Source organism: Pseudophryne corroboree, chromosome 4, assembly GCF_028390025.1.
Source record: "Pseudophryne corroboree isolate aPseCor3 chromosome 4, aPseCor3.hap2, whole genome shotgun sequence".
NCBI lineage: Eukaryota > Metazoa > Chordata > Amphibia > Anura > Myobatrachidae > Pseudophryne > Pseudophryne corroboree.
In genome coordinates this window covers 103240395-103312483 of record NC_086447.1, presented here as the reverse complement: position 1 = coordinate 103312483, position 72089 = coordinate 103240395, and the positions used below count along the sequence as shown (strand labels likewise).

Genomic DNA, 72089 nt, shown 5'->3' with positions numbered 1-72089 from the left:
TTTAGCAGTGTGCTGTATCGGGACCACAATGCGAACGCAGTGCATCATGCCACGCTTGTTTGCATTGCTGCCGGGTCCCACTGAAGTGAATGGGAGGCGGGTGCATGCACACACCAGCTTCCAATCATATCTATGGCATAGCGGGAATGTGCGATTGTACGCGCCCAGCTATGCCACAGTATGCTTGCTGCGATGCGTACACATTACAGCAAGGACAAAAAGGCACACATCTGTATGCTGCTTTACAGACAACTTCAGGGAATACAACCAAGTAGGGAAAAATCAGCTGTCCCACTCACCAATTCTGGGTTGCAGAGATCCAGTGCTGTAGTTGATCCAGTAGACTGCACACCAAACCATAGGTTCTTCGGATGGCTGGCAGGGCAGAGCTTAGAGCAATCAGGGGACACCCACACTGGTGACACAATTTCAGGTGACCAGGAGTGGGGTTTATCACGACTGGGGGCGGAGCTAAGTGAGACCAGGGTGGTCCACTCTGGAGACACAGCTGTTCATATGACCAGGAGCAGAGCTAAGTATGGCTCCCAGCCTCCCACACTGTTGGCAAAGAATCGCATGGCCGGGGGCGGGGCTTATCGCGCACAGGGGGTGGAGCCTAGTGCGACCAGGAGGCTCTATCACACTGTTAGCACAGCATCGCAAACCGGGGGCGGGACTTATCGCGCACCGGGGGCGGGCCTAGAGTGGCCAGGAGGGTCTTACTAGAGCCAAAGCAGCGGATGGCTGGGGGAGGGCTGGAGGTCAGCGCTGCTAGGGGGCGGAGCTTATTGCGGGCAGAGGGCGGGCCCTATCGCAGCCAGGAGGGTCACACACTGGTGGCAAATCCACGGTTGGCGGGGGGCGGAGTTTAGCACGGCCAGGGGCGGAGCATAGGTCTGCTGCGCTCCGGTGATCGGCGGCCAGGAACTGGGGTATGTGTGTACGATGTTTGGGGCAGCCAGGTGATAATGTGCTGGGCTGGTGGTCACAGTAGTGACAGGAAAATGTTTTTTTCCTGTCAACACTGCACTGCATTGTATTCTCTGGGCCTATTTTCATGGGAGGCCTGTAGCTGCAGCTTCATCCGCCCCATTGTTAATCCGGCCCTGGATATATAGCAGCAGCGTATATTGTCACTGGAATTACTGATTACACAGGACACTACCACTGGTCTGATGCAGCCCAACAGGTTGTTATAATTGTTATACTGCAGCAGTGGATATATAGCAGCAGCGTATATCGTCACTGGAATTACTGATGACACAGGACACTACCACTGGTCTGATGCAGCCCAACAAGTTGTTATAATTGTTATACTGCAGCAGTGGACATATAGCAGCAGCGTATATCGTCACTGGAATTACTGATGACACAGGACACTACCACTGGTCTGATGCAGCCCAACAGGTTGTTATAATTGTTATTCTGCAGCAGTGGACATATAGCAGCAGCGTATATCGTCACTGGAATTACTAATTACACAGGACACTACCACTGGTCTGATGCAGACAAACAGGTTGTTATAATTGTTATACTGCAGCAGTGGATATATAGCAGCAGCGTATATCGTCACTGGAATTACTGATGACACAGGACACTACCACTGGTCTGATGCAGACAAACAGGTTGTTATAATTGTTATACTGCAGCAGTGGATATATAACAGCAGCGTATATTGTCACTGGAATTACTGATGACACAGGACACTACCACTGGTCTGCACAACACAGCACCACTTTATACAGCTACACTGGATATATGGCAGCAGAGAACACCAACACTGTGAATGCCTGGACTGATACAGCACAATACACTGACTACACTGGACTGGACTGCACAACACAGCACCACTTTACAGCTACACTGGATATATGGCACCAGAGAACACCAACACTGTGACTGCAGGACTGATGCAGCACAATACACTGAGTGACTACACTGGACTGGACAGCACATCACTTGCCACCCCACTTTCCCGCCCAACACACAGACACTGAACACTGAGGACACGTCCTCTTTATACACTCTCCGAGACTGGAGTGAAAATGGCGGGGATGCGCGGCTCCTTATATGGAATCCAAATCCTGCGAGAATCCGACAGCAGGATGATGACGTTTTGCCGGGTTTCCGCGTCAAGAGGGAAAATCCGAGCCTGGCTCGGATCCGGACTCAGAAGGCAAAGTAGAGAACCGAACCCGCTCATCTCTAATATATATATATCAGTTTTAACACTGTAAGGGTACAAGGTGCCGTTTCCTGGGGTAAATGGCAGCAAGCAGCAGCTGAAGAATCACACAAGTCCAGTTTGTGGTGCAACTGGCCACAGCCAGTTTTATTAAACAGAAAATAAAACAAACACCAAAAGAAAATACCTTGCCTGTCCGGCACTAACTAAACACAAGACGTTCCTTACTATCACTAAACAAAAACACAGAGTTCTCTAGTAAACACTGTATAGCTCACTTGTATAAAGAAGTGTGTTTCTCTCTTCAGAGAGTCTCCAGTCTCCTCAGGCAGTCTGCACACACTAATCAGGCTAGCAGACCTAAAAGGCTCTTGCACAGCTGAAAGCCCTGATTAACCCTCGGTGAGGCCAAAGACCCAAACTGGGCCCTATGTCTGGAACTTGCCCTATCTCTCTTTCAGGGCCCTTATCCAGCTTTTCCAATAAACTGAAAAGGTTCTGACAAAACAAAACATTTTCCTAGAAGTTTTCATTTTTCTAATACATGTAAGACAAGAACCTGGGACAAACATACCTGCCCTCAAACACTATTCCAGTGTTCTTGTCACACTATATATATATATATATATATATATATATATATGTGTGTGTATCTACACTGCTCAATATATCTACACTATGGCCCTCATTCCGAGTTGTTCGCTCGTTCTTTTTCATCGCATCGCAGTGAAAATCCGCTTAGTACGCATGCGCAAAGTTCGCACTGCGACTGCGCCAAGTAACTTTACTATGAAGAAAGTATTTTTACTCACGGCTTTTTCTTCGCTCCGGCGATCGTAATGTGATTGACAGGAAATGGGTGTTACTGGGCGGAAACACGGCGTTTCAGGGGCGTGTGGCTGAAAACGCTACCGTTTCCGGAAAAAACGCAGGAGTGGCCGGAGAAACGGTGGGAGTGCCTGGGCGAACGCTGGGTGTGTTTGTGACGTCAACCAGGAACGACAAGCACTGAAATGATCGCACAGGCAGAGTAAGTCTGGAGCTACTCTGAAACTGCTAAGTAGTTAGTAATCGCAATATTGCGAATACATCGGTCGCAATTTTAAGAAGCTAAGATTCACTCCCAGTAGGCGGCGGCTTAGCGTGTGTAACTCTGCTAAATTCGCCTTGCGACCGATCAACTCGGAATGAGGGCCTATATACACTGCTCAAAAAAATAAAGGGAACACTAACATAACACATCCTAGATCTGAATGAATGAAATATTCTTATTAAATACTTTGTTCTTTACATAGTTGAATGTGCTGACAACAAAATCACACAAAAATTATCAATGGAAATAAAATTTATTAACCCATGGAGGTCTGGATTTGGAGTCACACACAAAATTAAAGTGGAAAAACACACTACAGGCTGATCCAACTTTGATGTAATGTCCTTAAAACAAGTCAAAATGAGGCTCAGTAGTGTGTGTGGCCTCCACGTGCCTGTATGACCTCCCTACAACGCCTGGGCATGCTCCTGATGAGGTAGACCTGGACTAAAGCATCCGCCAACTCCTGGACAGTCTGTGGTGCAACGTGGCGTTGGTGGATGGAGCGAGACATGATGTCCCAGATGTGCTCAATTGGATTCAGGTCTGGGGAATGGGCGGGCCAGTCCATAGCATCAATGCCTTCGTCTTGCAGGAACTACTGACACACTCCAGCCACATGAGGTCTAGCATTGTCTTGCATTGGGAAGAACCCAGGGCCAACCGCACCAGCATATGGTCTCACAAGGGGTCTAAGGATCTCATCTCGGTACCTAATGGCAGTCAGGCTACCTCTGGCGAGCACATGGAGGGCTGTGCCGCCCCCCAAAGAAATGCCACCCCCCATCATTACTGAGCCACTGCCAAACCGGTCATGCTGGAGGATGTTGCAGGCAGCAGAACGTTCTCCCTGGCGTCTCCAGACTCTGTCACGTCTGTCACATGTGCTCAGTGAGAACCTGCTTTCATCTGTGAAGAGCACAGGGCGCCAGTGGCGAATTTGCCAATCTTGGTGTACTCTGGCAAATGCCAAACGTCCTGCACGGTGTTGGGCTGTAAGCACAACCCCCACCTGTGGACGTCGGGCCCTCATACCACCCTCATGGAGTCTGTTTCTGATCGTTTGAGTAGACACATGCACATTTTTGGCTTGCTGGAGATCATTATGCAGGGCTCTGGCAGTGCTCCTCCTGTTCCTCCTTGCACAAAGGCGGAGGTAGCGGTCCTGCTGCTGGGTTGTTGCCTTCCTACGGCCTCCTCCACGTCTCCTGATGTACTGGCCTGTCTCCTGGTAGCGCCTCCATGCTCTGGACACTACGCTGACAGACACAGCAAACCTTCTTGCCACAGCTCGCATTGATGTGCCATCCTGGATGAGCTGCACTACCTGAGCCACTTGTGTGGGTTGTAGACTCCGTCTCATACTACCACTAGAGTGAAAGCACCGCCAGCTTTCAAAAGTGACCAAAACATCAGCCAGAAAGCATAGGAGCTGAGAAGTGGTCTGTGGTCACCACCTGCAGAACAACTCCTTTATTGGGGGTGTCTTGCTAATTGCCTATAATTCCCACCTGTTGTCTATTCCATTTGCACAACAGCATGTGACATTGATTGTCAATCAGTGTTGCTTCCTAAGTGGACAGTTTGATTTCACAGAAGTATGATTGACTTGGAGTTACATTGTGTTGTTTAAGTGTTCCCTTTATTTTTTTGAGCAGTATATATATATATATATCTATATATATCTATATATATATATATATATATATATATTTATTATATATATATATATATATATATATATATGTTGTCTTAAACACAATGGGGTTAATTCCAAGTTGATCGCAGCAGGATTTTTGTTAGCAATTGGGCAAAACCATGTGCACTGCAGGGGAGGCAGATATAACATGTGCAGAGAGAGTTAGATTTGGGTGTGGTGTGTTCAATCTGCAATCTAAATTGCAGTGTAAAAATAAAGCAGCCAGTATTTACCCTGCACAGAAATAAAATAGCCCACCCAAATCTAACTCTTTCTGCACATGTTATATCTGCCTCCCCTGCAGTGCACATGGTTTTGCCCAATTGCTATCAAAAATCCTGCTGCGATCAACTTGGAATTACCCCCAATGGGCGAGGTGCAGAAATTGGAAAATTGCAGCCAGACCTCCGAAAATGCTTGGATGTTGTGGGCAACGCCATCTTCAGATGAGAAGGATCAAACAGGACACCCCACGGTATGCGTCACTCAACAAATACGCATATAGGATTCCGGATCCTAAACCTAGAAGTGCTTTCATCACAAAGGGCATCTCTTACAGCAAAAGCTGTCCATTGTAATTTTCTTCATGCATAAAGTGTTTGTAAAAGCCGATATGCATGCGTGCTGCATCCCGCCCATATATCTCTATATATACTACACACACTGTATTGTATATAAACGCCAGGGCTTTAAGAAGGACCGGGCAGAGCCAGCCATACTCATTCGCAGTGGCGTAACTAGAAATTTTTCTCCCTCAAGCCAAAGTGAAGCATTTGCGCGCGCAAAAGCCAAAACGGGTGTTTCTTCACCAAAATGGGTGTGGCTTCACTGAAAGGGGTGTGGCGTTGCAGGAAAAGACTACCTTATACCCCAGTTTTGCAACCTGCACGTCGAGACATTGGCGACCACAGGAAAAAAATAAGATTTTACTTACCGGTAAATCTATTTCTCGTAGTCCGTAGTGGATGCTGGGGACTCCGTAAGGACCATGGGGATAGACGGGCTCCGCAGGAGACATGGGCACTTTAAGAAAGAATTTAGGTTCTGGTGTGCACTGGCTCCTCCCTCTATGCCCCTCCTCTAGACCTCAGTTAGAGAAACTGTGCCCAGAAGAGCTGACAGTACAAGGAAAGGATTTTGGTAATCCAGGGCAAGATTCATACCGGCCACACCAATCACACAGTATAACGGCCCTCATTCCGAGTTGTTCGCTCGCTAGCCGCTTTTCGCATCAGTACACACGCTAAGCCGCCGCCCTCTGGGAGTGTATCTTAGCTAAGCAGAATTGCGAACGAAGTATTCGCAATATTGCGAAAAGATTTTTCTGTGCAGTTTCTGAGTAGCTCGAGACTTACTCTTCCAGTGCGATCAGTTCAGTGCTTGTCGTTCCTGGTTTGACGTCACAAACACACCCAGCGTTCGCCCAGACACTCCCCCGTTTCTTCAGCCACTCCCGCGTTTTTTCCAGAAACGGCAGCGTTTTTTCACACACTCCCATAAAACGGCCAGTTTCCGTCCAGAAACACCCACTTCCTGTCAATCACACTCCGATCACCAGAACGAAGAAAAAACCTCGTAATGCCGTGAGTAAAATACCAAACTTCTTAGCAAATTTACTTGGCGCAGTCGCAGTGCGAACATTGCGCATGCACAATTAGCGGAAAATCGCTGCGATGCGAAGAAAATTACAGAGCGAACAACTCGGAATGAGGGCCAACATGTGATAACAACCAGTTAACAGTATGACAAATAACAGAGCATCAGGTCCAACCCTGATGCAACCATAACTTAACCCTTATTGAAGCAATAACTATATACAAGTATTGCAGAAGAAGTCCGCACTTGGGACGGGCGCCCAGCATCCACTACGGACTACGAGAAATAGATTTACCGGTAAGTAAAATCTTATTTTCTCTAACGTCCTAGTGGATGCTGGGGACTCCGTAAGGACCATGGGGATTATACCAAAGCTCCCAAACGGGCGGGAGAGTGCGGATGACTCTGCAGCACCGATTGAGCAAACACAAGGTCCTCCTCAGCCAGGGTATCACACTTGTAGAACTTTGCAAAAGTGTTTGAACCTGACCAAGTAGCCGCTCGGCAAAGCTGTAATGCCGAGACCCCTCGGGCAGCCGCCCAAGAAGAGCCCACCTTCCTAGTAGAATGGGCCTTAACTGATTTTGGCAGCGGCAATCCAGCCGCAGAATGAGCCTGCTGAATCGTGTTACAGATCCAGCGAGCAATAGTTTGCTTTAAAGCAGGAGCACCAAGCTTGTTGGAAGCATACAGGATAAACAAAGACTCTGTTTTCCTGACCCTAGCCGTTCTGGCTACATAAACCTTCAAAGCCCTGACCACATCAAGTAACTCGGAATCCTCCAAGTCAGTAGTAGCCACAGGCACCACAATAGGTTGGTTTATATGAAAGGATGAAACCACTTTTGGCAGAAATTGTGGACGGGTCCGCAATTCTGCTCTATCCGCATGGAAAACCAGATAGGGGCTTTAATGTGACAAAGCCGCCAACTCTGACACACGCCTAGCCGAAGCCAAGGCTAATAGCATGACCACCTTCCACGTGAGATATTTCAACTCCACCGTTTTGAGTGGTTCAAACCAGTGGGATTTCGGGAAACTCAACACCACGTTAAGATCCCAAGGTGCCACTGGAGGCACAAAAGGGGGCTGAATATGCAGCACTCCCTTTACAAACGTCTGAACCTCAGGTAGAGAAGCCAACTCTTTTTGAAAGAAAATGGATAGGGCCGAAATCTGGACCTTAATGGAACCCAATTTTAGGCCCAAATTCACTCCGGACTGTAGGAAGTGAAGGAAACGGCCCAGCTGGAATTCCTCCGTAGGAGCATTCCTGGCCTCACACCAAGCAACATATTTTTGCCATATACGGTGATAATGTTGAGCTGTCACGTCCTTCCTAGCCTTTATCAGCGTAGGAATGACCTCATCCGGAATGCCTTTCTCTGCTAGGATCCGGCGTTCAAACGCCATGCCGTCAAACGCAGCCGCGGTAAGTCTTGGAACAGACAGGGCCCCTGTTGCAACAAGTCCTGTCTTAGAGGAAGAGGCCACGGGTCCTCTGTAAGCATTTCTTGCAGATCTGGATACCAAGTCCTTCGTGGCCAATCTGGAACAATGAGTATTGTTCTCACTCCTCTTTTTCTTATTATCCTCAGCACCTTGGGAATGAGAGGAAGAGGAGGAAACACATAGACCGACTGGAACACCCACGGTGTCACCAGGGCGTCTACAGCTATCGCCTGAGGGTCTCTTGACCTGGCGCAATACCTCTGTAGTTTTTTGTTGAGGCGGGATGCCATCATGTACACCTGTGGCAGTTCCCACCGATTTGTAATCTGTGTGAAGACTTCCTGATGAAGTCCCCACTCTCCCGGGTGGAGGTCGTGTCTGCTGAGGAAGTCTGCTTCCCAGTTGTCCACTCCCGGGATGAACACTGCTGACAGTGCGCTTACGTGATTCTCCGCCCAGCGAAGAATTCTGGTGGCTTCCGCCATCGCCACTCTGCTCCTTGTGCCACCTTGGCGGTTTACATGAGCCACTGCGGTGATGTTGTCTGACTGAATCAGAACCGGTTGGTCGCGAAGCAGGGTCTCCGCTTGACGTAGGGCGTTGTATATGGCCCTTAATTCCAGGATGTTGATGTGAAGGCAAGTCTCTTGACTTGACCACAGACCTTGGAAATTTCTTTCCTGTGTGACTGCACCCCAACCTCGGAGGCTTACGTCCGTGGTCACCAGGACCCAGTCCTGAATGCCGAATCTGCGGCCCTCGAGAAGGTGAGCGCTCTGTAGCCACCACAGGAGTGACACCCTGGCCCTGGGGGATAGGGTGATTAACCGATGCATCTGAAGATGTGATCCGGACCACTTGTCCAGTAAGTCCCACTGAAAAGTCCTCGCATGGAACCTGCCGAAGGGAATGGCCTCGTATGATGCCACCATCTTTCCCAGGACACGAGTGCAATGATGCACTGACACCTGTTTTGGTTTTAATAGGTTCCTGACCAGTGTCATGAGTTCCTGAGCTTTCTCCATCGGGAGATAAACCCTTTTCTGGTCTGTGTCCAGAATCATGCCCAGGAAAGGCAGACGAGTCGTAGGAACCAACTGCGACTTTGGAATATTTAGAATCCAGCCGTGTTGCCGTAACACTTCCAGAGAAAGTGCTATGCTGATCAGCAACTGCTCTCTTGATCTCGCTTTTATGAGGAGATCGTCCAAGTATGGGATAATTGTGACTCCTTGCCTCCGCAGGAGCACCATCATTTCCGCCATTACCTTGGTAAATATTCTCGGTGCCGTGGAGAGACCAAACGGCAACGTCTGAAATTGGTAATGACAATCCTGTACCACAAATCTGAGGTACGCCTGATGAGGTGGATAAATCGGGACATGAAGGTATGCATCCTTTATGTCCAGAGATACCATAAAATCCCCCCCTTCCAGGCTTGCGATGACCGCTCTCAGCGATTCCATCTTGAACTTGAACCTTTTCAGGTATATGTTCAGGGATTTTAAATTCAATATGGGTCTGACCGAACCGTCCAGTTTCGGGACTACAAACATGGTCGAATAATAACCCCTTCCTTGTTGAAGGAGGGGAACCTTGACCACCACCTGTTGAAAATACAATTTGTGAATTACAGTTAACACTATTTCCCTCTCGTGGGGGGAAGCTGGCAGGGCCGATTTGAGGTATCGGTGAGGGGGCATCTCCTCGAATTCCAGCTTGTATCCCTGAGACACAATCTCTATTGCCCAGGGATCCAACTGGGAGTGAACCCACTTGTGGCTGAAATTTCGAAGACGTGCCCCCACCGGGCCTAGCTCTGCTTGCGGAGCCCCAGCGTCATGCGGTGGAATTTGTAGAGGCCGGGGAGGACTTCTGTTCCTGGGAACTAGCTGTGTTGTGCAGTTTCTTCCCTCTGCCCCTGCCTCTGGCAAGAAAGGACGCACCTCGGACTTTCTTGTTTTTCTGTGATCGAAAGGACTGCATTTGATAATACGGTGCTCTCTTAGGCTGTGAGGAAACATATGGCAAAAAATTTGACTTTCCAGCAGTAGCTGTGGAGACCAGGTCCGAGAGACCCTCCCCAAACAATTCCTCACCCTTGTAAGGTAAAACCTCCATATGCCTTTATGAGTCGGCATCACCTGTCCATTGCCGAGTCCACAGGACCCTTCTGTCAGAAATTGACATAGCATTTATTCTAGAACCCAGTAGACTAATGTCTCTTTGAGCATCTCTCATATATAGGACAGCGTCTTTAATATTCCCCAAGGTCAACAATATAGTATCCTTGTCTAAGGTTTCAATTTCCTCAGACACGGTATCCGTCCATGCTGCTACAGCACTACACACCCAAGCCGACGCGATCGCCGGCCTCAGTAAGGTACCTGAATGTGTATAAATGGACTTCAGGGTAACCTCCTGTTTGCGATCCGCAGCATCTTTGAGGGTAGCCGTATCCTGGGACGGCAGGGCTACCTTCTTGGATAAGCGTGTTAAAGCTTTGTCCATCTTAGGGGAGGAATCCCAGCGTAACCTGTCCGTTGGCGGGAAAGGATACGCCATAAGAATCCTTTTGGAAATCTGCAGTTTTTTATCTGGAGATTCCCAAGCCTTTTCACATAACTCATTTAGCTCGTGTGAGGGGGGAAAGGTTACCTCCGGTTTCTTTTCCCCATATATATGTACCCTCTTGTCAGGGACTGGGATTTCCTCTGTGATGTGCAACACATCCTTAATTGCTATAATCATATAATGGATGGATTTAGCCAATTTTGGCTGTAACTTTGCATCATCGTAATCGACACTGGAGTCAGAATCCATGTCGGTATCTGTGTCAACAATTTGGGATAGTGGGCGCTTCTGAGACCCTGACGGCCTCTGCGACATAGGACCAGGCACGGGTTGGGCCCCTGACTGTCCTGAGGCTTCAGCTTTTTCTAACCTTTTATGCAAGGAATTAACATTATCATTTAAAACCTTCCACATATCCATCCAATCAGGTGTCGGCGCCGTCGGCGGAGACACCACATTCACTTGCTCCCGCTCTGCTTCCACATAGCCTTCCTCATCAGACATGTCGACACAAGCGTACCGACACACACCACACACACAGGGAATGCCCTTTTTGAAGACAGTTCCCCCACAAGGCCCTTTGGAGAGACAGAGAGAGAGTATGCCTGCACACACCCCAGCGCTATAACCTCAGGAATAACACAGTAACTTAATGTTAACCCAGTAGCTGCTGTTTTATATTGATTTTTGAGCCTAATTATGTGCCCCCCCCTCTCTTTTTACCCTCTTCTACCGTGTATCTGCAGGGGAGAGCCTGGGGAGCTTCCTCTCAGCGGAGCTGTGGAGAAAAAATAGCGCTGGTGAGTGCTGAGGAAGAAGCTCAGCCCCCTCGGCGGCGGGCTTCTGTCCCGCTTAAATATGCAATTTTTGGCGGGGGCTCATACATATATACAGTGCCCAGCTGTATATATGTTAAACTTTTGCCAAAAGAGGTCCCAAATGCTGCTCAGGGCGCCCCCCCTCCCCCCTGCGCCCTGCACCCTTAGTGACTGGAGTATGTGAGGTGTGTGGGAGCAATGGCGCACAGCTGCAGTGCTGTGCGTTACCTCAGTGAAGAACGGAGTCTTCTGCCGCCTGTGAAGTCTTCTTTGCTTCTCATACTCACCCGGCTTCTATCTTCCGGCTCTGCGAGGGGGACGGCGGCGCGGCTCTGGGATCGGACGGCGATGGTGAGATCCTGCGTACGATCCCTCTGGAGCTAATGGTATCCAGTAGCCTAAGAAGCAGGGCCTAGCTTCAGAGAGTAGGGTTGCTTCTCTCCCCTCAGTCCCACGATGCAGGGAGTCTGTTGCCAGCAGAGCTCCCTGAAAATAAAAAAACCTAACAAAATACTTTCTCTCAGCAAACTCAGGAGAGCTCACTGAAAAGCACCCAGCTCGTCTGGGCACAGTATCAAACTAAGGTCTGGAGGAGGGGCATAGAGGGAGGAGCCAGTGCACACCAGAACCTAAATTCTTTCTTAAAGTGCCCATGTCTCCTGCGGAGCCCGTCTATCCCCATGGTCCTTACGGAGTCCCCAGCATCCACTAGGACGTTAGAGAAATAATAAACATGATTCATGCCCCTTACATTATTTGTCATTATTCCTCCTTATAGTAATGCCCAGTATACATTATGCCACATACTGCAATGGCCCTTAGACATTATGCTACACACCGTAATGCCGGTGACACATTATGCCACACACCATAATGCCCCCGACACATTATGCGACACACCGTAATGCCGGAGACACATTATGCCACACACTGCAGTGTCCCTGAGACATTATACCACACACCATAATGCCTGTGACACATTACACCACGCATCACAATGCCCGTTATACATTATGCTACACACTACAATTCCCCTGAGATAATATACCACATACAATGCCCATGATACAGTATACCACACACTGTCATACCTGTGACACATTATGACACACACCGCAATGCCCGTTATACATTTTACCACACACCACAATGTCCGTGATACATTATGCCACACATCGCAAAGCCCGTTACATATTATGCCACACACCGCAATGCCCATTACACATTAAGCCCTACAGTAAGGCTTCTAATGACTTTTAAATTACCTGCTCGTTGCCAGGGGTTTCATGCTCTTGGTTCCATGCATGGTGCCAGGGGTTTTCATGCTCAGGGTGTTATGCTCGTTGCCAGGTGTTTCATGCGGTAGGTGTTATGCTTGTTGCCAGGGGGTAATGCTTGTTGCTAGGGGTTTCATGCACTGGGTGTCATGCTTGTTAGTTGTTGCTAGGGAGTAATGCTGCCCAAACCATTCCCCGCTGTTTAGTGAGCCGCGGGCAATGCTGCCCGATCCCCCCTTCTCGCTGCCGCTGAAGGTTGTAGTGAGCCGCAGGCACCACTGCCCGATCACCCCCGTTGCTGCTGCCGCTGAAGGTTGTAGTGAGCCGCGGGCACCGCTGCCCGATCCCCCCATTGCTGCTGCCGCTGAAGGTTGTAGTGAGCCGCGGGCACCGCTGCCCGATCCCCCCGTTGCTGTTGCCGCTGAAGGTTGTAGTGAGCTGCGGGCACCGCTGCCCGATCCCCCCGTTGCTGCTGCCGCTGAAGGTTGTAGTGAGCCGCGGGCACCGCTGCCCGATCCCCCCGTTGCTGTTGCTGAAGGTTGTAGTGAGCCGCGGGCACCACTGCCCGATCCCCCCGTTGCTGCTGCCGCTGAAGGTTGTAGTGAGCCACGGGCCATTTTTCAAGGGACATTTAGCAGATTGACATGCGGATGGCTAGTCCGCATGTCAATTTGCTCTGAATCAGTGGTGGCGCCCCCGCAGCCCTGCGCCTCCGCAGTGGCTGCGGGGGTGGGAGTTACGCCACTGCTCACTCGCTTCCACAACCTCTGCACCCTAGAAGGCGCTTTCACCCACCCACCCCATGGGGCACAGATTTAAGGGTGCCGCTCAGGGTGCGTGTGCTGCACAGGGCGCACTGATGCCTTGTTATGGGGCGGATACATGTAAATACATAGACAGGGGCGAGACCTAACACTGACCTGTGGGAAGGTAGTTCGGGCATGCCTGCTGGTTTCTGCACAGCCAGTGACAGCTGTATTTCCTCCTGTGCTCAACCCACAGCAGCAATTACTATCACACCATTAGTGCCTTGCTGCTAACCAGGCTTGGACTGGCCCACAGGGGTACAGTGGAAACCACCGGTGGGCCCCACTGCCTGGGGGGCCCACCTCCTGCTCTAAGGATCAGGTTCCAGACTGTACACTTGAATTATACATTATACATATGTTACCTTATACTGGACTATGGTGTATTTTCTACAGTGTATTGCTGTTATTAAACTGTTATTAATGGGCTTCAGCCGAGGCACGTCACAGCCTCAGGCAAAGGGGACAGAGTTTCAGACGGCCAGGGGGCGGGGCTTTAGACTGCTCTGTGTGTGTATATGGGAGTAACATCTCCTGCTATATCGTGGGGTGACAGGGTGAGTGGGGTGGCTGGGAGGTGAGCTGGGCTGTTGCTGGTGACAGGATTTTTCTTCTCCTGTCAATACTGGCTGCAGGGAGTCCTGTGGGCCTAATTTCATGGGAGGGCCTGGAGCTGCAGCTCCACCCCCGCCCCATTGTTAATCCGGCCCTGCCCTCAGGGGGTGCGCACAGAATTTCCTCTGAAAAAGCAATGTAAGCTTGAACTTGGGTTGCAAATGCAATGCGCAGTTCGCTGTGAGAACTTGCACTTAACTGGATGGACCCCATAGCTGGGGGCCCATAGCATATTTTTGCACCTTGTCCCACCACTCACTAGTTCCGCCACTGCACAGCTCTGTTCTATCTACTCATAGCTGTCAGAAAAGTTAATACTTTATCCATGAAAAAAAAAAAAAACACTACTGTACAACCAGCACAACTAGCTCAGACATTTACGTCAGTCACTTGCACAGACTGCTCCCAAACAATTACTGCAAGTGCTACAACTGGGTAGTAATGAAGGTCAGAGATGGATGCAGCGTTGATGATCCCGCAGTTGTCTGAATTTTTGGTACAAAAAGTCCAGAAGAACCCTGACTGCTCATGCGTGAAACCAAGTGTTGGATGGAGAAGTCACAGGTAGACAAATAAATGGACTTCCATTTACATTAAGGGTGTATACCATCTATTTCTAAGACATACTACACTATTGTATTTTCCCTGTTTCTATTCTATGGATCGGGAGAACCAGTGGAGAATAGCGATTAGGGGACATTTACTACAGCGATAAGAGCGGAGAAGTGAGCCAGTGTAGAAGTTGCCCCATCAACCAATCAGCAGCTCTGTATCATTTTCTAGTATGCAAATTATACATGTTACTTCAGTGTCAGAGGCATAGCTAGGGTTTTCGGAGCCCAGGGCAAGATGGAAAATGGCGCCCCCCCCACCCACACACACACACACACACACACACACACACACAAAAAACAGCAAAAGAAGCATGTGCGTGCGCCGAAAAAATGGGCATGGCCACACACCAAAAGGGGTGTGGCCACACACCAGAAGGGGTGTGGCCACTGAAAATGGCCCACAGTGCCAGTTACATTGCCCCACAGTGCCAGATACAATGCCCCACAGTGCCAGTTACATGCCCCACAGTGCCAGATACATGCCCCACAGTGCCAGATACAATGCCCCACAGTGCCAGTTACATGCCCCACAGTGCCAGATACATGCCCCACAGTGCCAGTTACATGCCCCACAGTGCCAGATACATGCCCCACAGTGCCAGTTACATGCCCCACAGTGCCAGATACATGCCCCACAGTGCCAGTTACATGCCCCACAGTGCCAGTTACATGCCCCACAGTGCCAGTTACATGCCCCACAGTGCCAGATACATGCCCCACAGTGCCAGTTACATGCCCCACAGTGCCAAATACATGCCCCACAGTGCCAGTTACATGCCCCACAGTGCCAGTTACATGCCCCACAGTGCCAGTTACATGACCCACAGTGCCAGTTACATGCCCCACAGTGCCAGATACATGCCCCACAGTGCCAGTTACATGCCCCACAGTGCCAGATACATTGCCCCACAGTGCCAGTTACATGCCCCACAGTGCCAGATACATGCCCCACAGTGCCAGTTTCATTGCCCCACAGTGCCAGATACATTGCCCCACTGTGCCAGATACATTGCCCCACAGTGCCAGTTACATTGCCCCACAGTGCCAGTTACATGCCCCACAGTGCCAGATACATGCCCCACTGTGCCAGATACATGCCCCACTGTGCCAGTTACATGCTCCACTGTGCCAGATACATGCCCCACTGTGCCAGATACATGCCCCACAGTGCCAGATACATGCCCCACTGTGCCAGATACATGCCCCACTGTGCCAGATACATGCCCCACTGTGCCAGTTACATGCTCCACTGTGCCAGATACATGCCCCACTGTGCCAGATACATGCCCCACTGTGCCAGATACATGCCCCACTGTGCCAGATACATGCCCCACAGTGCCAGTTACATTGCCCCACTGTGCCAGATACATTGCCCCACAGTGCCAGATACATGCCCCACTGTGCCAGATACAAGCCCCACTGTGCCAGTTACATGCCCCACTGTGCTCCCCCCCCCCCCCCCCCGGTCACTCACCACTTGTGCTGGGAGGAGAGCGCAGCGCCTCTCCTTCCCCTCACCGCTCCAGGTCTCCGGCGGCTGTGTGGCGCTGGTTCGCTAGCCAATCAGAGCTCGCGGACCGGCAGCCAATCAGGAGCCGGTCCGCAAGCTCTGATTGGCTAACGCCGCCGGAGACCGGACACACGCAGCGCTGCTAGTGACGGTGAGGGGAGGGAGAGATGCTGGTCTCTCCTCCCCTCTCATTTCGGCGTGACGTGGGTGAGTGGGGCATGATGCTCTGGCCGGCGGCGGCGCCCCCCTCTCCTGGGCCTGCCAAGGCGCCCAGGGCACGTGCCCCACTCGCCCTACCCTAGTTACGCCTCTGTTCAGTGTTGATTGGTTGCCATGGGCAACTTCTCCATTGGCTCACTTCTCCGCTCTTATCTCTGCTTAATAAAGAGAGGATATTAAATCACGAATATTATCATCTACCGAATACAGAATATTAACTTTTTGCACCTAAGGAATGGACTTTAATCAGACTTTGTAGTAAGTGTGAGTTGTAACTGTGATTTTATGTATGTTGTGTATGGTAGGTGACCTACAGTACCTCTAACACAGTCTTACTCGCAGCTTCTAGTGTGTGCAGTTGCATATCGATATTAAGGGGTCTATTCATTAAGCTGTGAAAAGAGTGGAGAAGTGAGCCAGTGGAGAAGCTGCCCATGGTGACCAATCAGCTGCTCCGTACAATTGTATAGTATGCAAATTATAAATGTTACTTCACTGCTGATTGGTTGCCATGGGCAACTTCTCCACTGGCTCACTTATCACTTTTCACTGCTTCATGAATAGACCCCTTCGTTTTATATGATGCAATATATACATAGGCGGTGTCACATGCATAAACCGGTATCACGCTCGGCATACACACAACATACACATGCCATGCTCAAAGGCACTGGTGACCTCTCCTGGCTGAATGCTTTGTGACTTACAGCAGGGAAAGGGTTAAAGACATATCCCTTGCTGCATCGGGCACTGGGACACTGCTGGCTCAGTGGGTCACATGGTAGGGAGCCGGCATGTGCTGGGTCAGTTAACTGCCAGATTAAAAAAAAGACGGTTGGTGTGCTGAGGCGGACATCTTAAGTCAACGGCTAGCAGTGAGCAGAGAAGGATGTAAGGGCTGAGGGGTGCACTGAGGGTCTAAACCAGTGGTAGCCAACCTTGGTCCTCGAGAGCTACCAACAGTTCACGTTTTCCAGCTTACCTGGCAGGTGCACATGTGCAGTCAGTACCCCTGGTCTAAACAGTCCTGAGGCAGCTCTGTAAGGGAACGGAGCTGTGGAAACAACGGGGAAGCGCTGACTGAGCAAAGCTGTAGCTGTGCAGCAGGGTGCCTCCTTTCAGGGCACCCTGCGGCTGATGGAAGTCTGGAGGTGCCACTGAGGAGGCTGCCATGGTGAGCGAGGCTTCAGCAGCAGTGATGGAGACCCGGCAGCTGTGTGAGGGCGGTGCATCCTAGGGAGTTGTGGCTTGGGAAGGTGGCCCAGGAGGCGAAGAGAAGCACGGCAGTTCAACCCCTAAACCGGCCCGTAAGTCCTATGAGGGCCGAGAAAAGTGGGAGATTTGCCCTCCTTTCGTGGAATTTAGGATATTATATTGGATTCATAATAGAGTACTATATTAGTAAGCATTGTATTGTTGGTTGCTTATATTTGTATGCATTTCTGTAAAGTACTGTAAGTATTCTGACTATCCTAGATAAGCTTTGCTTAATATTGCATACAGATAGCGGCATTTTCCAACAGGACGCACTACAAATAGTCATCCTATTACCACAAACAACAGGACTTATTTAGCAAAAGGCAGGAGAACATACCAGTCCATAAGTTTACAAGGCTTTGAAATAGATGTGCCAAGTGGCTTATTCCATACCTCCCAACTGTCCAGTGGCGTCACAAGGCAGGTGCGGGGAGTGCGGCCCGCACCCGGGTGTGACACCTGCAGGGGGAGAGACACCAAATGTCAGCTCCTCCGCAGTGTCAGGAGCCAGGTGCTGCAGTGAGAAAGTCTCCTACAGCACCCAGCTCCTGTCATAGAAGAGGAGCTGCAGCGCACGGAGATGCTGGGCATGCCCCCAGAGTGACGATTCTGTGATCCCAGTGAAGCCACGCCCCCTATGTGCAAGACCACGCCCCCTTTTTGCAAGCACGGCAGGAGATCAGGGGTGCGCACCGGGTGTCACCACACCCGGTGACGCCTCTGCAACTGTCCCGGAACAGTCCTGCTACTTGGACACTGTCCCGCTGTCCAGCCCGCAGTGTCCCACGGATGGGGAGGGTGCAGATGGCTTTCCTTTGATCATCCGCTGCTCTGTTCTGCAAAGCAGCAAGTGATCGCTGAATACATGCTGTGTGCACGCACATGGCATGTATTCAGTGCTGGGAGGTGAGCAGATGGCTGCCCAGCTGCTCGGGGAGCGCTGCTGGGCACGCCCCCCAAAATGCCGAATATAGGTCCGTGCCGCAAAGCCACGCCCACTCAGCAGCAGATTCAAGCCCCTCCCACTCTAGGTGACGCCCCTTTTCGGGTCACGAATTTCTATACACATTGGGAGGTAAGCTTATCCCCTTTCCCTGTGCGTATGTGTTTCCACGGGTTCACTACGGCTGGCCGGCGGTCGGGCTCCCGGCGACCAGCATCCCGGCGCCGGGAGCCCGACCGCCGACTTACCGACAGCGTGACGAGTGCAAATGAGCCCCTTGCGGGCTCACTGTGCTCGCCACGCTACGGGCACGGTGGCGCGCTACGCGCGCCACACTATTTTATTCTCCCTCTAAGGGGGTCGTGGACCCCCACGAGGGAAAATAAGTGCCGGTATGCCGGCTGTCGGGCTACCGGCGCCGGTATACTGAGCGCCGGGAGCCCGACCGCCGGCATACAGAAGACCACCCGTTTCCACAAGTAGCTTTTATCAAGTCAGATAGGGGCTTCCCAAGTCGCCCTCTAGTGGAACCTACTAGGATCTACAGTCTAAAGAGCGAAAAGAAAACCCTGATCTATCACCATCCGCATCTGAGGACTCAGATGGCATGTGATAAAATTTACTCAATCCACAGTGCAATAATTGATTACATCGCATGGATGTATCAATTATCACATGCAGGGACAGAGCTTGCAGAGAAAGCTGCTTCCCTGCGATGCCGCTCCGCAGCCAAACCGGAGTATTTTTCATGTGCTGCACATGCGCCACTACCGTCGCCGGGCAGAGAAAGCTGTGCAGGGGTACAGGAGCCCTGTGATAAAGCTATCTAAAGATGGCGTAATTATCACAGGGCTCACTGCAGTGTTTTACATATTTTTCTTAGCAAATTGTAAGTATAGGAAATGCGATCTGGTTACTAAAAAAAAAAAAAAAAATAGAATTAAAGGGTTTGGAGCAGTGTTTCACGAAAACTGCTCCAAAAGCCGTTTAATACATTCAGGTGATACGAAAATAATGTGAAAAGGGTGTGAAAACATGCTGGGAGGGATCCTTCACACTGCGCGATGTGGCAAGAAGCCTATAGGCTTCTGTAGGGTAACTATAGCTATAGCTGGCATTACCCTCCGCATCGGAGCCCTGGCTTTGGGGCTTTAGTACATTTGGACATACGGTAATAATCCAGAAAACTGGGTTTTTACTGCATTTCTGCTTTAGTACATCCCGCCCCAAAGATATTGCACTGAGAAATCCATTAAAGGTATGACAACCATAACCCTGAGTTTTACCACACCACTCCCACCAGATGCAATGAGGAATCGGATGGTATATGTGCTACATTGTCTGTTATTACTCTGTATAGCATACAAAGCCTAGAAGCCAGGTTTGGATAACCTATATACACCCGTTATAGACCAGGCCGGTCTTTGTACATCACAACGACATGTGAGCTTCAGGGTCTCTACCTCTGATGTAGGCCATCATGTTTGTATCAGTGAAGAATAAATATTGTCCTGATGATTTATTGCTCAATATCTCTGTACAGAAAGTGCTCTATGATGCAGGATTCAATGATAAATAATAATCTCTAGCTGCTGAATTTCCACTTTTTCTCTGAATAAATAAAACTAAATGATGAATAATTTATTTCCCCACTCCCTGTATATTCTCATTCCTGCCAGGGGCTGCGGCATTACATTATATATTCTGGTGTGGGCCGGTGTTTATACTAATACTTATCTGACGGAGCCAAACTACCCTGCTCACATAAGAATGTTTGTCCATGTTATGAGAACATTTCTTTTTTTTTTAAAACATGTTTTTATTGTAGCATGTTAATAAGACAAACGTACATTGAATAAACAACAAGAAAAGGGAGAAAAAATAAAATGGACAAATACATCATATATATGCGAAAGTCATAGCACAAAATGTTTCAACAATGAGCCAGCCAGTGTCAGATTAATGGCCCTCATTCCGAGTTGTTCACTCGCTAGCTGCTTTTAGCAGCATTGCACACGCTAAGCCGCCGCCCTCTGGGAGTGTATCTTAGCTTAGCAGAATTGCGAACGAAAGATTCGCATAATTGCGAATAGAAATTTCTTTGCAGTTTCTGAGTAGCTCGGGACTTACTCTTCCACTGCGATCAGTTCAGTCAGTTTTGTTCCTGGTTTGACGTCACAAACACACCCAGCGTTCGCCCAGACACTCCCCCGTTTCTCCAGCCACTCCCGTGTTTTTCCCAGAAACGGCAGCGTTTTTCCGCACACACCCATAAAACGGCCAGTTTCCGCCCAGAAACACCCACTTCCTGTCAATCACACTCCGATCACCAGAACGATGAAAAATCCTCGTTATGCTGTGAGTAAAATACCTAACTTTTGAGTAAAATAACTAACCGCATGCGCTCTGCGAACCTTGCGCATGCGCAGTAAGCGACTAATCACAATATAGCGAAACTCGGCAAAGAGCGAACAACTCGGAATGAGGGCCAATGTCCACATGGGCCTGGGGCCAGTGGCGTAACTTTAATGGGTGCATGGGATGCAACTGCTATGGGGCCCAGCCTCTTGGGGGGTCCGAAGACCCACCAAGCAATTCCACTGCACCCTTTTGATTTTATTAGTACTGGTGCGCGGTGGGTTCGGGGTCCAGCAGTTGACTTCCTGGGAGGGATAGACACTGCAAGTAGTGAACCGTGGCACTGGTATCTGCAGAACTGAAAGATTAGTGGCCACCAGTTGGGAGTTGTGTGTCCTCGGCCCACCCTTTTACTGCGCTTCTCCCCTCCGCCCACCGTCGCCGATCCCTCCCCCTAACATCATCATCATTTGTGGTGGTGGGACATCACAGAGCACCTTGGCTGCCAGAAGCAATGAGGTATAGAACGGGCAGAGTGGGTGATGCTGTGGAGGGTGAGGTCTGCTGCACCCATATCAAAGGTGAGAGTGCACTGCTGTTCAGTGCCAGGTGCGGGCCGGGGGCCAGGATAGTGCACTGCTGTGGGCACATACAGTAACACCCTCAGTGATGTGCGTGGGGTGTCACCACTTCCGCTGCTGGTCACATCCACCAGGCCTCCTCTAGTTTAAAGGTTCCCACAGGACTAGGAGCAGCAGTGCCGTAACTAGACATTTTAGCGCTGTGTGCAAGAAACGGCATTGGCACCTCCCTAATTTAAAATAGGGCCAGTGCGTGCCAAAAATATAGGGGCGTGGCTTCAAGGGGAAGGGGTGTGGCCACAAAATAATACCAATTCACAGTAAATAATACCAATGCATCGTAATACCAATGCACAGTAGTCTCCATTATTAAAATTACGCCACACAGTAGCGCCACTATACCAGGTAGAGCCCATTTTACACATTACGGCAGGTAGAGTCGCCTTTTAAATATTACGGCAGGTAGAGTCCCCTTTTACACAATACGGCTGATAGAGTCCTCCTTTTACACACTATGGCAGGTAGAGTCCCCTTTTATACATTACGGAATATGCGTTGTGTGCAGTGCCAGATACATATACCCCCAGTGCCAGGTACACATATGCCCCCAGCACCAGGTACACATATATCCCCAGTGCCAGATACACATATGCCCCCAAAGCCAGGTACACATATATCCCCAGTGCCAGGTACACATATGCTCCCAGTGCCAGATACACATATGCCCATATGCCCCCAGTGCCAGATGCACATATGCCCCCAGTGCCAGGTACACATATGCCCCCAGTGCCAGAATGTTTAGCAGTGATGTGGAGTACTGATGCGGAAACATCCAGCCCTTGCTAACAGTATTGTACTTTTCAAGTATGATTTGGCTTGAGGAGACACTGTACAGTACTTTAGACCACCTGTCATCAATGGGACTCCGGAGAGGAGCATCTCTGGGCCTGGGGGCAGGGGAGGAGGGAGGGGGACTTGGGAGCGGCAGCAGCGCAATATCATTGGTGGCAGTGCCGCTGCTCCTGGCCGGAGCAGGGAGGGAGCGATCGCGGCCAGCCAATGTGAAGGAGAGGGACAGCTGCAGCGGCGCCACCACCAATGACATTGTGCTGCTGTGGCTCCCGAATCCCCCTCCCTTCCTCCCCTGCCCGTGGGCCCGGAGCTGCTTCTCTCCGGAGTCCGGTGGCAGCACAGAAACACAGTGACAGGCATCTTGTAATGAGTCAGTTTGACTCATTAAAATGCTGCTGACTTTTGGCACACAACTTGGATAACACCCTCTCTTTGGTCCTCTGGTGTATCCGCATCTCCGATTTGGATCTCGTTCCACCAGGGGGTGCCCGTGGTGATTAGGCTGAATTGGCTGGCCAGAGTTCTTGGTTGAGTTCCAGACACGGTTTCTCCCAACACGTCTTGGAAATCGACCAACACCACACTGGCCACTGGGCAGTTCTGGAACAGCCGGATTGGGTAACTGTGCAGATTGAGTACGCGGTCTGGAATTCGTCCACGTTCCACTCTCGCCAGTGTCCTTACCACCGTGAATGGATGTTGCCCATCGGGGTCACAGGATTCGATGAGGGCTTCGTAATTCCGCCCACCTGGACCGATCCTGGCCTTACACCATATCACTTGTTCAGCATTGGGTCGAAGTATAATGGGTTGGCGGTCCGTGATCCTGGCCTTGCCCACCTCCCCTTTGGGGTTAGTGAACCGCTTATGCCCTTCAAGCAGACGCATCGTCTGCTGCATGGTTTCCGTTCTCTCTCGGCCGCGCACCTCATCTCTATCCTGAGGGCCTCCACCAGCTCGTCGGGACAATTCTTTAGCACATTCATCCCCAGAATGACAGGGGGCAGGTGTTCATTGCAGGAAGTCATGACCAAACAGCCTTGGTGTTCTAGCTGTGCCTCGCCAATAGACAAATCGGACTCCCAGTAGCCACGGAACTGAATCGGTTAGCCATTGCTGGCCAGTAGGCTTAGCCAGGTGGTAGGTGGTGTCCCGATCTTGCTCTCTTTCTGGTGTTTTCGGAACTCTGTGAGCTGAATAGTCGTCACTTGGGATCCGATATCTAGGAGAGCTGCCATTTCTACTCTGTTCACCCTTATCTTCAAGTGGGTACACTTGCCCACATATCGTGGCCACCATTCCGGTGCCGATGGACCTATTTGCAAGGTTCTTCCTGAGGGTCGGTCCCTTGGCTCGGGGTCGTTTAAAGGCTCAACTTCACATTCGCGCTCAAAATGCCCACTCAACTCGCAACGTCGACAGATGGGCCTCCCCTGAGCATCGAACTGATTGGTGGGGCGTCGTCCTGAGCCTCGCGGGATGTCCCTTTGACGTTTGTTTTGTCCACCTGTTCCAGGCGTATGTCTCGGATTTCTTTCATCATTTCTGTTACGGCACTGGTGAGAGCCCCGATCGGATCTTGGCTGGCTTGGACCTGCTGAGTGGCGACTCGTTTAGGCTTGCCGGGTTCGGGCATCAAACACAGTTGCGCCTCGTCACACTCTTCATCCTCGGTCAGTTCTGAGGTTGCCCCATATTCTGCATCTGTGTTCTGATTCTACCCCAGTATGTCCATGGAGGTTTCTTTAAATTCGGGGAAGGTGCAAACGGGTTTCTGTTTTCTCCACATTCTCACCTGGGCCCTTGTTGCTTCGCTCCTGGCTCCTTCAATAGACAGGTCCGTCAATGTTTCATCAACGTGTTCTACTTCGATTGGAGCTCTAGCTTGGATTGCCCGCATTGCCTCTTGTAATCCCAGGGCAAAATCTTGCAAGAATTCTCGCAGTTGCTGTTTTTGGACGTATAGTCACCCCTTCAATTCTGCGATGGACTGGGATTTATAGATGCTGGCCAGTTTCTTCAGGATCCCTTCAGCCATCTTTCGGTCTGCGTCTGACCATGATCGTGCCTCCCATAGCGTGTACCCTTTTAGCTGGCCGATGACAATCTCTGCCCGTTGTTCCTCACTCAGCATGTATAATCGGACCATGGAGTGCAGCTTTTCCTTGAATTCCCTGAAGGAGCTGGTCCACCATAAGCGTTGTCACCTGAAAATGTGGGAAGCCAGGGGGCCCCGAAGTAAAATGGCATGGTGATTGGTGCCGTCGGCATTACTGCCGCTGGGGTTGCTGGGTTGGGTGACTCAGGCACTCTTCTGCGGCTCGGTGTAGAATCGCGGCTTGGTGTAGAATCCACAGGCTGTTGTTGAACTCCAGCATCCGTTGCATCCTGTGGATGCGACATCTCGCCGTTCACAAGGGTATCTGTGATCCTGTCCGTGACGCCAAGTTGTAATAGCACCCCCGTGTCGGAGTATAGTCATATCTGCTTTCTCCAGACGACGCTTGCTGGTTCTGCACCTCTCACAACTTCCTCCGTAGGAGCCTGTGGCAGAAGAATGGACACCCCATAGAGGACCCCACAGATAAAGAGTAATACAAATCAACGGTGACAGCAATTTTATTTGTAAGGAGATGATTAGTCACTGCTGTAAGGTCAATTGCTTTTAGAGCGAACCACATACACTATATATCAGCGTAATAAACATTAGTGTTAAGGCAGGTGGTAACATCAAACATCAACCATTGCGGCATAATTACCAACTTTAAGAATTGTCAAGTAAAATCTGGTTTGGCAATAAGTTTGCACAATCGTCTAGACTGTCCACAGGGTGGCGCTGTACACCAAATATTAACATTCAGTACTTGCACTGTAATGGGATTTTCCTGAGATAGTGTGGCGGACACTAGGTAAGTATTTGCAGGAAGGCGTGCAAAATGGGTAAGTTGCAAAGTAACACGACCACAAATACTAACTGTACCGAAGGTATTTGTATCCACAACAGGTAAGTCATTTAGCAAAGCTATACACCTTGGTGTTCCTAAAGGTATTTGTATCGACAGAAAGGTAAGTCATATAAATGTGCTATGTGCCTCAAGGTTCATACAGAAGTCAGCAGAAGTATAACTACCTCCAAGGCTTACAGCGGTATACATTCAAACAATGTAGCCCCCTACCATAAACTGGTGAGGACAAACAATAGTTCTGGTTGGCAGAAGGCGAACAGGGGCTTTAAACAACTGTGCCTGGTATAGTTGGGATCAGGGGCATCCCCTCTTTAACCAAGGGGCACTGTGGGTGACAAGTTCCCCCTACATCTAATGCTGCTTAAATGGGGGGTACCTGTACTTTCGTTGAGCACCCTGGTTACTCCTGGGCTCTTTACTGCAGCAACAGCCTCTCCTGTCTGCTGCATAGTGATGCCTGGCACGGTGGAGAAGCTCCTGCTCCTCTGTCTCCTGTGGCTGCAGCCGGCGGCTTTGCACTGCCGCCAGCCGTCTCTCTCTCTCAGCCCCGCGACGCGGTCCGTCTCCAGCCACACCACACCGCGCTCCTCCTCCGCTCGCCGGGATCCCATCTCTCCTCTCTCTTCATGGGTGTAGCGGCGGTAGGGTCTCCTCACTCTCCACCCAGGCATGCGTCTCTCCAGCCCGCCGCGGGTCTTCTCCCTCTTCTCCGCGGTGAGTTGCCCTCCTCCTTTCCTTGGCGCGCAGCTCTCCTCCAATCCCGGTGGCTCCACAGCTTCCCGCGCAGATTCCCCCAGCAAGGTGTTGCTAAGCAACGCAGAGGGGAGGAATTAACCCTTACAGAGCCAATTTAGACAGTCTTAAAGGCAGTCTTTTAAATGTGGGGGCCAATGTGTAGTGGCCTTTCAAGATTTTGCTATGGGAACCACAAAGTTCTATTTATGCCCCTACCTGGAGCTGAAATTTAAGAAGGGCCTATATTGTGTGCCGATGCAGGTGGTGTGATCATCACCGCAAATAGTTTCTCTTAGCTGGGCAGGGAAGATATGGTGGCACAGTATATTACTGCACTACATCCCCTCATAACAACATTGTGCTGCCTCCCCACACTACATCACTGGGGGTAATTCAGACCTAATTGCTAGGCTGCGTTTTCGCACAGCGGGCGATCAGGTCTGAACAGCGCATGCGTATGCACCGCAATGCGCAGGTGCATCGCACAGGTACAAAGCGGATCGCCGCTCAGCGATGGGTTTGTGCGAAGGATCTATTCACATGAGCGTTCACAAGCAGATTGACAGGAAGAAGGTGTTTGTGGGTGTCAACTAACCGTTTTCTGGGAGTGTTTTGAAAAACGCAGGCGTGTTCAAGTGTTTGCAGGAAGGGTTCCTGACGTCAATTCCAGTCCCAGATAGACTGAAGTGATCGCGTTCGCACACTTGCACAGCTAAAATACACTCCCCTGTGGGCGGCGACTATCTGATCTCAGCAGTGCAAAAATCGATAGCTAGCGATCAGGACTGAATTAGCCACACTGTGCTATCTTCCTGCACTACATAATTGGCTGATTAAAACCAGGTGAAATTCAGGCTTAAAGTCAGCCAGCCAGCCATGGAACTTGTGTAAATCATAAGTGTTCCAGTTTAAAAGGATAGTATGGTAAGCCTATACAAAAACCATCTATGATACAGCATTTGATGGCCATTACTAAAGGGCCCTACACACTGAGCGATTTGCACGAGGAAGGGTATGAGCTATGAACGATTTTTCAGGTAGTTATTAGTAACCATTTTGAGCATACACACTGAACGACTTGTATGAACGATTTGAGCATATTGCACATTGCATATAACGATATCGTCCAAGTTGGCTTGCAATGATAAACGATGATAGACCAACGATGAACGACTGCGGGGACACGCATCGTTCATCGACGGTGACTCTACACCAGTGTTTTTCAACCACTGTGCCGTGGCACACTAGTGTGCCCTGAGCAGTCTCCAGGTGTGCCGCCATAGATAGAAGCAGAGCCAGGCCCGTCAGTGTTTTGCTGCTTCTGAGGCCCTGGAACGATCAATACTGGGGGCTTTAGTGGTTGCAGAGCCAGTTCTAATTTTGGGCCCGGGCAGTGTTGGGCTTTTCTGCCTCTCTCATGTGTGACTCAGGCATTACCTATGGAGAAGCTGCGACATGACATCCTAGGATACGCAACTGCACCATGCATCACTATTATATCTGAGTGTGCCTTGACAATATTTAATCTTGTTCAGTGTGCCGCGAGTTGTAAAAGGTTGAAAATCTCTGCTCTACACTGAACGATATTTCATTCATTTTTGACCGATATCGTCCATATCGTTCTTAAATATCTACCAGTGCGTAGAGCCCTTAAGGTCCTTTTCTCTAACCAGCGTGTCTCTTCTTATAACCTGTGGCTCCACCTGGTGGCAGCCTCCAGTACAACAACATCCGTAGGCTTCCATTGATCACATAACCACTACCGTCAGATTCACCTAGCTCCTTCAGTAAGTGGACACATATACAGATTTTGAAAAGTTTTTATTTTTTTGCACATTAACACTTATACTGCCATGCAGCTGGTACCACCTATAATATGGGATTTATCAAGAATTATTTATTTTATGTTTGTCAAAACACTGCCTAAAGATGGCTGCTGTCTATCAAGTCTATATTAGGCCTTTTGGATGTGACTTAAAAGGCCTGCCTGCTGCAAATCAACCTCCATGACTGAGGTGAGTGCAACTGATTTTAACTATTTAAACATGATGTCAGTGGAGCACTTGCAGGAACTTGTGGACCTGTGACATGGGCTTCCAGCTTACATGTTTTGATCAAACTATCTACAAATCCCTCTCTGATTTTACTAGATATAGGTATAGATGTACTAGACTGAAAATGAGGACAAAAGCGCTGATATCAGCCGTTTTATTTAAATCCATGTAGGGTATTTGTATCTCCATGCAGCTGGTATCATGTTAAAAGATTTACCGAATAGCTGTTGTAAGTTTTGTACCATCTAATGCCACTTCAGTCTGTCTGGTGTTCTCCTAGATATGCACATACACAGCCCACCATAGCGGTTTTACCCATTTCATATTAATGTTACAAATTCCACTGAGTTAAAAAATAAAAATAAAAAACAATTCTAGTTAATTTAATTTTGCTATACACCCACTAGGTGGCATACTTGTCCACAATAGACATTAATATTAAGTAGATCTCTGTAAGAGTTCTAGTTTATTGATTATTTTCTTCCTGCCATATTCTTATATGATGTAATGTAACCTATAAATAGGCTTACCATACTATTACCCCTTTCACAATGCCAACATAACCCAGGTTATTGCCAGGTCGACCTGGGTTCAGGTGCAGTCTGCAGTGTGAAAGCGCCAAAGTGAATAACCCGGGTCAAGCAACCCAGCATTTCAACTAGTGATGAGCACCGGAAATTTTTCGGGTTTTGTGTTTTGGTTTTGGGTTCGGTTCCGCGGCCGTGTTTTGGGTTCGAACGCGTTTTGGCAAAACCTCACCGAATTTTTTTTGGCGGATTCGGGTGTGTTTTGGATTCGGGTGTTTTTTTCAAAAAACCCTAAAAAACAGCTTAAATCATAGAATTTGGGGGTCATTTTGATCCCAAAGTATTATTAACCTCAATAACCATAATTTCCACTCATTTTCAGTCTATTCTGAACACCTCACACCTCACAATATTATTTTTAGTCTTAAAATTTGCACAGAGGTCGCTGGATGACTAAGCTCAGCGACCCAAGTGGCCGACACAAACACCTGGCCCATCTAGGAGTGGCACTGCAGTGTCACGCAGGATGGCCCTTCCAAAAAACACCCCCCAAACAGCACATGACGCAAAGAAGAAAAAAAAGAGGCGCAATGAGGTAGCTGTGTGAGTAAGCTAAGCGACCCTAGTGGCCGACACAAACACCTGGCCCATCTAGGAGTGGCACAGCAGTGTCACGCAGGATGGCCCTTCCAAAAAACACCCCCCAAACAGCACATGACGCAAAGAAAAAAAGAGACGCAATGAGGTAGCTGTGTGACTAAGATAAGCGACCCAAGTGGCCGACACAAACACCTGGCCCATCTAGGAGTGGCACTGCAGTGTCACGCAGGATGGCCCTTCCAAAAACTACTCCCCAAACAGCACATGACGCAAAGAAAAATGAAAGAAAAAAGAGGTGCAAGATGGAATTGTCCTTGGGCCCTCCCACCCACCCTTATGTTGTATAAACAGGACATGCACACTTTAACCAACCCATCATTTCAGTGACAGGGTCTGCCACACGACTGTGACTGAAATGACAGGTTGGTTTGGACCCCCACCAAAAAAGAAGCAATTAATCTCTCCTTGCACAAACTGGCTCTACAGAGGCAAGATGTCCACCTCATCATCATCCTCCGATATATCACCGTGTACATCCCCCTCCTCACAGATTATCAATTCGTCCCCACTGGAATCCACCATCTCAGCTCCCTGTGTACTTTGTGGAGGCAATTGCTGCTGGTCAATGTCTCCACGGAGGAATTGATTATAATTCATTTTAATGAACATCATCTTCTCCACATTTTCTGGATGTAACCTCGTACGCCGATTGCTGACAAGGTGAGCGGCGGCACTAAACACTCTTTCGGAGTACACACTTGTGGGAGGGCAACTTAGGTAGAATAAAGCCAGTTTGTGCAAGGGCCTCCAAATTGCCTCTTTTTCCTGCCAGTATAAGTACGGACTGTCTGACGTGCCTACTTGGATGCGGTCACTCATATAATCCTCCACCATTCTTTCAATGGGGAGAGAATCATATGCAGTGACAGTAGACGACATGTCCGTAATCGTTGTCAGGTCCTTCAGTCCGGACCAGATGTCAGTATCAGCAGTCGCTCCAGACTGCCCTGCATCACCGCCAGCGGGTGGGCTCGGAATTCTGAGCCTTTTTTCTCGCACCCCCAGTTGCGGGAGAATGTGAAGGAGGAGATGTTGACAGGTCGCGTTCCGCTTGACTTGAGAATTTTCTCACCAGCAGTTCTTTGAACCCCAGCAGACTTGTGTCTGCCGGAAAGAGAGATCCAAGGTAGGTTTTAAATCTAGGATCGAGCACGGTGGCCAAAATGTAGTGCTCTGATTTCAACAGATTGACCACCCGTGAATCCTTGTTAAGCGAATTAAGGGCTCCATCCACAAGTCCCACATGCCTAGCGGAATCGCTCTGTGTTAGCTCCTCCTTCAATGTCTCCAGCTTCTTCTGCAAAAGCCTGATGAGGGGAATGACCTGACTCAGGCTGGCAGTGTCTGAACTGACTTCACGTGTGGCAAGTTCAAAAGGTTGCAGAACCTTGCACAACGTTGAAATCATTCTCCACTGCGCTTGAGACAGGTGCATTCCACCTCCTATATCGTGCTCAGTTGTATAGGCTTGAATGGCCTTTTGCTGCTCCTCCAACCTCTGAAGCATATAGAGGGTTGAATTCCACCTCGTTACCACTTCTTGCTTCAGATGATGGCAGGGCAGGTTCAGGCGTTTTTGGTGGTGCTCCAGTCTTCTGTACGTGGTGCCTGTACGCCGAAAGTGTGCCGCAATTCTTCTGGCCACCGACAGCATCTCTTGCACGCCCCTCTCGTTTTTTAAATAATTCTGCACCACCAAATTCAAGGTATGTGCAAAACATGGGATGTGCTGGAATTTGCCCAGATTTAATGCACACACAATATTGCTGGCGTTGTCCGATGCAACAAATCCACAGGAGAGTCCAATTGGGGTAAGCCATTCTGCGATGATCTTCCTCAGTTGCCGTAAGAGGTTTTCAGCTGTGTGCGTATTCTGGAAAGTGGTGATACAAAGTGTAGCCTGCCTAGGAAAGAGTTGGCGTTTGCGAGATGCTGCTACTGGTGCCGCCGCTGCTGTTCTTGCGGCGGGAGTCAATACATCTACCCAGTGGGCTGTCACAGTCATATAGTCCTGAGTCTGCCCTGCTCCACTTGTCCACATGTCCGTGGTTAAGTGGACATTGGGTACAACTGCATTTTTTATGACACTGGTGAGTCTTTTTCTGAGGTCTGTGTACATTTTCGGTATCGCCTGCCTAGAGAAATGGAACCTAGATGGTATTTGGTACCGGGGACACAGTACCTCCAACAAGTCTCTAGTTGGCTCTGCAGTAATGATGGATACCGGAACCACGTTTCTCACCGCCCAGGATGCCAAGGCCTCAGTTATCCGCTTTGCAGCAGGATGACTGCTGTGATATTTCATCTTCCTCGCAAAGGACTGTTGGACATTCAATTTTCTTGGTGGAAGTAGTAAAAGTGGTCTTACGACTTCCCCTCTGGGATGACCATCGACTCCCAGCAGCAACAACAGCAGCGCCAGCGGCAGTAGGCGTTACACGCAAGGATGCATCGGAGGAATCCCAGGCAGGAGAGGACTCGTCAGAATTGCCAGTGACATGGCCTGCAGGACTATTGGCATTCCTGGGGAAGGAGGAAATTGACACTGAGGGAGTTGGTGGGGTGGTTTGCGTGAGCTTGGTTACAAGAGGAAGGGATTTACTGGTCAGTGGACTGCGTCCGCTGTCGCCCAAAGTTTTTGAACTTGTCACTGACTTATGATGAATGCGCTGCAGGTGACGTATAAGGGAGGATGTTCCGAGGTGGTTAACGTCCTTACCCCTACTTATTACAGCTTGACAAAGGCAACACACGGCTTGACAAATGTTGTCCGCATTTCTGTTGAAATACTTCCACACTGAAGAGCTGATTTTTTTGGTATTTTCACCAGGCATGTCAATGGCCATATTCCTCCCACGGACAACATGTGTCTCCCCGGGTGCCTGACTTAAACAAACCACCTCACCATCAGAATCCTCCTGGTCAATTTCCTCCCCAGCGCCAGCAACACCCGTATCCTCCTCATCCTGGTGTACTTCAACACTGACATCTTCAATCTGACTATCAGGAACTGGACTGCGGGTGCTCCTTCCAGCACTTGCAGGGGGCGTGCAAATGGTGGAAGGCGCATGCTCTTCACGTCCAGTGTTGGGAAGGTCAGGCATCGCAACCGACACAATTGGACTCTCCTTGTGGATTTGTGATTTCGAAGAACGCACAGTTCTTTGCTGTGCTTTTGCCAGCTAAAGTCTTTTCATTTTTCTAGCGAGAGGCTGAGTGCTTCCATCCTCATGTGAAGCTGAACCACTAGCCATGAACATAGGCCAGGGCCTCAGCCGTTCCTTGCCACTCCGTGTGGTAAATGGCATATTGGCAAGTTTACGCTTCTCCTCCGACGATTTTATTTTAGATTTTTGAGTCCTTTTTTTACTGATATTTGGTGTTTTGGATTTTACATGCTCTGTACTATGACATTGGGCATCGGCCTTGGCAGACGACGTTGATGGCATTTCATCGTCTCGGCCATGACTAGTGGCAGCAGCTTCAGCACGAGGTGGAAGTGGATCTTGATCTTTCCCTATTTTTGGAACCTCAACATTTTTGTTCTCCATATTTTAATAGGCACAACTAAAAGGCACCTCAGGTAAACAATGGAGATGGATGGATACTAGTATACTTATGGATGACGAGCGACTGCCGACACAGAGGTAGCTACAGCCGTGGACTACCGTACTGCGTCTGCTAGTATAGACTGGATGATAATGATATAAAAAATATATATATATCACTACTGCAGGACAGGTATATATTGTATAATGACGGACCTGCTGGACACTGTCAGCACTGCAGACTCCTAAACTACTAGTATGAAGAAGATAGAAAAAAAAAAAACCACCACAGGTAGGTATACAATTATGGACGAGCGACTGCCGACACAGAGGTAGCTACAGCCGTGGACTACCGTACTGCGTCTGCTAGTATAGACTGGATGATAATGATATAAAAAATATATATATATCACTACTGCAGGACAGGTATATATTGTATAATGACGGACCTGCTGGACACTGTCAGCACTGCAGACTCCTAAACTACTAGTATGAAGAAGATAGAAAAAAAAAACCCACCACAGGTAGGTATACAATTATGGATGAGCGACTGCCGACACAGAGGTAGCTACAGCCGTGGACTACCGTACTGCGTCTGCTAGTATAGACTGGATGATAATGATATAAAAAATATATATATATATCACTACTGCAGGACAGGTATATATTGTATAATGACGGACCTGCTGGACACTGTCAGCACTGCAGACTCCTAAACTACTAGTATGAAGAAGATAGAAAAAAAAAACCCACCACAGGTAGGTATACAATTATGGACGAGCGACTGCCGACACAGAGGTAGCTACAGCCGTGGACTACCGTACTGCGTCTGCTAGTATAGACTGGATGATAATGATATAAAAAATATATATATCACTACTGCAGGACAGGTATATATTATATAATGACGGACCTGCTGGACACTGTCAGCACTGCAGACTCCTAAACTACTAGTATGAAGAAGATAGAAAAAAAAAACCCACCACAGGTAGGTATACAATTATGGACGAGCGACTGCCGACACAGAGGTAGCTACAGCCGTGGACTACCGTACTGCGTCTGCTAGTATAGACTGGATGATAATGATATAAAAAATATATATATATCACTACTGCAGGACAGGTATATATTATATAATGACGGATCTGCTGGACACTGTCAGCACTGCAGACTCCTAAACTACTAGTATGAAGAAGATAGAAATATAATGAATGACGGACCTGCTGGACACTGTCAGCAGAATGCGTTTATAGAATAAAAAAAAAAAACACCACACGAGTGTTTAACTTTTTCAGGCAGACAATATACTGGTGGTCACTGCTGGTCAGTCACACTGGCACTCTGGCAGCAAAAGTGTGCACTGTTAAATATGTACTCCTGCTATAACTGCTCCCCAGTCTCCCCCACAATTAAGCTGTGTGAGCAGTGAGCACTACTCAGCACAGTCAGATATACATAGATGATATTATCATGCAGCACACTGAGGCTGAGCACAGATATGGTATGTGACTGTGTATCGTTTTTTTTCAGGCAGAGAACGGATTATATTAAATAATAAATAAAACTGGTGGTCACTAGTATAACTATCAGCAAAACTCTGCACTCTCTGAGTACTCCTAATGCTCCAGTAAATCAAGTGTCTCACTCTCTATCTAAACGGAGAGGACGCCAGCCACGTCCTCTCCCTATCAATCTCAATGCACGTGTGAAAATGGCGGCGACGCGCGGCTCCTTATATAGAATCCGAGTCTCGCGATAGAATACGAGCCTCGCGAGAATCCGACAGCGGGATGATGACGTTCGGGCGCGCTCGGGTTAGCCGAGCAAGGCGGGAAGATCCGAGTCTGCCTCGGACCCGTGTAAAAAGCGTGAAGTTCGGGGGGGTTCGGTTTCTGAGAAACCGAACCCGCTCATCACTAATTTTAACCCCGGGTTAAACACGGGTTGGACCCGGGTCGTTGTGCAGTGTGAATGCCTCTGACCCGGGATATTCAACCCGGGTCTTAGATAAAGGTGCTGATTGGCTGTTTATGTGTCTGCTCAGCAGAGGCGTAACTAGGGTAGGTCGAACAGGGCACATGCCCTGGGCGCTATGCAGACATGACAGAGGTGGGCGCCGCTAGGGCAGTGTATCCTACAAGTTGATTTTTTTATGATGCCCTCCTGTTGCTGCTGTGGCCCCCGGTGCCCCTGCTGCTGCTGGAAGACTTTCTTATATAGGGTGCTGTTCTCCGTACTGTACACTGTAGATTTGCAATAATGTCCTATAGGTGCTGTTAGTGTGTATAATACATCTCTGTTATACACACACACATACACAGATGTAACACAACGCCACACACATATGCTGACACCTATACTTACACCTACATGAACACGCTGACACAAATGCTTACACCGATATACACATGCTAATGCACTGACATTCACATGCTGACACTTGTACATACACCGACATACACACACTGTCACCTATTCATACACCGACATACACACATTGAAACCTACATATACATTGACAACCAGTGCTTGAAGTGGGCCGGTATACAACGGTATGGCATACTGGCACTTCTTCAAGCACTGAGACTGAAGACCCCTGCTGACGCATCGAGCTTTCGCTCCTCTTGCCCTGGGCTCCAAGAACCCTAATTATGCCTCTGCTGCTCAGAGCAGTCCTCAGCCCCGCCTTTTATTTCCTTTGAAACCTCATCAATGTGAGCCAGAAAAGTCAATTTTAAATCACATCACAGTGTCTAACATTGGTGACCCCCAGGTTCAGTGTGGAAGGCACCAACACAGGAATAACCCGAGTCGAAACTGAAATGTGAAAGGATCTGAGCCTGCTCGGACCTGGGTGCAAATAAGCTGGGTCCGACCTGGGTTTGTGATCTGAAAGCGGTATTAGATATCTCTTCATGAAGCAGTGAAAAGAGTGGAGAAATGAGCTAGTGGAGAAGTTGCCTATGACAACCAATCAGCTTTGAAGTAACATGTATCAAGTGCATCCTATAGAATTATTTAGAGCTGCTAATTGGTTGCCATTGGTAACTTCTCCACTCTTCACTGCTTCATGAATAGACCTGTATGCCTTTAAACCGGGACAGTAATGAATTACACAGGTTCTCTATCTGCTTAAAACGAGGTGAAATGCAGGTTTGAAGTCAGCCAGCCACAGAATTCATGAGTGTCCCAGTTTAACATTTAAAGGGATAGTATATTGAGCCTATAAAGTGGTTTGTAACATACTCTGATATGAAATTGAACTTTTAAAGTTTTACTGATCAGCCGTGAACTTTCACCTATTTCAGCATACTGTAAGTTCCTGTTCCCCAGCTTTGTACAGCAAGTTGGATGGAAAATCAAAAGTTTTATTCCTTCCCAACATCTTGGGAAACATCTACTAGCAGTGTGTGTGTGTGTGTGTGGGGAAATCCTATTAGCAGTAGTAATTTACCACTGCTAATAGGTCCGCCGGGGTCTATACAATTAGCTCCGATGCTGGCACCCGAAGCATAATCTGCGATAAGCAGCCATCGGAGCCGTAATAACACTTGGGATCAGGAACTTATCCCATGTGTTATCGCATGATTGCAGGTAGATTTTCGGACGATAAAAACGGCCTCTAATTGGATACTGTGATAATGACCATCGGTCAAAAGTCTTGATATCAGGCTGTTTTTATTGGCCTAAAACGGATTGCATCTATTTGGATACCCCCATAGTGGTTATGTGTTCCAGACTGCACTAGCAGCCATTGATTAATAGGGCATGTTGGTTTGTTGAGCTAGTAAGACCTGCGTATCCTTCCAGTTAATGGCTAACATTGCATGCTATAACCACGCTTTTAGTAACAGAAGGTATCACACATACATTTCTAACAAGTTCCTGTTTATCAAAATATTTGCGGGCTATCGCCCCCAAACACCCAGTTTGGGGGGTTACCCACAAATAATATTAAGCATTTCAAGGCTGTAAGTAGGCATAGGTTTTACCAGGCTCTGAAATGCTTTGCCCCAGTAGAGAATGCTATCTTCAGCTCCCATTAGCCCATTGGCGTTTCAATACTGGGTGCAATGTGTGCGGTGCACACAAGCCCCTAGGTCCAGGGGGGCCCACACTACACCCATGTTTTATTACTTACCTTTCCGGAGTCCAGTGTCGGAGCTGCAGCCGCAGTGAAAAAATCATGTGCAAAATGGCCGCCATGCATGCACAGTAGAGTTTTAGACTCCGGAACATGGCGGGACACCATGTTTCCGGAGACCTGCATATGCACAGTAGACTATGGCACAGTGCCAGAGTCTAATGTGCCGTGAAGAAGAGGGGGCCTATGTGCAGACTCTGGGTGGGCCCCCTCCTCTTCACAGCGCAGTAGTCTCTGGCATCTGTTAAAACGCCCCTGCATTACCCATTGTAGCCTATGGGCTAGCTTTCGCAAAGGTTTTTGGGAGAAGGATCTTCCCTGGCAATGACCGCTCACACATGCGCAGTCTGTTGACTATACATACGCAGCAGCGCTTTCAGGCCCCGGTCCCTGAAGATGAAGTGATTGCAGTAGCAATCTTCTAGCACATTGCATAGATGGGCACCTACTGAAACCCCTGTCCTGGATGTGAATGTTACATCTCAGCGATACTTCATTTCTTATTGCCACGATATACTTAAATTCTGTCAGGATCAGTGGCCCTCATTCCGAGTTGTTCGCTCGCTAGCTGCTTTTAGCAGCAGTGCAAACGCTAAGCCGCCGCCCTCTGGGAGTGTATCTTAGCTTAGCAGAAGTGCGACCGAAAGGTTAGCAGAACAGTGCTGAAATTTTTTCATGCAGTTTCTGAGTAGCTGCAGACCTACTCCTACCTTGCGATCACTTCAGTCTGTTTAGTTCATGCTTTGACGTCACAAACACGCCCAGCGTTCGGCCAGCCACTCCCCCGTTTCCCCAGGCACGCCTGCGTTTTCACCTGACACGCCTGCGTTTTTTAGCACACTCCCGGAAAACGGTTAGTTACCACCCAGAAACTCCCATTTCCTGTCAATCACTCACCGATCAACAGACCGACGGAAAAGAGTCGCTAAACCTTGTGTAAAACTACATACTTTGTGTGAAAGTACGTTGCGCGAGCGCACTGCGGCCCGTACGCATGCGCAGTTTTGCCGTTTTTAACCTAATCACTGCGCTGAGGGCCCATGTCCTGATAATAAATACAAAAACTTTTGCAATCATATTTCTGAAACTTACTAGTAGCGCTTACCTGTAAACAAACTCATCACAGTTACACAATAGTCTTACATGTACACAACCAGACTTGCTTGGCATTGATACTATAACCCGAGCCTTGAGGCAACAAGCTGGCATCGTAGCTGAGGAGTAAAGTACCCGTCACTGACGTTGATGACACATGACATACACCAGAAGCTGTGTCTTGTTGCTGTGCTGCTGCCACAGAACATTTCAGCAGATAAACTGTAACAATGGGGGTCATTCCGAGTTGTTCGCTCGCAAGCGGATTTTAGCAGATTTGCTCATGCTAAGCCGCCGCCTACTGGGAGTGAATCTTAGCATCTTAAAATTGCGAACGATGTATTCGCAATATTGCGATTACACACCTCGTAGCAGTTTCTGAGTAGCTTCAGACTTACTCGGCATCTGCGATCATTTCAGTGCTTGTTGTTCCTGGTTTGACGTCACAAACACACCCAGCGTTCGCCCAGACACTCCCCCGTTTCTCCGTCCACTCATGCGTTTTTTCCGGAAACGGTAGCGTTTTTTCCCACACGCCCATAAAACGGCCTGTTTCCGCCCAGTAACACCCATTTCCTGTCAATCACATTACGATCGCCAGAACGATGAAAAAGCCATGAGTAAAATTCCTAACTGCATAGCAAATTTACTTGGCGCAGTCGCAGTGCGGACATTGCGCATGCGCATTAAGCGGAAAATCGCTGCGATGCGAAGATTTTTACCGAGCGAACAACTCGGAATGACCCCCAATCTGTGCAGGTGAGTTAAGGAATAAAGTCTAATGCAATAACTGAATGTGTAATAACGTAGAACAGTCCAGGCCAGGCTTGGGAAATCAGTGGCTCTACAGACAGAGCCGGCCATAGGCATAGGCAAACTAGGCAATTGCCTAGGGCATTTGATATGCCTAGGGGCATCAGCAGCTTCTGCTGATTAAAATGATATGCGACATGTCTATATTCTGTGTGTAGCATTTCATATGCAGATACAGCCACAGTCTCACACAGTATATAGGCATGCTGCATATAATTTTAATCAGCAGAAGCTGCTTGTGCATCCTAGCCACATAGCAATGCAAATAAAATGCATTTTCATTAAAAAAAAAAGTGCCCAACGTTAGCATTGAGGCAAGATTTATGAGGACACATCTGTATCCAAGCAGAGGCAGAGGTCATAGTGTTAGTGGCAGTGAGTGCTGTGTGCATGTGAGTGGGTTGGTTGTGCAGTAGTGTTCGAAATATGTGTAAGGAGCATTATGTGTGTCATATAAAAATGCATTAATAATGTGCAACATATGTGTAAGGGGCGCTATGTGTGTCATTATGTGTATAAGGGCATTAATAATGTGCAGCATATGTGTAATAGGGTACTAATGTATGTGTGTCATTATATGTATTGGGGCACTAATAATGTGCAGCAAATGTGTAGGGGGCACTATGTGTGTCATTATGTGTATAAGGGCATTAATAATGTGCAGCATATGTGTAAGGGACATTATGTGTAAAAAGGCATTAATAAAGGTTGTTATAATGTGTAAGGCGCATTATGTTTATAAGGACATTAATAATGTGTCTCATATGTGTAAGGGGCATTACTGTGTGGCATTATGTGTATAAATGCTTTACTAATGTGTGGCATTATGTGAATAAGGTGCTCTACTATGTGGCGTTGCGTATAGAAAGGGCACTACTGTGTCGTCTAATGTGAATAAAGAGCAATATGGTGTGGTGTAATGTGAATAAGGAGCAATTCAGTGTGATGTAATGTGAATAAGGGGCTCTACTGTGAGGAGTAACGTTTATAAGGTAAAGTGATACTACTGTGGGATGTAATATGAAGTATGGACACTATCGCAAGCTAAAATGTGAATAAAGTTGCAGTACTGTGTGGCATAATTGGAATTGGGGTTACTATTGTGTGGCCATGCCCCTTGCCAGCAAAAACACACCCCTTCTTGGGCTCTGCGCCAAATGTGCGAACTGTTCCTATTTAAAATATTGGGGGTACAAACACCAAAATAAGGACTGCTATGGATGAGGGGTGATGGTGCTGGGAAAGAGGTGCAAGGTCAGAGGCGGAACCAGCGGTGGTGCTAGGGGGCACCAGCCAAAATCTTGCCTAGGGCATCATATTGGTTAGGGCCGGCTCTGTCTACAGACCTATGAACTAATAGTCTCTGTATGCTATGCCAGCCTTTAGCTGGCAGAGCTCGATGGTACTTATAAGGGCAGATATAGCAGAGCTTCTAAAGAGGACAAGTGGAGAAGTAGCTTGATACACTTCCCCCATAGTCCCGTAATGCATGGGGAACTCACAGATGCCATTCTACAAAATAAAATAAAACGAGATCACAAACGTGGATGCAGGGTTCATGTTCCTTCTAACCTCACCCGCCACTAACATAATTGGCATTACATGGCTTTTCTTTTGTATAGATCATTAACTTTAATTATATAATACAAATTATGTTCTTTGCACATAGCACCTTAATGATTAACTTGTCTCGTATTCACTGTCAAAGAACGATGCTGCAATATCCTCTTCTTCAGTAGGATCTGAGCTGTGAGCGTGTCGTATATTCCGTCATGAAGGAACGGGTGAGCGCAGATTCCTCGCCTCCCGGTGATGGGAAAATGGAAAACAGGACAGAGAAAATCCACCTGAAACGTGAGCTTGGGCTTATTAGTGCCGTGTCGCTGATAGCTGGCACAATGATTGGTTCTGGCATCTTCATGTCTCCTCAGTGGGTTCTGTACTATATGGGGAGCCCCGGGGCCAGTATATTAATTTGGGCTGCATGCGGCCTTCTGGCTATGCTGGGGGCCCTTTCTTATGCTGAACTCGGAACCGTCATTAAGGAATCTGGTGGGGAATACATATATATTTTAAGGAACATTGGCTCTTTGCCTGCCTTTGTCCTGGCTTATACCTCTGTCATAGTGGTGAGACCTGCCGGCATCGCTGGAGTCTCTCTGAGTTTTGCAGAATATGTGGTGGCTGCTTTCTATCCAGACTGTCCATCACCGCAGGTAGCGGTGAAGTGCACAGCGGCTGCCTGCATCCTGGTCCTGGGCATCATCAATTGCCTCAATGTCAGGCTCTCAGCTTTCATCATGAACTTCTTTACGGCTGCTAAGCTGATCGTGTTGTTGGCCATAATAGTAGGCGGGGTGGTCCTTTTGGTCAAGGGAAACACTCTGGTCTTACAGAATGCCTTTGAAAATACAGCCACTGATTTTGGTCCAATAGGAGTGGCCTTTTATCAAGGACTCTGGTCGTACGATGGATGGAACAACCTGAACTACGTCACAGAGGAACTGAAGAACCCTGAGGTTAGTGAGTGTTCAGTGACACTTTGTGTATAATTGGCTCCTCGAATCGGTTCAAAAATTAAATCCATAGCCGTTTTATATATAATAAAGGGGCAAATTTTAATTCACAGCAGGTTCTAATCCTAAAATCTAGCATTGACTAAAGGTTGTTTTGACCTTCTTCTAACAAGAACCCACCGATGATTCCCATTAGTTTCTAATGCTCTATACCACCATGATCTCTCTGCATTCCGCTGTAGCTTACAAGCACTACACAGATCCCGCTGCAATCCCGCAGTTTAATAAATTTAGCCCTTTCACTTTATCAAACATGCGATGCCATAGAACCAGTATTTTTCCTTTTATCTTTATTTAAGTAGACATATGATAATACTGTGTGTTATTCTGAATTATTACAGGTGAACCTTCCTCGAGCTGTGATGATCGCGATCCCACTTGTCACGTGCATCTATCTCCTAGTGAACGTCAGCTATTTTGCAGCAATGACGCCGCAGGAGATGCTCTCTTCAGATGCTGTAGCTATAAGCTGGGGGTCAGTCTCTGATTAATCTATATTATGAAATGTGATGATCATAATTTTTTGCTTTATATGTTTGTGTTTTATGGCAAATGAGAACCCCTAAGGGGTCCATGCAGAGTTGGACGAAAAAGTTATTTGCTTTTTTACCCACAAAATTCCTTTTTTTTTCCAACTGCACATGCCCACAGAAAACCGTATCCATCCGTAGTCATTCTGACGACACATTTCGCAATTACAGGTCCTGAATGAAGGGGGATGTGACAGGCGGAGGCTGAACTACCATTGGTGCAGCACATGCATTGCACCAGGGCCCCTGAGGACAAAGGGGCCCACAGCTGAACAGGCCAGCACTAAGTTTTCCACTGGGACCTCCTACACACCACTTTAAGCAAAGTTGGATGAATGGCCCAGTGTAGAGAGCCCCACTTCTGGAGGGACCTGCCCCTTACCTTAGGGAGGCAGGGCTGACCTTGTGTGTGCCGGACTGATAGAGGAGTCCTGTCACCTATCAGCGCTGATGATCACAGCCACATACTACCTCTAAATAACACAAAGCTGTACATTATTTCAGATTTACTGCTGTCTGTCAATTAAAGGCAGCTCACAACCGGTGTAGCTGGCACTGTCAAAGTCTGCCTCACCGAGTGCCAAGGAAAGCACAAGGGGCAGAGGCCCCTCTCACAGACAGAGCAGAGGCTGCTGTCCTCTTGCCCCCGCCAAGGAACATGCTCCCTGGTCTCCGCACCGTGCACGACATTGTGCTTGTACCCCTGCCACTCACTGCCTCCCCCTGCCCTCCACTGTCAACCTCTGCCTCCCTCTGCCTCTTTGCTGTCACCCCTCTGCCTCTCCCTGTCACCCACTGCTGTGTGGCGTATGTATTGTGAATTTGAGTTAATGTGGAGGAGGAAGAAGAACAAATTATATTTTTGCACCTGGGCCCACCACTCACAGGTTCTGACACTGGTGACATGGTAGGAGGCAGGGGCGGAAGTCCCGGAGGCAGCGGAGTCGGCTGCCGCCGGGCTCCTAACCTGAAGAGGGCGCCTCGCAGCGCCCACTGACTTTACATAGATTGACATGCGGACGAGCGTCCGCATGTCAATCTGCGGTCTCCCTCCCTGCTGTGTTGGAGGGACACGGAGCGCATAGAGCGTCTCTCCTGTGTCCCTCCCTGGCTCTCTCCCCCGGCGGTCTAATACAGGAAGTGCCGTTCGTGAGCTCTGATTGGCTCACGAACCGGCACTTCCTGTATTAGACCAGCCGGGGGAGAGAGCCAGGGAGGGACACAGGAGAGACGCTCTATGCGCTCCGTGTCCCTCCAACACAAGGGGGGGGGCAGGCACTGGGGGCATATACCTGGCACTGGGGGGCATATACCTGGCACGAGGGGGGGGGGGGAGACCTGGCACTGGGGGGCATATACCTGGCACTGGGGGGCATATACCTGGCACTGGGGGGGAAGACCTGGCACTGGGGGGCATATACATGGCACTGTGGGGGAAGACCTGGCACTGGGGGGCATATACCTGGCACTGGGGGTGAAGACCTGGCACTGGGGGGCATACACCTGGCACTGGGGGGCATATACCTGGCACTGTGGGGGAAGACCTGGCACTGGGGGGCATATACCTGGCACTGGGGGGCATATACCTGGCACTGGGGCGGGGGGCATATGTGGCACTGGGGAGAGGGATATATTTGGCACTGGGGGCATATACCTGGCACTGTGGGGGAAGATCTGGCACTGGGGGCATATACCTGGCCCTGTGGGGGAATATCTGGCACTGGGGGCATATACCTGGCACTGGGTGCATATACCTGGCCCTGTGGGGGAATATCTGGCACTGGGGGCATATACCTGGCACTGTGGGGGGAAGATCTGGCACTGGGGGCATATACCTGGCCCTGTGGGGGAATATCTGGCACTGGGGGCATACACCTGGCACTGTGGGGGAAGATCTGGCACTGGGGGCATATACCTGGCCCTGTGGGGGGAATATCTGGCACTGGGGGCATATGCCTGGCACTGTGGAGGAATATCAGGCACTGGGGGCATATAGCTGGCACTGTGGGGGAGTAGGCACTGAGGGGGCATATGTGGCACTGTGGTGGAATATTTGGCACTGGGGGGAGCAGGCACTGAGGGGGCATATGTGGCACTGGGGGGGGGGGTATATTTGGCACTGGGGGCATGTACCTGGCACTGGAGGCATATACCTGACACTGTGGGGGAATATCTGGCACTGGGGGCATATGTGGCACTGGGAGCACGGCCCTAGCAACAAGCACTACCCCCTAGCAACGAGCATGACACCCAGTGCATGAACCCCCTGGCAACGAGCATGACACCCTGAGCATGAAATCCCCTGGCACCGTGCATGGAACCGCTGGCAACGAGCATGACACCCAGTGCATGAAACCCCTGGCAACGAGCATGACACCCTGAGCATGAAAACCCCTGGCACCGTGCATGGAACCAAGAGCATGAAACCCCTGGCAACGAGCAGGTAATTTAAAAGTAATTAGAAGCCTTACTGTAGAACTTAATGTGTAATGGGCATTACGGTGTGTGGCATAATGTATCACGGACATTGCGGTGTGTGTCATAATGTGTCGGGCATTACGGTGTATGGTATACTATATCGCGGGCATTGTGATATGTGGTATAATGTCTCAGGCTCATTGTGGTGTGTGTTATACTGTGTCAAAGACATTGTATGTGCTATAATGTATCAAGGGCATTGCAGTGTGTAGCATAATGTATAATGGGCATTGTGATTCCTGTCATAATGTGTCACAGGCATTACGGTGTGTGGTATAATGTATCAGGGGCATTGCAGTGTGTAGCATAATGTATAACGGGCATTGCGATTCCTGTCATAATGTGTCGGGGGCATTACGGTGTGTGGCATAATGTGTCGTGGGCATTATGGTGTGTGCATATTGTGTCATGTGCATTATTGTGTGTGGCATAATGTCTAAGGGCCACTGCAGTATGTGGCATAATGTATACTGGGCATTACTATAAGGAGGAAAAATTACAAATAATGTAAGGGGCATGAATCAGGATTATTTTTCTTTCCCGTCTGGGCGTGCAGGTTGGAAAACTGGGGTATAACGCAGTCTTTTCCTGCAATGTCACGCCCCTTTATGGTAAGCCATCCCAACGAAGCCACACACTCTATACTGCCAATTATGGAGGGGGGGGGGGCAAATAATTTTTTGGCTTGGGGGAGAAAAATTTCTAGTTACGTCACTGAACTGACTCATTCCTGTAAGCCGCCACTACAGCGCAAACCCCAGGAGAGTACGCTGGTGCGCGCCTGCTGTGGGAGGTAGGAGAGGAGCTGCTGCTACCGTTGCCCCGCTGCTGTGGGGAAGGGGGGGACGGGATGGATGGACACACGTGCGAGGCGGAGTTTAAGAGCTGGTACCACGCTTGCCTTGTATTCCACTTCCTAATTGCGCTCTGCCTCCGGTAATTGGGGAGGAGAGTAGAGCCTTCTTTCACTACACAAGGTATCCATCTATGCTCCCTTTCTCCCTGTATAAGTGCACTGCCAGTATACTGTATGTATGTTTGTGTATATATAGATAGAGGTAGGGGTCTGGCACAGCCACATAATAGTCTAATACATTGGGTGCCCTCACAGCAAAGTAGTTTAGCAAAATAGAGGTGGTGCGGCACTCCAATGATTTGCACACTGACACCAATTGAAGTAGTGCAACGTTTCAATGCCCGTTTAATGAATCTGCATTTTTGTCATATATACAATGACCCCCATTCTGCCTCATCCCGCCTCATATATACAATGACCCCTCATTCTGCCTATATATATATAGCCTGCAGGATCAATATTGGTGTGGTGTGTGTGTGTGTGTATGTGTATATATATATATATATATATATATATATATATATATAAAATTTTATTTTTTTGCCTCTATATAGGGGGGGCACCTGTATTTATATTGCCTCCGGGCGTCTAGGACGAACTTACGCCACTGGTAGGAGGGGGTGTGTAAGTGCAGAAAAGTACATCATGGATGTGATCATGTAAAATGCATGCCATGCTGACCACAAGAAAGAACAAATGCGCCTGTTAGGGGGATGGGTATCACTTGTGCACTGAATGCATACTATTTACCGGCTGTCAAGATCCTGAAAGCGGCATCCCGCCCGCCAGAATGCCAGCAGCAGGGCAAGCGCTAAGAGTCCTCTTGCTGCGCTCGCCACACGTTCTATTCTCACTCTATGGGTGTTGTGGATTCTGGCTGTCGGTATGCTCACTGCTGGGATCTCGACAGCCGGCAAATTGATTGCATCCCTTTGTGCACTACCCCTGGTGCAAGACACTTTAGATAGACTGAATGCATGTGATTCTCTCCCACTCATGCTAATACATTATAAATGTTGGTGCTGTGAACTATTCACATTTATTACAGTGAGATTAGCAAGAGTTCCCCAGCAATAGAGCATGTTTTTAGATGATCTATTAATGTAAGGGAAGGTGATGGATATGTTCTGTGTATTAAAAGCTAATTTCATTTCATACAGCGAATGTAAATATTTTAGGTATTCAAAACAGTCTAGCCGTGTACTGTATTGTGTATGAATTATGTACTGTATTGTGTATGAAGTACTGTATTTTTAGCATTCACTACTAACAGGGCCGATTCGAGGTCTACTAGGACCCCGTGCGAGAATTTGCCCCAACAAGGAAAAAACCCACTTTACCCAAAGTTTATATGCCTCAGAGCCATCTTCATGCCTGCCAGCCAAGAGCCCCCTTATGCCCTGATATGCCAGCCAAGAGCCCCCTTATATGCCAGCCAAGAGCCCCTTCGTGCCCTTACATTATCTGCCAGCCAAGAAAACCCTTGTGCCGTTATGTGCCAGCCAAGAGCCCCTTCGTGCCCTTTCAGTATCTGCCAGCCAAGAAAACCCTTGTGCCCTTATATGCCAGCCAAGAGCCTCCTCATGCCCTTATATGCCAGTCAAGAGCCCCCTTGTGTCCTTATATGCCAGTCAAGAGCCTTCTCATGCCCTTATATGCCAGCCAAGAGCCCCCTCGTGCCCTTATATGCCAGCCAAGAGCCCCATCATGCCTTATATGCCAGCCAAGAGCCCCCTTGTGCCCTTATATACCAGCCAAGAGCCTCCTCATGCCCTTATATGCCAGCCAAGAGCCCCCTCGTGCCCTTATATGTCAGCCAAGAGTCCCCTCATGCCTTATATGCCAGCCAAGAGCCCCCTTGTGCCCTAATATGCCAACCAAGAGACCATCATGCCCTTATATGTCAGCCCAGAGTCCTTGCCTCTGTTAAGCGACTTGAGTCCTATTGGAGAAAGAGCGCTATGTAAATAAAATTATTATTATTATTACTGCCTTGGCTTACTTACCTTCCCCACTAAAAATCCAGTCCAAAGTATGATAGACATCAGGGGCAAACACAGTATTTACAGGGGTAGGGTTCCTAGATATTAGTGCCTAAAGTATGCACATGCAATATGGACTGTGTGCATATATGACTGTAGCTATAGGTAACTTAACCAATAAACATAAATGTGTCCTTTATTAAATCTGTCATAGTACATATGTTGTTTATCACAGTGTAAAGAGCAGCATTTACAAAACCCATACACACGTCTGACACCACTAATTATTTCTAAAGTAATCCACACATTCTCCTGTTGCACGTGCAACTACTGTACTTTCAGATGTGGAGAATTGAGTATAAAGCACATTACGCGCTCAGTACAACACGCTACATGGCCGGGATGTTTAGAGGATTACCACCTGTAAAACAGTCTCCTGAAGGGCTGGCAGCGATGAGGCAGACTCAAACACTCAACTATACATCTATATAAATAATATGCTTCATTAATATGAGGATACTGACTCTGGTTGCTGTACTGCCCGAGCTGCAGGGTGATGACCCCTCGGGTGGTCTTCAGTATGCCGACTGTCGGGATCCCGGCGCACAGTATACCGATGCCGGAATCCCGACAGCCGGCATACCGACACTTTTTCTCCCACGACCCCCCTGGAGGGAGAATAAAATAGCGTGGCGCGCGTAGCGCACCACCGTGCCCGCAGCATGTCGAGCGCAGCAAGCCCGCAAGGGGCTCATTTGCGCTCGCCACGCTGTTGGTATGCTGGTGGTCGAGCTCCCGGCGCCAGTATGCTGGTTGCCGGGAGCCCGGCTGCCGGCATACCATACTACACCCGATCTCCCTGGGCATGCTACTCTACTCCTGCTGCTCTTACGCTCTCTCCCGCCTGGCTCTTCAGTGACGTCGCCAGTGCCCACCTCCTCCCCTGTATTCTGCAATATGTTCTGCACACAAGTTGAAAAAAATTGGGGCCACAGTATTCTCCACAGTATTCTCCACTTTCTGTTCTAGTCACAATTTCTGTTCTAGACACCCGCTAAGGCTTGAGGAGAGGAAATTTCGTACTCGGCGCAGGAAGGGATTATTCACTGTAAGGGCAATAGGTTGTAATGGCAGACTCGGTCACTGCGTTTGAAAATGGGTTAGATAAATTTCTAACAGAAAAAGATATCCAAGGATATAGCCTTTAACCACAACAGAATAAGGGAATATAATATACTAGGTCATTCATTGCTATGGTGGCGCAATAGAGATCCCTTGTAGGCAGAGACCGACATCGGGGATTATTCAACTTTTTCATACTTTACCATTCATATGGACCTGCCCAAAGCATTGCGAGCGAAGTGAGCCATACGAGGGGACACGGTACACTAACTGGGGTTCCATGCGCTGTGAGGGCAAAAACTAAACAAAAAAAACCCGGAAAAGGTTTGTGTCGACCTTTTGTCATGTCGATCTTTTCATGTGTCAACCTTTTCTACTGTCTACCTTTTTTCATGTTGACCTTTTGACCCTGTCGACCTTGTGGGGTCGACCTAGTAGACCTTTTGCTCATAGATCTAAAGAACCAACATCCAAAATTATCACATATTCTCTTCATCATTATACTTATTACTGGGTGTAAATAGGGGAATATATTGTGGTTTCCATTCCATAGCCTAAGGCAGTGGTTCCCAAACTTTTTTGAGTCACGGCACTCTTTCAGGTTTTTTTTCACGGCACCCCTAGGCCAAAAGTTTTTTATTGAAAAATTTAGAAAGAAATATTAAATTAAGTAATTTGAGTCTATATGTTATCCTTAGGTTCAATTGTGTGGCGAGAGACAGGATTCGCTTCTGTTTGCCCACATAGTTTATGTTTGGCAGCACTGGTTTTGCCTATTACATTAATCATAAATAATTTGAATTGGTTCTGGACCACCCATCCAAGACACCCCTGCAAGTGTCCTGAGGTACCCCAGGGTACCTAGGCACACAGTATGAGAACCACTGGTCTAAGGTAAGGCTACCAGGGCAGCCAGACAACCCTTTGCTTTGGATACTGTGAGGGGAAATTCATATTTTGCATTATTTTGCCCACAGTGGTGGTTGGTACAAAATGTCATTCATTCTAGATGAATACATTTATTGTAGATTGAAAGTGCTGGGGACCTGGACCTGGATAATCTCTCTGGGTGTCGCTCTTTCCACTTTTGGATCAGCAAATGGGACCTTCTTCAGTGGAGGCCGTGTGTGCTATGTGGCTGCCAGAGAGGGACATTTGGTAAGTATCTGTCTCTGTACATGGGGCCTACTTATAACAAGCCGCGACTATAACTATGATTTTTTTATCACTATTTATCGTGATCTATCTAGATTCTACAGTTACAGATATATGATTGTTATTTTGCAGCCAGACGCTCTATCAATGGCTCACGTGAAACGCCTGACACCATCTCCTGCCCTTATCTTCACATCCGCCATCTCTATAATAATGATAATACCTGCAGACTTTAGCAGCATTGTAAACTTCTTCAGGTAGGTACTGTATATACCTGCTCACTGGCCCTCAGAACGTCTGCCTTCTTACAGGAGTTATAACAGCTGAGGCCGGGCAATATCTCAGCACCAGGTCACCGTTCCTCTAGTGCAGTGGTTCTCAAACTCTGTCCTCAGGACCCCACACAGTTCACGTTTTCCATGTCACCCAGCAGCTGCACTGTGTGTCACCAACTGTCACATTTTAAAAATCTACAGGTGACCTGCAAAACATGAACCGTGTGGGGCAGGGGCGGATTGGGAACAAAAAGTGGCCCTGGAAAAAATTTGTACTAGTGGCCCCACATGGGCAGCACCAGAGGTGTAAGGTCTAGCCATGGGCCATGGCAGCAGCACGCTCCCCCCAAGACTTTCCAGATAGTGGGCATGTCCAGTAATAAGGGGGAAGTTAAAGGAAATAAAATTAAATATTATGAGCACATTATATGATACACCTTTAGAATTTAGGAAACTATATAATTCTTTAGAAAGATATATTTTCTTGCTTATTACACCAACCGTATCCCAATCACTATTCACTCAATCTTATATGTCAGCCAAGCAGGCAGACAGAGCATACACTAGATCAGGCCTGGCCAACCTGTGGCTCTCCAGATGTTGTGAAACTACACATCCCAGCATGCCCTGCCACAGTTTTAGCATTCCTTAATAGCAAAACTGTGGCAAGGCATGATGGGACGTGTAGTTTTACAACAGCTGGAGAGCCACAGGTTGGCCAGGCCTGCACTAGATCATCTGCAATCACAGGCTAAGTGGCAAAGTCATTTTCATATATGCAAATTGTTTGGCATCTTATTCATTATGTCTATAAATAGGACCACATGTCCTCAAACAAAACAGGCCCCACGGGTGCGTCGGCCCACCGGGAATCTTCCCTATAGACCCTATGGCCAATCCGCCTCTGGTGTGGGGTCCTGAGGACCGAGTTTGAGAACCTGTGCTCTAGTGGTGTGCATTTCAGCTCCCCTCTGCTGAATATTTATTAATTACCTGTGTAACCTGTAATTAGCTGGTATCTTCTTGTCTCACTCAGTTTCACAGCCTGGTTGTTCTACGGTATAACCATCTCTGGCCTCCTGTACATAAAAATTAAAAAGCCAGATATTCCCAGACCATATAAGGTAAGCAACAAAGTGTTCTCATTGCGGGTAAATACAACCTATTACAGCACATGCTTATTTCCTGCAACCTAAACTATTTTCATGCTTTGATATATACACAGTGCAACTGTTTTAAATCGTTTTTGAAATTATGTTGGTTTCCACAAAAATAGGAGATCAGATTTTTCTTTCCACAGAACTAAATGTTTCCTAATTTATTTATAAAACACCAATATGCTGAAGTCTGCACCGTGATACAGTTTTTCAATAGCTACTACTAACATTGACCTGCACAACATACTGTAGTAACAAAGGCCCTCATTCCGAGTTGATCGCTAGCTGCTTTCGTTCGCAGCGCGGCGATTAGTTGAAAAAGCGGCACTTCTGCGCATGCGTACGGGCCGCAGTATGCACGCGCGAAGTACTTTCACACAAAACTATATAGTTTTACACAAGGTCGAGCGACGCTTTTCAGTCGCTGTGTTGAACGGTGAGTGACTGACAGGAAGTGGGTGTTTCTGGGAGGTAACTGGCCGTTTTCAGGGAGTGTGCTGAAAAACACAGGCATGCCAGATAAAAACGCAGGAGTGGCTGAAGAAACGGGGGAGTGGCTAGCCGAACGCAGGGCGTGTTTGTAACGTCAAACCAGGAACTCAACAGTCTGCAGTGATCGCAAGGTAGGAGTAAGTTTCGAGCTGCTCAGAAACTGCATGAAAATTTTTTCGAGCAGTTCTGCTAACCTTTCGTTCGCACTTCTGCTAAGCTAAGATACACTCCCAGAGGGCGGCGGCCTAGCGTGTGCACTGCTGCTAAAAGCAGCTAGCGAGCTATCAACTCGGAATGAGGGCCAAAATCATATACTGTAAGTTAAAGATGGCTTAAACCAAAAACGAATTTTAAAACATTATAGCCCAGATTTACCAAGCCTTGGAGAGTGATAAAGTACCAGCCAATCAGCTCCTAACTGTCATGTTACAGGCTGTGTTTGAAAGATGAGTTAGGACTTAGCAGCTGATTGTTTAGTACTTTATCACTTTGCAATTTACCACTCTCCAAGCGATGATGCATCTCGCCCTATGTCTTTTAGTTTATAACTCTGTGGGGGGGTATTCAGTAAGCTGCCGCGCTTAAGGAATCCAGGTAGCTAGGATTACTCACGTGTGAGTCCCCTCAGTCGGACTAAGGTAAAAGTCCATGGGAAAAAAAAAGACAATAATATGCTACAAATCTGTATTTCTCTGACGTCCTAGTGGATGCTGGGGACTCCGTCAGGACCATGGGGAATAGCGGCTCCGCAGGAGACAGGGCACAAAATTTAAAAGTTTGACCACTAGGTGGTGTGTACTGGCTCCTCCCCCTATGACCCTCCTCCAAGCCTCAGTTAGGTTTTTGTGCCCGTCCGAGCAGGGTGCAATCTAGGTGGCTCTCATAAAGAGCTGCTTAGAGTAAAAGTTTTGATAGTTTTATTATTTTCAGTGAGTCCTGCTGGCAACAGGCTCACTGCAACGAGGGACCTAGGGGAGAAGAAGTGAACTCACCTGCGTGCAGGATGGATTTGCTTCTTAGGCTACTGGACACTAGCTCCAGAGGGACGATCACAGGTACAGCCTGGATGGGTCACCGGAGCCGCGCCGCCGACCCCCTTGCAGATGCCGAAGTAAGAAGAGGTCCAGAAACCGGCGGCTGAAGGCTTTTCAGTCTTCATGAGGTAGCGCACAGCACTGCAGCTTGCGCCATTGCGCTCAGGCACACTTCACACCGGCGGTCACTGAGGGTGCAGGGCGCTGGGGGGGCGCCCTGGGCAGCAATGTTAATACCTTTCTGGCTAAAAAGAATACATCACATATAGTCCATGAGGCTATATGGATGTATTTCACCCCTGCCAGGTCTCAGAAAAACCGGGAGAAGAGCCCGCCGGAATAGGGGGCGGGGCCTATCTCCTCAGCACACAGCGCCATTTTCCTACACAGCTCCGCTGCTAGGAAGGCTCCCAGGCTCTCCCCTGCACTGCACTACAGAAACAGGGTAAAAAACAGAGAGGGGGGGCATTTTTTGGCGATATTATATATATTTAAGCAGCTATAAGGAAACAACACTTATATAAGGTTGTTCCTATATAATTATAGCGCTTTGGTGTGTGCTGGCAAACTCTCCCTCTGTCTCCCCAAAGGGCTAGTGGGGTCCTGTCTTCTATCAGAGCATTCCCTGTGTGTCTGCTGTGTGTCGGTACGTGTGTGTCGACATATATGAGGACGATGTTGGTGTGGAGGCGGAGCAATTGCCGGTAATGTTGATGTCACCCCCTAGGGAGTCGACACCGGAATGGATGGCTTTGTTTATGGAATTACGTGATAATGTCAGCACGCTGCAAAAGTCGGTTGACGACATGAGACGACCGGCAAACCAGTTAGTACCTGTACAGGCGTCTCAAACACCGTCAGGGGCTGTAAAACGCCCTTTGCCTCAGTCGGTCGACACAGACCCAGACACGGACACCGAATCTAGTGTCGACGGTGAAGAAACGAACGTATTTTCCAGTAGGGCCACACGTTATATGATCACGGCAATGAAGGAGGCTTTGCATATCTCTGATACTGCAAGTACCACAAAAAGGGGTATTATGTGGGGTCTGAAAAAACTACCTGTAGTTTTTCCTGAATCAGAGGAATTGAATGACGTGTGTGATGAAGCGTGGGTTACCCCTGATAAAAAACTGCTAATTTCAAAGAAGTTATTGGCGTTATACCCTTTCCCGCCAGAGGTTAGGGCGCGCTGGGAAACACCCCCTAGGGTGGACAAGGCGCTCACACGTTTATCCAAACAAGTGGCGTTACCGTCTCCTGATACGGCCGCCCTCAAGGATCCAGCTGATAGGAGGCTGGAAAATACTCTAAAAAGTATATACACACATACTGGTGTTATACTGCGACCAGCAATCGCCTCAGCCTGGATGTGCAGTGCTGGGGTGGCTTGGTCGGATTCCCTGACTGAAAATATTGATACCCTGGATAGGGACAGTATTTTATTGACTATAGAGCAATTAAAGGATGCATTCCTTTATATGCGAGATGCACAGAGGGATATCTGCACTCTGGTATCAAGAGTAAGTGCGATGTCCATATCTGCCAGAAGAAGTCTATGGACACGACAGTGGTCAGGCGATGCGGATTCCAATATTTGCCCCGAGGCAAAGGAAAGGGTAAGAGACTGCAGCAAGCAGCCCCTTCCCAGGAGCAGAAGTCCTCCCCGGCTTCTGCAAAGGCCTCAGCATGACGCTGGGACCTTACAAGCGGACTCAGGGGCGGTGGGGGGTCGCCTCAAGAATTTCAGCGCACAGTGGGCTCACTCGCAGGTGGACCCCTGGATCCTGCAGGTAGTATCTCAGGATTACAGGTTGGAATTCGAGAAGTCTCCCCCTCGCCGGTTCCTAAAATCTGCTTTGCCAACGTCTCCCTCAGACAGGGCGACGGTATTGGAAGCCATTCACAAGCTGTATTCTCAGCAGGTGATAATCAAGGTACCCCTTCTACAACAGGGAAAGGGGTATTACTCCACGCTATTTGTGGTACCGAAGCCGGACGGCTCGGTAAGACCTATTCTAAATCTGAAATCTCTGAACCTGTACATACAAAAATTCAAGTTCAAGATGGAGTCACTCAGAGCAGTGATAGCGAATCTGGAAGAAGGGGATTTTATGGTGTCCTTGGACATCAAGGATGCTTACCTTCATGTCCCAATTTGCCCTTCACACCAAGGGTACCTCAGGTTCGTGGTACAAAACTGTCATTATCAGTTTCAGACGCTGCCGTTTGGATTGTCCACGGCACCCAGGGTCTTTACCAAGGTAATGGCCGAAATGATGATCCTTCTTCGAAGAGAAGGCGTATTAATTATCCCTTACTTGGAAGATCTCCTGATAAGGGCAAGATCCAGAGAACAGCTGGAGGTCGGAGTAGCACTAACTCAAGTAGTGATCCAACAGCACGGGTGGATTCTGAATTTTCCAAAATCCCAACTGATCCTGATGACACGTCTGCTGTTCCTAGGGATGATTCTGGACACTGTTCAGAAAAAAGTATTTCTTCCGGAGGAGAAAGCCAGGGAGTTATCCGAACTCGTCAGGAACCTCCTAAAACCAGGGACAGTGTCTGTGCATCAATGCACAAGAGTCCTGGGAAAAATGGTGGCTTCTTACGAAGCGATTCCATTCGGCAGATTCCATGCACGAATTTTTCAGTGGGATCTGCTAGACAAATGGTCCGGATCGCATCTGCAGATGCATCAGCGGATAAAATTGTCGACAAGGACAAGGGTCTCTCTGCTATGGTGGTTGCAGAGTGCTCATCTGTTAGAGGGCCGCAGATTCGGCATACAGAACTGGGTCCTAGTGACCACGGATGCCAGCCTGAGAGGCTGGGGAGCGGTCACACAAGGAAGAAACTTCCAGGGCGTGTGGTCAAGCCTGGAAACGTCTCTCACATAAATATACTGGAACTAAGAGCAATCTACAATGCTCTAAGCCTGGCAAAACCTCTGCTTCAGGGTCAGCCGGTGTTGATCCAGTCGGACAACATCACGGCAGTCGCCCACCTAAACAGACAGGGCGGCACAAGAAGCAGGAGGGCAATGGCAGAAGCTGCAAGGATTCTTCGCTGGGCGGAAAATCATGTGATAGCACTGTCAGCAGTGTTCATCCCGGGAGTGGACAACTGGGAAGCAGACTTCCTCAGCAGACACGATCTTCACCCGGGAGAGTGGGGACTTCATCCAGAAGTCTTCCACATGATTGTAGTCCATTGGGAAAGACCAATGGTGGACATGATGGCGTCCCGCCTCAACAAAAAACTGGACAGGTATTGCGCCAGGTCAAGAGACCCTCAGGCAATAGCTGTGGACGCTCTGGTAACACCATGGGTGTACCAGTCAGTGTATGTGTTCCCTCCTCTGCCTCTCATACCCAAGGTACTGAGAATTATACGGCAAAGGGGAGTAAGAACGATACTAGTGGCTCCGGACTAGCCAAGAAGGACTTGGTACCCGGAACTTCAGGAGATGCTCACGGAAGATCCGTGGCCTCTACCTCTAAGAAGGGATCTGCTTCAGCAGGGACCGTGTCTATTCCAAGACTTACCGCGGCTGCGTTTGACGGCATGGCGGTTGAACGCCGGATCATAAGGGAAAAAGGCATTCCGGAAGAGGTCATCCCTACCCTGGTCAAAGCCAGGAAGGAGGTGACTGCACAACATTATCACCGCATTTGGAGAAAATATGTTGCATGGTGTGAGGCCAGGAAGGCCCCGACAGAGGAATTTCAACTGGGTCGATTCCTACATTTCCTGCAAACAGGATTATCTATGGGCCTCAAATTAGGGTCCATTAAGGTTCAAATTTCGGCCCTGTCGATTTTCTTCCAGAAAAAATTGGCTTCAGTTCTTGAAGTCCAGACTTTTGTAAAAGGAGTACTACATATACAGCCCCCGGTTGTGCCCCCAGTGGCACCGTGGGATCTCAATGTAGTTTTGGATTTTCTCAAATCCCATTGGTTTGAGCCACTCAAATCGGTAGATTTGAAATATCTTACATGGAAAGTAACCATGCTACTGGCCCTGGCTTCAGCCAGGAGAGTGTCGGAATTGGCGGCTTTATAAAAGCCCATATCTGATTTTCCATTCGGACAGGGCAGAATTGAGGACGCGTCCTCATTTTCTGCCTAAGGTGGTATCAGCGTTTCACCTGAACCAGCCTATTGTGGTGCCTGCGGCTACTAGCGATTTGGAGGATTCCAAGTTGCTGGACGTTGTCAGAGCATTGAAAATATATATTTCAAGGACGGCTGGAGTCAGAAAATCTGACTCGCTGTTTATACTGTATGCACCCAACAAGCTGGGTGCTCCTGCTTCTAAGCAGACGATTGCTCGTTGGATTTGTAGCACAATTCAACTGGCACATTCTGTGGCAGGCCTGCCACAGCCTAAATCTGTCAATGCCCACTCCACAAGGAAGGTGGGCTCATCTTGGGCGGCTGCCCGAGGGGTCTCGGCATTACAACTCTGCCGAGCAGCTACGTGGTCAGGGGAGAACACGTTTGTAAAATTCTACAAATTTGATACCCTGGCTAAGGAGGACCTGGAGTTCTCTCATTCGGTGCTGCAGAGTCATCCGCACTCTCCCGCCCGTTTGGGAGCTTTGGTATAATCCCCATGGTCCTGACGGAGTCCCCAGCATCCACTAGGACGTCAGAGAAAATAAGAATTTACTCACCGGTAATTCTATTTCTCGTAGTCCGTAGTGGATGCTGGGCGCCCATCCCAAGTGCGGATTGTCTGCAATACTTGTACATAGTTATTGTTACAAAAAAATCGGGTTGTTTATTGTTGTGAGCCATCTTTTCAGAGGCTCCTACGTTATCATACTGTTAACTGGGTTCAGATCACAAGTTGTACGGTGTGATTGGTGTGGCTGGTATGAGTCTTACCCGGGATTCAAAATCCTTCCTTATTGTGTACGCTCGTCCGGGCACAGTATCCTAACTGAGGCTTGGAGGAGGGTCATAGGGGGAGGAGCCAGTACACACCACCTAGTGGTCAAACTTTTAAATTTTGTGCCCTGTCTCCTGCGGAGCCGCTATTCCCCATGGTCCTGACGGAGTCCCCAGCATCCACTACGGACTACGAGAAATAGAATTACCGGTGAGTAAATTCTTATTTTTAACACAAAATATCATGGACCTGTGTGCGAAATGGATTATTCATTTAAACAATATATTGCACTGTATGTCATTGTAGACATGCCCTGTGGTGGCTCCTGCACTTTTAGATGAGGGGGCTGCCGTGCTGCAGTCCTGTCCCGGTTGTTTTTTTTTACGGTCCCCCTCTATAAGTAATGCATGTTTTTTTCGTTGCAGTGCCCCCACCAATCTGTATTTCTCTAACGTCCTAAGTGGATGCTGGGGACTCCGTAAGGACCATGGGGATTAGCGGCTCCGCAGGAGACTGGGCACAACTAAAGAAAGCTTTAGGACTACCTGGTGTGCACTGGCTCCTCCCACTAAGACCCTCCTCCAGACCTCAGTTAGATTCTTGTGCCCGGCTGAGCTGGATGCACACTAGGGGCTCTCCTGAGCTCCTAGAAAGAAAGTATATTTAGGTTTTTTATTTTACAGTGAGATCTGCTGGCAACAGACTCACTGCAGCGAGGGACTAAGGGGAGAAGAAGCGAACCTACCTAACAGGTGGTAGTTTGGGCTTCTTAGGCTACTGGACACCATTAGCTCCAGAGGGATCGACCGCAGGACCCGACCTTGGTGTTCGTTCACGGAGCCGCGCCGCCGTCCCCCTTACAGAGCCAGAAGCATGAAGAGTCCGGAAAATCGGCGGCAGAAGACTTCGGTCTTCACCAAGGTAGCGCACAGCACTGCAGCTGTGCGCCATTGCTCCTCATGTACACCTCACACTCCGGTCACTGATGGGTGCAGGGCGCTGGGGGGGGGGGGGGCGCCCTGAGGGCAATATATGACACCTTGGCTGGCAAATCTACATCATATATAGTCCTAGAGGCTATATAGATGTAAAATTACCCCTGCCAGTATTCCAGAAAAAGCGGGAGAAAGTCAGTTGAAAAAGGCTTCTCCCTCAGCACACTGGCGCCATTTTCTCTTCACAGTGCAGCTGGAAGACAGCTCCCCAGGTTCTCCCCTGTAGTTTTCAGGCTCAAAGGGTTAAAAAGAGAGGGGGGGCACTAAATTTAGGCGCAATATATGTATACAAGCAGCTATTTGGGGAAAAATCACTCAGTTATAGTGTTAATCCCTGCATTATATAGCGCTCTGGTGTGTGCTGGCATACTCTCTCTCGGTCTCCCCAAAGGACTTTGTGGGGTCCTGTCCTCAGTCAGAGCATTCCCTGTGTGTGTGCGGTGTGTCGGTACGGCTGTGTCGACATGTTGGATGAGGAAGGTTACGTGGAGGCGGAGCAGAGGCCGATAAATGGGATGTCGCCCCCTGTGGGGCCGACACCAGAGTGGATGGATAGGTGGAAGGTATTAACCGACAGTGTCAACTCCTTACATAAAAGGCTGGATGACGTAACAGCTGTGGGACAGCCGGCTTCTCAGCCCGCGCCTGCCCAGGCGTCTCAAAGGCCATCAGGGGCTCAAAAAACGCCCGTTACCTCAGATGGCAGACACAGATGTCGACACGGAGTCTGACTCCAGTATCGACGAGGTTGAGACATATACACAATCCACTAGGAACATCCGTTACATGATCTCGGCAATGAAAAATGTGTTACGCATTTTCTGACATGAACCCAAGTACCACATAAAAGGGGTTTTATTTTTGGGAAGAAAAAGCAGCCAGTGTTTTGTTCCCCCATCAGATGAATGAATGAAGTGTGTAAAGAAGCGTGGTTTCCTCTGATAAGAAACTGGTAATTTCTAAAAAGTAACTGATGGCGTACCCTTTCCCGCCAGAGGATAGGTCACGTTGGGAGATATCCCTTAGGGTGGATAAGGCGCTCACACGTTTGTCAAAAGGTGGCACTGCCGTCTTAGGATACGGCCACCTTGAAGGAACCTGCTGATAAAAAGCAGGAGGCGATCCTGAAGTCTGTATTTACACACTCAGGTTATATACTGAAACCTGCAATTGCCTCAGCATAAATAGTGCTGCTGCAGCGTGGTCTGATACCCTGTCAGATAATATTAATACGCTAAGACAGGGATAATATTTTGCTAACATTGAGCATATTTAAGACGTTGTCTTATATATAAAGGATGCACAGAGGGATATTTGCCGGCTGGCATCCAGAATTAATGCAATGTCCATTCTGCCAGGAGGGTATTAGAAACCCGGCAGTGGACAGGTGATGCTGCCTGTAAAAGGCACATGGAGTTTCTGCCTTATAAGGGTGAGGAATTGTTTGGGGATGGTCTCTGGGACCTCGTATCCACAGCAACAGCTGGGATTAAAACAATTTTACCTCAGGTTTCCTCACAGCCTAAGAAAGCACCGTGTTTTCAGGTACAGTCCTTTCGGCATTCAGAAAAGCAAGCGGGTCAAGGGCGCTTCCTTTCTGCACAGAGACAAGGGAAGAAGGATAAAAGCTGCACCAGCAGCCAGTTCCCAGGATCAAAAATCTTCCCCCGCTTCCTCTGAGTCCACCGCATGACGCTGGGGCTCTACAGGTGGAGACAGGTGCGGTAGGGGCGCGTCTCGGGAACTTCAGGGACCAGTGGGCTTGCCCACAGGTGGATCTCTAGGTTCTGCAAATAGTATCACAGAGATACAGGCTGGAGTTCGAGGCGACTCCCCCTCGCCGTTACCTAACATCAGCCTTGCCTGCTGCCCTCGGAGAAAGGTAGTACTGGCGGCAATTCACAAGCTGTACTTCCAGCAGGTGAAATCAAGGGACCCCTCCTTCAACAAGGCCGGGGTTACTATTCCAAAATGTTGTGGTACCGAAACCAGACGGTTCGGTGAGACCCATTCTAAAATGGAAAGCCTTGAACACTTATATACGAAGGTTCAAGTTCAAAATGGAATCGCTCAGGGCGATTATTGCAAGCCTGGAGAATATCATGGTATCACTGGACATCAAGGATGATTACCTGCATGTCCCTATTTACCCTCTTCACCAGGAGTACCTCAATATTGTGGTACAGGATTGTCATTACCAATTCCAGACGTTGCCGTTGGTCTGTCCCCGGCACCGAGGTATTTACCAAGGTAATGGCCGAAATAATTATCCCGTACTTGGACGATCTCCTTATAAAGGCGAGGTCCAGGGAGCAGTTGTTCGTCGGAGTAGCACTATCTCGGGAAGTGCTACAACAGCACGGCTGGTTTCTGAATATTCCAAAGTCGCAGCTGGTTCCTACGACGCGTCTACTGTTCCTGGGTATGGTTCTGGACACAGAACAGGATAAAAAGGTTTTCTCCCGGAGGAGAAGTCCAAGGAGTTGTTGTCTCTAGACAGAGACCTCCTAATACGTATACAGGTATCGGTGCATCAATGCACGCGAGCCCTGGGAAAGATGGTAGCTTCTTACGAAGAAATTCCATTCGCCAAGTCCCATGCAAGGATTTTCCAGTGGGATCTGTTGGACAAGTGGTCCGGGTCGCATCTTCAGATGCATCGGCGGATAACCCTGTCTCCAAGGGTCAGGGTGTCGCTGTTGTGGTGGCTGCAGAGTGCTCATCTTCTAGGGGGCCGCAGATTCAGCATACAGGACTGGGTCCTGGTGACAATGGATGCCAGCCTTCGAGGCTGGGGGGCAGTCACACAGGGAAGGAACTTCCAAGGCTATGGAAAAGTCAGGAGACTTCCCTACACATAAATACTCTGGAACTGAGGGCCATTTACAATGCCTTAAGTCAGGCTAGACCCCTGCTTCAACACCGGCCGGTGCTGATCCAGTTAGACAACATCACGGCGGTCGCTCATGTAAACCGACAGGGCGGCACAAGAAGCAGGATGGTGATGGCAGAAGCCACAAGGATTCTCCGATGGGCGGAAAATCATGTGTTAGCACTGTCAGCAGTGTTCATTCCCGGAGTGGACAACTGAGAAGCAGACTTTCTCAGAAGACACGACCTCTACCCGGGAGAGTGGGGACTTCATCCAGAAGTCTTCCAAATGATTGTACACCGTTGGGAAAGGCCACAGGTGGACATGATGGCGTCCCGCCTCAACTAAAAGTTACAAAGATATTGCGCCAGGTCAAGGACCCTCAGGCGATAGCTGTGGACGCTCTGGTAACACCGTGGGTGTACCAGTCGGTGTATGTGTTCCCTTCTCTGCCTCTCTTACCCAGGGTAATGAGAATAATAAGAAGGAGAGGAGTAAGAAATATACTCATTGTTCCGGGTTGGCCAAGAAGAGCTTGGTAACCAGAACTCCAAGAAATGATCTCAGAGGACCTATGGCCTCTGACGCTCAGACAGGACCTGCTGCAGCAGGGGGCCTGTCTGTTCCAAGACGTACCGCGGCTGCGTTGACGGCATGGCGGTTGAACGCCGGATCCTGAAGGAAAAGGGAATTCCGGAGGAAGTTATCCCTACGCTATTTAAAGCTAGGAAAGAAGTGAACGCAAACCATTATCACCGCATATGGCGAAAATATGTTGCGTACTGTGAGGCCAGGAAGGCCCCAAAGGAGAAATTTAAGCTAGGTCGATTTCTGCACTTCCTACAGTTAGAGGTGACTATGGGCCTAAAATTGGGTTCCATTAAGGTCCAGATTTCGGCTCTATCGATTTTCTTCCAAAATTGAACTGGCTTCACTGCCTGAAGTTCAGACTTTTGTTAAGGGAGTGCTGCATAGTCAGCCCCCGTTTGTGCCTCCAGTGGCACCATGGGATCTCAACGTGGTGTTGGATTTCCTGAAGTCGCATTGGGTTGAGCCACTTAAATCCGTGGAGCAATAATACCTCATGTGGAAAGTGGTCATTCTGTGGGCCTTGGCGTCGGCCAGGCGTGTATCAGAATTGGCGGCTTTGTCATACAAAAGCCTTTATCTGTTTTTTATATGGATAAGGCGGAATTGAGGACTCGTTCCCAATTCCTTCCTAAGGTGGTATCAGTTTTTCATGTGAACCAACCTATTGTGGTGCCTGCGGCTACTTGGGACTTGGAGTATTCCAAGTTACTGGATGTAGTCAGGGCCCTGAAAAGTATATGTTTCCAGGACAGCTGGAGTCAGGAAAACTGACTCGCTATTTCTCCTGTATGCACCCAACAAGCTGGGTGCTCCTGCTTCTAAGCAGACGGTTGCTCGCTGGATCTGTAGCACGATTCAACTTGCACATTCTGCGGCTGGACTGCCGCACCCTGAATCTGTAAAAGCCCATTCCACGAGGAAAGGGGCTCTTCTTGGGCGGCTGCCCGAGGGGTCTCGGCTTTACAATTTTGCCGAGCTGTTACTTGGTCGGGTTCAAACACTTTTGCAAGAGTCTACAAGTTTGATACCCTGGCTGAGGAGGACCTAGAGTTTGCTCATTCGGTGCTGCAGAGTCATCCGCACTCTCCCGCCTGTTTGGGAGCTTTGGTATAATCCCCATGGTCCTTACGGAGTCCCCAGCATCCACTTAGGACGTTAGAGAAAATAAGATTTTACTCACCGGTAAATCTATTTCTCGTAGTCCGTAGTGGATGCTGGGCGCCCATCCCAAGTGCGGATTGTCTGCAATACTTGTATATAGTTATTGCCTAACTAAAGGGTTATTGTTGAGCCATCTGTTGATAGGCTCAGTTTTGTTTCATAATGTTAACTGGGTATAGTATCACGAGTTATACGGTGTGATTGGTGTGGCTGGTATGAGTCTTACCCGGGATTCAAAATCCTTCCTTATTGTGTCAGCTCTTCCGGGCACAGTATCCTAACTGAGGTCTGGAGGAGGGTCTTAGTGGGAGGAGCCAGTGCACACCAGGTAGTCCTAAAGCTTTCTTTAGTTGTGCCCAGTCTCCTGCGGAGCCGCTAATCCCCATGGTCCTTACGGAGTCCCCAGCATCCAATACGGACTACGAGAAATAGATTTACTGGTGAGTAAAATCTTATTTTTCCTTAATGACCCTCATTGTGCCAATGCAGGGTCAGGGTTGTGCTCCCCCAATACAGTAGTATACTTACCAGGCTGTCTTCTTTCTTCTCGTAGTCACCGCTACTCCACTGACCGGCAACCACATCATGAGTATGATGCTGCTGGGAGCAGCTGTTGCGCTCATACAGAGGGAACTGCTGTGCGGTGATCAGTGCCATCATCTGCGATGCGCCAAGGGTATGTGGGACACGCAGTCCCACCAGGATTGTGTGGGTGGCGGCCAGCTCTGACCCTGAAGGCAAACCCCCGACTAGCGCCAGCAACACCCTGGCACCTAGGACACATGCACCACCCAATTATACACTCATTTAAACAGCCCTATCAGCGGGCGGCCTGGGTCCAGAGACCCTCCGGTCCCTAAGCGGCCGCTCTGCTGCTTATCGGTAAATCCTCTACTGGGTAGGGCTGACGAAAAAGCAGTGAGTGACTTCCCATTTTAAGGGGTCTATTCATGAAGCAGTGGAAAGTGTGGAGAAGTGAGCCTGTGGATAAGTTGGCCATGGCAACCAATCAGCATTGAAGCAACATTTATAATTTGCATACTATACATTTGTACAGAGCAGCTGATTGGTTGCCATTGGCAACTTCTCCACAGGCTCACTTCTCCACTCTTATCACTGCTTCATGAATAGACAACTAAGCGCTCTCTCTTTTGCTAAATGCGGTCCAGACTGTCAGTCCCAGGGGGAGAAAACCCCTGCCACTGCTTGTCTGGCATTTAATTAGCTGATAGCACCTCTTATGGGAAGCCACTGCGAGGAAAGACTCATTGGTTCACTGGGAACAGCAAATTTTACTGCAGTGGTCCAGCCTGCAAAGCCTTATGTGAAATCAGCCTTGGACATGTCCCACTTCTTTCTGAATATCGACTATGGCTGAAGGTCGCTACTTCTAAAATTCTATTGCCCATCCACCTAGATACTCTTATGAATATCCAGTGTCGTAAGTTTGCAACAGGGCTGCACTGTGCCAGCCACGCCCCTGCCCGATGGTGTCACAAAGGGGACAGAGCCACAGGCGCCAGAAAGTTGCACTTCCTCTAGATGCTGCAGTAGGCGCGGCAACGGAGATCCTGGCTGCGCACCCTGCTAGCCGGATGCAAGGACTGTGGGGCAACGATGGTGCCGCCCACAGGGCCCCTAGTTATGGCCCTGCAAATCCTCCCTTTGATAGATTCTAGCCCTGATGTGTAAGGATGGCACAGTACGTGTCCATTATCTGCTTACATTATGATAGTTGTCTGGTTGAACAATTTTGCTTATTCAGGTTTTTTTAGTGTCTTAGGGGGTCATTCCGAGTTGATCGCACGCTGCAACTTTTTGCAGCCCGTGCGATCATATAGTCGCCGCCTATGGGGGAGCGTATTTTAGCTGTGCAAGTGTGCAGTTTCTGAGTAGCTCTGAACATACACAGCCACTGCGATCTCTTCAGCCTGTCAGGTCCCACAATTGACGTCAGACACCCGCCCTGCAAACGCCTGGACACGCCTGTGTTTTCCTCTCCACTCCTAGAAAACGGTCAGTTGCCACCCTGGAACGCCTTCTTGCTGTCAGTCACTTTGCGATCGCCGCTGCGATCGAAATCTTCGTTAGAACAATCGCTGCCTGGCGTTCCCCGTTGCCGGGCAGCAATGCACCTGCGCATTGCGGCCACAGTGCATGCCGTACCCGATCGCGCGGCTGTGAAAAACTGCAGTATGCGATAGGGTCGGAATGACCCCCTAAGTTGACTTGTGTTAGTCCACCAGTATTTTACATATAATAAACAGATGTATTTGTGTAGATTAATGTATGCATATGTAGGACTATGAATGTGATTGCATTGCTAGTAACGGAGGAAAGAAAAGTACTCACTTACCGGGCGCACAAGAGGCATTGCTGTAAGAGACCCTAATCATCGTCATTGAATGTTTTTTATTTTCCCAGTAGTTACGTAGTTTTTTTTTTCATTCCAGGTCCCAATAATTATCCCAATCATTGTGCTTATTGCTTCTGTGTTCCTGGTGCTGGCCCCAATCATCGGCAGCCCGCAGCTGGAATATCTCTATGTCGTCCTCTTTATCCTCAGTGGAATTATTGTTTACATTCCTGTGGTCCGCTACAAATGGTCTCCAAGATGGTTCCAATCCATCACTCTCCATCTGCAGCTACTGCTGGAAGTGGCACCAACGGATAAAAACAGCTGAGGTGGAGCCAGGAGCACTGACTGGGATTTATTCTACTGGTTCCGTCTGGAACACCTAGGACTTACAGTGTTTTAGTGCCCAGTAACAGTGGTTTAATTGTGAGTTACTTACCTCCATCTGAAGGCTCCATAAACTACTGTTAGTATTATTAAGGTGCATACTTCATATCGTGGATGCAGCCATTTTGTGACCTGAACCAGTTTTGATCCAGCCCACAAAATGGCTGCCTCTGCTGTATATAGGTGAGAGGTGATAATGTTGATTATCTTTACAGGAAAGAAAGCTATACCTAAAACACACCTTAAATACACTTTAAACCTTCTACAGCAATGCTATGCAATAATAGTACACTTTAAACCTTAGCAGCAATGCTATGCAATAATAGTACAATTTAAACCTTAGCAGCAATGCTATGCAATAATAGTACACTTTAAACCTTAGCAGGGCAATGAGTATACAACACCAATTGTGATTTTACCGCTGGGTTCCAACACCACAGTGGATTATTTCTGAAAGAGGGTTTACAATACAAATTATGCACTACAATACAACAGAGTAAATGGCTACAGTCAATGTACATACGTGAGAATATTCGCGTGCGCTTCCTGGTCCAGTCCTCCGTAATCAAATAGATAACGTTGCGAGTCTTGTGTGACCAAGCCTGCTGCAGGCTCTCTTTATTCACTTCATCAAAACATAACACAATGTATACTGTAATCTCTTTGTCCATTGGACACAGGGATGGTCATTTACAGTACAGGAGAGGTCATAGGTCTGTTTGAATAGGTGGGCGATGTCTATTTTCACTGCTCTTGTAGGTGGTCTCCTCTGGATTCCCGCCGCATACATAATGTACAGTAAATACAGTTTATATCTATATTCTGCTTCTGCACATAACTATCCTCAGGAACATGCGATCTTCCGCAAACCAACACCAGAATGTTTCCCTTAAAATACCCTACAGCTGGATACCAAACACCATCTTGTAACCTTGTTCTGTCCCCTCCTATCCTGTAAAGGTGAATCCCTTTGTACTGTTACCATTTAAACAGCTATAATTTTCTGATGTGGTGCAAGGAGACTATGTGTACATTGTGCAATATTTGGATTAAATATGTAATGTGTTCTGATGGCCCTCCATGCGTGCACAAACCCTGCCGTAAATACCCATACCACGCGCCGATGCGCAGGTCCGCGGGAGCGACCATACGCAAATTGCGGATATGTGCACGCACGGCAAAACAAGTGCACGCGCAGTGGGCATGTGTGTGCAGTTTATACGTGCTGTGTGTTCTTCAATATTTTTCGACTTTGACAGTCCACCCTTTGGCAGTCACCAATAACTGCCACTATCTAATCACTAAACAGAAAAATATCAATACAATATCTACAGACGATTGGATGATCGGGGGAGAGTGGTAGGTAGGAAAGGTATGACCTAGTGGGATAGTAAAAAGCATGTATGTATGAATCCATGTCTGAGGGGCATGTATCATCGTGCCGTATATGTTCTAGATAAGCTTCGAGGTATTGCGAAGTATACATGAAATCCTTCTTATCCCGTATTAAGGGCCTGTAAGTGGGCCAACAAACACTACCGAGCTCTTTTCGGCTTCTTGTTCCAACAAATGGGGTGCACATTTAGTTGATGATACATGGAGGGGGAACATATGTGAGTGCTAGTATATGTGGATATCACCTGTCGACTATGTGTGTCATTAACTGAAGGTAGTAGAGATGAAGATAAGACACATATCTAAAATACATTCACATAATATTTTCATAAACATTCTTGGGTATGGTCGATGTCTTTTCCGGATGGGTGTATCTGGGCAGAGGGGGAGACAAAGGAAAAACGGGTGAAAGAAACAGGCCATGGAATTCATTTGCAATCCTTATCACAACACTGTCTCTATGGATGGGTCTTAAATTAAATCTGCTGCTGTAACAGCGCCCCCGCTCCTTAGACTCATCAATTTTGTGCCGTGTTGGCGCCACGTTAGAATTCAGACACACCTAAATATCAAGCCAATAATTATGACGACTCCCAGGATACAAAGGAGAAACTTCCCTACACTCATAATAACATTTTAAGCCCACTCTCCTAAACCTGAGAACCAATTGCGTGGGTTCAACCATGAGACCCAGCCGGTCAGTTCATTACTCACAGCAGTCAGGGTAAGGTTGTGTCTCCTCCGGAACTCCCACTTCAACTGCAAGATATCGTCCATCTTTTGATCGATGATCTCGGTTGGGTCATCAGTGCTGTTTGTAATATACGTGCAGCACTTCACACCATATTGAGTTGCCAAAGTGACACAGTACCCACCCGTCACGGCTGTGATATAATTAAGGACCATCCTGTGCTGGATCAGTTCCGTCTTGTAAGCTTGTAACTCCCTTCCTGTATACCTGAAGGTGTCGTCATACATCTCAGTGATATTATCTATCAAGTTCGCTAGCGCATGGATATACCTATAATTTATAATTCCTCTGGCAGTACGGGTGATGTCTAATGCGAGAAGGAATTGAATCCCGGTGGATTCGTGGATCAAATCAGAGGCTACGTGCTCTGTCCTCTCTATGAGGTGTCTCTTGACGATGTGTTCATAGTGAGTATGAGTATAAGGAGCCTGAGCACTAGAGATGAGCGGGTTCGGTTCCTCGGAATCCGAACCCGCCCGAACTTCAGCTTTTTTCTCACGGGTCCGAGCGACTCGGATCCTCCCGCCTTGCTCGGTTAACCCGAGCGCGCCCGAACGTCATCATCCCGCTGTCGGATTCTCGCGAGACTCGGATTCTATATAAGGAGCCGCGCGTCGCCGCCATTTTCACACGTGCATTGAGATTGATAGGGAGAGGACGTGGCTGGCGTCCTCTCCGTTTATAGAGAAGAGACTAGAGTAGAGAGAGACACAGTATTTAGTAATTTTGGGGAGCATTAGGAGTACTACTACTTGCTGAAGTGATAGTGTGACTGTGTATATCTGACTTGTGGGGGAGACAGTGGGGAGCAGTTAGAGTCTGAGAGCAGGAGTACATATTTTAACGTACAGTGCACACTTTTGCTGCCAGAGTGCCACACTGCCATTGTGACCACACTGACCACCAGTATATTGTGATTGTCTGCTTAGGAGTACTACTTGCAAGTTGCTGATAGTGTGACCAGTGACCTGACCACCAGTTTAATTAATCACCACCAGTTTAATATATATATATAATTGTATATATATATAATTGTAATATACCACCTACCCGTGTTTTTTTCTTTTCTTTCTTCTTGATACATACTTACATACTATAGTAGCTTACTGTAGCAGTCTGCGGTGCTGAGCTGACAGTGTCCAGCAGGTCCGTCATCAGTCATTACATAATAAATATATATACCTGTCCGGCTGCAGTACTAGTGATATTATATATATATATATTAATTTCATCTCATTATCATCCAGTCTATATTAGCAGCAGACACAGTACGGTAGTCCACGGCTGTAGCTACCTCTGTGTCGGCAGTCGCTCGTCCATCCATAATTGTATACCACCTACCCGTGGTTTTTTTTTTCTTTCTTCTTGATACATACTACTATAGTAGCTTACTGTAGCAGTCTGCGGTGCTGAGCTGACAGTGTCTAGCAGGTCCGTCATCAGTCATTACATAATAAATATATATACCTGTCCGGCTGCAGTACTAGTGATATTATATATATATATATATATATTAATTTCATCTCATTATCATCCAGTCTATATTAGCAGCAGACACAGTACGGTAGTCCACGGCTGTAGCTACCTCTGTGTCGGCAGTCGCTCGTCCATCCATAATTGTATACCACCTACCCGTGGTTTTTTTTTTTTCTTTCTTCTTGATACATACTACTATAGTAGCTTACTGTAGCAGTCTGCGGTGCTGAGCTGACAGTGTCCAGCAGGTCCGTCATCAGTCATTACATAATAAATATATATACCTGTCCGGCTGCAGTACTAGTGATATTATATATATATATGAAGGATATATATATGAAGGATAGAAAACAGAGAGTTGTGGTAAATGGAGTGCATTCACAGGAGGGAAATGTTACCAGTGGAGTACCCCAGGGATCTGTACTTGGACCAGTGCTTTTTAATATCTTTATTGGTGACATTGCAAATGGCATTAAAGGGAAAGTATGCCTTTTTGCAGATGACACAAAGGTATGCAATAGGGTAGACACACCAGGTGGGGTAAAACAAATGATTGAGGATCTAGGTAGACTAGAGGAATGGTCAAGAGTCTGGCAATTACAGTTTAATGCCAAAAAATGCAAAATCATGCACTTGGGTCTCAAAAATCCTAAAGCTAAATACAGTATTGATGGCACTATACTGGAAACTACTGAGGAGGAAAGGGATCTAGGAGTCACTATTTCAGATGACTTAAAAGCAGGTAAGCAATGTAACAAGGCAGTGAGGAAGGCTAGTCAGATGCTTGGCTGCATTGGGAGAGGAATCAGCAGCAGAAAGAAAGAAGTAATAATGCCACTGTATAGGTCATTGGTACGGCCTCATCTAGAATACTGTATTCAGTTCTGGAGGCCATATCTTCAAAAGGATATTAATACATTAGAAACTGTACAAAGGAGGGCAACTAAAATGGTGCATGGCCTACATCACAAAACATACCCAGAAAGACTAAGAAATCTCAATAGTTTGGAGCAGAGAAGGGAAAGGGGGGACATGATAGAAACTTTCAAATATATGAAGGGTTTTAACAAAGTCCAGGAGGGAAACATTCTCCAAATGAAGAGAAGCAATAGGACACGAGTACATGCACTGAGACTGGAGGGGGGGAGGTTCAGGGGAAATTTGCGGAAAAATTATTTCACAGAAAGGGTAGTGGACAAGTGGAATAGCCTCCCATCAGAGGTGGTAGAGGCTAAGACAGTAGAGCAATTTAAACATGCATGGGATAGACATAAGGATATCCTTACCAAGAAATAAGGATCAAATAAGGTTAGTGATAAAAAAAAAGATAAAAAAAAAAAAGGGGGCAGACTAGATGGGCCAAGTGGTTCTTATCTGCCGACAAATTCTATGTTTCTATGTTTCTATGTTTCTATGTAATAATTTCATCTCATTATCACCCAGTCTATATTAGCAGCAGACACAGTACGGTAGTCCACGGCTGTAGCTACCTCTGTGTCGGCAGTCGCTCGTCCATCCATAATTGTATACCACCTACCTGTGGTTTTTTTTTTCTTTCTTCTTGAAACATACTACTATAGTAGCTTACTGTAGCAGTCTGCGGTGCTGAGCTGACAGTGTCTAGCAGGTCCGTCATCAGTCATTCAGTCATTACATAATAAATATATATACCTGTCCGGCTGCAGTACTAGTGATATTATATATATATATATATATATATATATTAATTTCATCTCATTATCATCCAGTCTATATTAGCAGCAGACACAGTACGGTAGTCCACGGCTGTAGCTACCTCTGTGTCGGCAGTCGCTCGTCCATCCATAATTGTATACCACCTACCCGTGGGTTTTTTTTTTCTTTCTTCTTGATACATACTACTATAGTAGCTTACTGTAGCAGTCTGCGGTGCTGAGCTGACAGTGTCCAGCAGGTCCGTCATCAGTCATTACATAATAAATATATATACCTGTCCGGCTGCAGTACTAGTGATATTATATATATATATTAATTTCATCTCATTATCATCCAGTCTATATTAGCAGCAGACACAGTACGGTAGTCCACGGCTGTAGCTACCTCTGTGTCGGCAGTCGCTCGTCCATCCATAATTGTATACCACCTACCCGTGTTTTTTTTTTTCTTTCTTCTTGATACATACTACTATAGTAGCTTACTGTAGCAGTCTGCGGTGCTGAGCTGACAGTGTCCAGCAGGTCCGTCATCAGTCATTACATAATAAATATATATACCTGTCCGGCTGCAGTACTAGTGATATTATATATATATATATATATATTAATTTCATCTCATTATCATCCAGTCTATATTAGCAGCAGACACAGTACGGTAGTCCACGGCTGTAGCTACCTCTGTGTCGGCAGTCGCTCGTCCATCCATGAGTACTAGTATCCATCCATCTCCATTGTTTACCTGAGGTGCCTTTTAGTTGTGCCTATTAAAATATGGAGAACAAAAATGTTGAGGTTCCAAAAATAGGGAAAGATCAAGATCCACTTCCACCTCGTGCTGAAGCTGCTGCCACTAGTCATGGCCGA

At 48.2% G+C, this 72089-nt stretch overlaps 1 protein-coding gene across 3 annotated transcripts; it reads left to right on the top strand.

The window, feature by feature from the left end:
- Positions 1 to 17154: 17154 nt before the first annotated feature.
- LOC134908992 (b(0,+)-type amino acid transporter 1-like) lies at positions 17155 to 66172 on the top strand. Of its 3 annotated transcripts, none has more exons than XM_063915324.1 (8): positions 17155 to 17765; positions 40731 to 40845; positions 41428 to 41510; positions 41909 to 42042; positions 49564 to 49693; positions 49823 to 49947; positions 51002 to 51089; positions 65620 to 66172. In XM_063915324.1, exons 2-8 carry the CDS (start codon positions 40764 to 40766, stop codon positions 65848 to 65850), a joined length of 873 nt encoding a protein of 290 aa, XP_063771394.1. In that variant the 5' UTR covers positions 17155 to 17765; positions 40731 to 40763; the 3' UTR covers positions 65851 to 66172. The 3 variants fall into 3 exon arrangements, with proteins under 3 accessions (XP_063771394.1, XP_063771393.1, XP_063771392.1); XM_063915323.1 differs by having other exon boundaries at positions 40728 to 40845; XM_063915322.1 differs by lacking the exons at positions 17155 to 17765; positions 40731 to 40845 and having other exon boundaries at positions 40898 to 41510.
- The last annotated feature ends 5917 nt before the right edge of the window (positions 66173 to 72089 follow it).

Excerpts from the sequence above, each read along its gene's own strand:
- LOC134908992 (XM_063915322.1), top strand. The coding sequence starts at position 40,911 with ATGTCTCCTCAGTGGGTTCTGTACTATATGGGGAGCCCCGGGGCCAGT. Across the intron at positions 49,694-49,822 it reads CTGCCAGAGAGGGACATTTG|CCAGACGCTCTATCAATGGC; the intron begins GTAAGTATCTGT and ends GTTATTTTGCAG. Across the intron at positions 49,948-51,001 it reads AGCATTGTAAACTTCTTCAG|TTTCACAGCCTGGTTGTTCT; the intron begins GTAGGTACTGTA and ends TGTCTCACTCAG.